At 48.0% G+C, this 72,089-nt stretch overlaps 1 long non-coding RNA gene across 1 annotated transcript; it reads left to right on the forward strand.

Annotated features, from left to right (window-relative positions):
- The first annotated feature begins 36,905 nt into the window (after positions 1-36,905).
- Positions 36,906-38,287, forward strand: LOC130267911 (uncharacterized). The gene is made up of 3 exons (XR_008843335.1): positions 36,906-36,920; positions 37,641-37,839; positions 37,941-38,287. It is a non-coding gene; the product is annotated as an uncharacterized LOC130267911 (long non-coding RNA).
- Positions 38,288-72,089: the final 33,802 nt, after the last annotated feature.

Consider the following 72,089-nt stretch of genomic DNA (forward strand, 5'->3'; position numbering starts at 1 on the left):
CAGTATCACACATGATAGGATTAGATACAGAGCGCAGCAGATAGTTTCACACATTAAAACATAAAATCAGTGTTTCCCAACCAGGGTGCCTCCAGCTATTGCAAAACTACAACTCCCAGCATGCCCGGACAGTCAAAGGCTGTCTGGGCATGCTGGGAGTAATAGTTTTGCAACAGCTGGAGGCACCCTGGTTGGGAAACACTGCATTAAATACACAATTTTGCAGAGAGGTCTCACCAGTCTCTTGTCTTCACTTTCTCCTTTCCCCGGGCGGCTCCAGGTTAAGGAATGTCCGGGGTTGAGGAGGAATGGGGTGGTCAATTATTTATCCCATGGGGCCACATGAGAAACTAAAAATATTGTGGAGGGCCGGGTAGTTTTTCCCCAGATTAGGCAGCATAGTTGTCCCCCAGATCAGGCAGCATAGTTGTCCCCCAGATCAGGCAGCACAGTTGTCCCCCAGATTAGGCAGCATAGTTGTCCCCCAGATTAGGCAGCATAGATGTCCCCCAGATTAGGCAGCATAGTTGTCCCCCAGATTAGGCAGCATAGTTGTCCCCCAGATTAGGCAGCATAGATGTCCCCCAGATTAGGCAGCATAGTTGTCCCCCAGATTAGGCAGCATAGTTGTCCCCCAGATTAGGCAGCATAGTTGTCCCCCAGATCAGTATAGTTGTCCCCCAGATTAGGCAGCATAGATGTAACCCAGATTAGGCAGCATAGTTGTCCCCCAGATTAGGCAGCATAGTTGTCCCCCAGATTAGGCAGCATAGTTGTCCCCCAGATTAGGCAGCATAGTTGTCCCCCAGATTAGGCAGCATAGTTGTCCCCCAGATTACGAGCATAGTTGTCCCCCAGATCAGTATAGTTGTCCCCCAGATCAGCATAGTTGTCCCCCAGATTACGAGCATAGTTGTCCCCAGATCAGCATAGTTGTCCCCAGATTAGGCAGCATAGTTGTCCCCCAGATTAGGCAGCATAGTTGTCCCCCAGATCAGTATAGTTGTCCCCCAGATCAGCATAGTTGTCCCCCAGATTACGAGCATAGTTGTCCCCAGATCAGCATAGTTGTCCCCCAGATTAGGCAGCTCCCCCCCCCCCCCCCCCACACACACACATATATATAGGAGCATAGTTGTCCCCCAGATCAGTATAGTTGTCCCCCAGATCAGTATAGTTGTCCCCCAGATTACGAGCATAGTTTTCCCCCAGATCAGTATAGTTGTCCCCCAGATCAGTATAGTTGTCCCCCAGATCAGTATAGTTGTCCCCCAGATTACGAGCATAGTTTTCCCTCAGATCAGTATAGTTGTCCCCCAGATCAGTATAGTTGTCCCCCAGATCAGTATAGTTGTCCCCCAGATTACGAGCATAGTTTTCCCCCAGATCAGTATAGTTGTCCCCCAGATCAGTATAGTTGTCCCCCAGATCAGTATAGTTGTCCCCCAGATCAGTATAGTTGTCCCCCAGATTACGAGCATAGTTGTCCCCCAGATAAGGCAGCCCCCCCCCCCCCAGACACACACACACATATATACACACACACATATATACACACACACCTATATATACACACACACATATATACACAGACACACATATACACAGACACACAGAGACACATGCACAGACACATGTAAACACAGACACATATATACACAGACACATATATACACAGACTCTCACCCGCCCTGTGCAGCAGAGGGAGACAGTATACACGGCCTCTCCTCTCCCCTCCCTGCTCTGCCTATGGAGGGTTGTAAGACTGCACGGCAGAGAGAAGGAAGGGGAGGGGGAGAGAGGAGACTGGAGGGGCAAGCTGTGCATAACTAGCTTGCCCCCTGACTGGTGAGCAGTAAGAGGTTAAGAAATATACAGGCAAGGTTTTTAGCCCCCTCCCCCGCCTGTAAAACTTGCCAATGGCTACAGTGGTATGTCCCATGGGTGGGGGGGAAGGAGTGCACCAATCAGGGGTTTAATAGTTTCCCGGGCTTTCAGAGGCCCTCCCCTGGGTATTTATAGCTGTGGTGCCTCCCTTCCCCCCTCAATCTGCCCAGGACCCGGAGTTTTGGCTGCCGGTTGGTATGTATCTGCCCCTTATATTATGGCCCGGATGGAGCAGGAGGGTGAGGGCTGGCATGCTCGCTTGTGGCTGAGCTGGCCTCCCCTCCTGTTGCACCCTGGCGTTGGGTTCGGGAGGCTGGCGGACCTCTCGCCCTCTCACAGTCCCAAACCCCCCCCCCCCCTGTTCTGCCCGTTCCTTTAATCCTCTTCCCTGCCCCGTTCCTTTAATCCCCTTCCCGTGCCTTTAATCCTTTTCCCTGCCCGTTCCTTCAATCCACTTCTCTGCCCCTGGCCCGAGCCCCTTTGCCAGGCGTGCTCCTTATGTGCGCGCTTTGCCTCCTTCCCCGTTGCTGTCCCCTCCGTCTGCGGTGGCGGCCCCCTGGGTTGCTGGGCTGTTTTGTATAGCCTTGCGCAAATGGACGTTTATTAACGTCCATTTGCGTGTTCTCAGCTATAATGCGCGCTCACAAGGCGAGCACGCATCATAGCCGTCGGGTCCCAGTTGCTATTAGCAACCAGGACCCGTGCTAATGCCGGACATCGCCGATCGGGCAGATGTCCGGCATTACCTTTTTGGATGCGGCGATCAAAGTTGATCGCCGCATCTGAATGTATGTATAGGCGTCCCGGCTGCTCAGTCGGGCTGATCGGGACCATCGTGATTAGATCGCGATGTCCCGATCAGCTGGAACGCAGCAGGAGGGTCACTCACCTGCCTCCTGCGCGTCCGCTCGTGGATTGATTGCTCCAAGCCTGAAATTCAGGCTTGAGCAATCAATCACTGACAACCCAGATCATTGCCATGTTAATACATGGCAAGTGATCTGTGTGTGCAGTGTTATAGCTCCCTATGGGAGCTATAGCATTGCGCACAAAAAGAAGAGAAAAAAATAAAATAAAAATCATTTTACCCTTGCCATGATAAATGTTTGGATCACTCCTCCCCCCCCCCTTTTTCCCCCATACATAAAAACAAGAATTAAAATATAAATAAATAAATAATAATAATTAAATAAATAAATAAAATAAAAACTGTATTACATCAAGCATGTATATGGTATCGCTGCGTGCGTACATGTCCGTACTGTCTAAATATGTCTTCGATTGCAGCTTTCCTTCAATGGCGTATGCGCAAAAAAATAAATTAATTAATTAATTTAAAAAAATAAATAAATAAATAAATAAAATACAAAAAATTTAGAAATAATAAAAAAAAAAAAGAAAAATTACAATAAAATAAAAAAGTACAAACCGTGTAGATTTCAATACACAGGCACATGTGGTATTGCCACGTGCGTCAATGTCCGCACTATCAAGTTATATATCCTCATTTGATCCGCGTGTAAGCGCGAATTAATAATTAAATATATAAATTCTACAGTCCCATATAGCGTATTTTGGTCGCTTTTCATACCTATAAAAAAAAATAAAAATAAAATATATATATATATATATATCGCAACTCTGTTTGACACGACAATTGTATCGCTGTAAACTTCGGATCACGGCGCATGGTTCATGCAGCCACTGCACCCCAAACCCTCCATCACCTCTCCGCCCCGATTTCCCGAAAAACCACCACTGCGGCCGCTGCTGTCCCTCTTCCTGAGTTCTCTGCTGCAGAGTACCCGCAACCAGGTGGTCTCCGGCGTGCCTTGTTCAACGCCTGCGGTGGTGAAGTGGTTCCTCCTGCTTTTGTGCCTTCTCCATCTTCTGGACTTAGTGAGTGTGCTGTTGCGGGGGGGGGGCAAGGGGGGCTCTATTTTCGTGCCTGCCCTTGGTGCTTTGGCAGGCCAGTTGTCTTCAGCTGGCTAGGCTGGGTTGGTGCCCTCTCTTTCCCCGGTTAGTGTGCTTATGGCTGTTCTGGTAGTTTCCACCTTTTGTCCTGTGGGTTTGTTGGGTTTGGGTCTCGGATATAGGTGTATGTCTATGTTGGTCTCTGGTTGTGAGTTGGGTACGTCTCTTCTTGACGGGGTGCTTTGGTGTGGTATCAATTTCTGCGGTGCACGCTTAGGTGAGTGGTCTTTTGGCCTTACGCTCTGGATGACCGGGTTTTGTGGATTTAGCTCCTGAGGCTTGTTCCTTATTTTGAATCGGTGGCACCCAGTTACGGTTTTGTTTCTTTTGGTTTTCTCCCCCTTTGTTTGGTGTTTCTCTCCGTCACTACTTGTAGTCCCTCTCCGCTGCTCTGTTTGTCCTAGTGTATTGTCTGATGTTTTCTCCTGTTTTGCTCCCGATCTCTGGTAGGCATGGGACTCCTGTATGTCGTGCTGGGTGCTTTAGCTGATGTGGCGGTGGGTAGGTTTCGCTTTGAGTCTCAGTTTGTCTTTCCTCGTGGGTTCTTTTGTTTGTGGTGGTTTTCCGGAGGGGGATTCTCCTGTGCTCTACGCTTGTTGGGGTGTGGTTTGTTGCTGTCTTCCGCATGCCGCGTTGGCGTTGGTCTGCAGTTTTCCTGTGGACGGGGAGTGATTGCGTTTTCTCTGCTTTGGTTTCCTCGGGGCTCGCTAGGTTCCCCTGTTCCGGTCCTTGCTGGTTTACTGTAAGTTCCGCATGGAATATGGTTCTGGGCGGAGTTTTTTTCCTGCAGGTTGTCTCTGGCCGCCGAGGGTGTCTGGTATTTGGGCCCCCGCATATGTGCCCCTGGTACGCTTTGGGCTGACATTTCGGTTGGTTGGGTTTTATTTATTTATTTATTTATTTTCTCAAGGTTCGTGCGGTGGCCTGGCCTGCTTTCAGTTCCCTGCACGGGGAGCTCGCTTTGTTCTCGGATGTGGCTGGTTTGGTCGGTTGTTGGTGTGGTGGTTGGTTTTCCAGTGGTGCTGTGGGGTGGTTTACCCCTGGGTCTTGGTAGTCAGTGGGTTTCTGCCATGCTTGGGGTTTTGTTTGTGCTTCTCCCTTGGTGTTGGTTGTGGGACTTTGGGTGCTTGCTTCGGCAGCTCATGTTCTAGACTTGTAACGTTACTGTGTGGGTTGAAAGTCCCCTGCGCTTGGTTGCGCGCTAATTTTGTGATGCTTTTCTTCTTTTCTAGTGTGTGATTTGAGTGATCACGGGGCGTGTTTTCTTCCTGTGCTCTGTCTGTTGCATCTAGTGCTTCGCTGTTTGGAGTTACAATTTCTTTCAGGGCTATGCTCCCTGGGTCGGTATTGGGTGTTGACGCTTTGTCCTGTTTTCTCTGGCTGTAGTTCCGGAGGGTTGCTTGTGTGGCCGGCCCGTGGGTCATCGGGGAGAGTGGTGTAATTTGTGGTCCGCTTTGGTGGCTCCTGCGACTTGGTCGCACTCACGGTACGGTACTTGCGAGTGGTTGGTGTTGGTGTGGAGGCTGGAATGTCTATCTACAGTCGAGGAGGGTCCCGGAGGTTCTGAAGGGTCTGTGGACAGGGGATAAAAACATAAAGAAGTAAAAAAAAAAAAATAATAAAAATAAAAGTAATAAATAAATATTGGTTTCGGTACCTGGAATGCCCCTTGAAGTGACCTTACGAGGCTAATGTTTGATTTCCTGTTTCGTTTTAATAGGATGTGATAACGGAAGTTATCTGCTGTGTCACCTCTTCAAGGAGGTTCGAGATTTGGGCAGTGTTCTCAGTGTATCCAAATAACATTCTGAGTATGTGATGCTGGGATCTTCACCTGTTCATGTGAATCACCTAAAAATAAAAATATAAAAATAATAAACAATTTAAAAAAATAAATAAATAAAAAGTTGGGTGGCTTTCCCGCTGTGCTGCACGGCACATGGCAGGGGGTGATTTTCTTTCTGCTTTGTGGGTGGTGTATACCTAGGGACTGGGCCCGCGAGTGGGTGGCCTTGCTGTCGGCGACCGGTTTTTCCTATCTGTTTTTGGGTCGCTTAGTGGCGGCTGCAGGTTTTTGGTTGTCGCTTTTGCGTAGTTTTTCTGATCCGAGTTTTTGCGCTAGCTTTTTTCAGGGCTATGTGGATGGGGCACTTTTTCTTTCTCCTCGTCTCCTTCCATGGGACTTGGGTGTCTGTGTTTTTGGGTGCCTATTTTGTGCGTTTCATGGTAAAAGTTTAAAAAAATAAATAAATAAAAATAAAACTAATAAAGGCCCGTCGGTCCGAGACTGTTTAGGCGCTCCGGGACACGCAGCTCGTGCTCCATGAGGGTCCGCGAATGACTGTTTTGTGAGTTCTGGATTTGCTCTCTTTTTGTATCGGGGCCGGCGGAGGTGGCTGGGTTTCCGGAGAGGGTAGCGCTGCACGACGGCCGCGGGCGATCTGCATGTTGTGTTGCTATATTCGCCCAGTTTGATGTTTCCCATGTGTGTTTTTGTTTTGAGAGCGGCTTTCGAGGTGGTGCGAGTGCTGCAGCACTCTTCGGTGTATGGGCGAGTCTGAGAGATGAGTTCACACGGGTTATAAAAACATAAATAAATAAATTTAAAAAATTGGTCCTGGTGGCAGGTACCCGGATTTCCTGGAGAGGAAAAGTGTTGTGCGGATTTCCTGGAGAGGAAAAGTGTTGAGCGGATTTCCTGGAGAGGAAAAGTGTTGAGCGGATTTCCTGGAGAGGAAAAGCGCTGAGCAGATTTCCTGGAGAGGAAATGTGTTGGGTGTGCCGGGGGGCTGGAGGTGGCCCCAGGTGTTGGCTATCCACTATCTCTTGGGTGGGGGTCGGAGCCCAGTGTAGGGCTAACTGGTCTCCTCCGTGGCGGTAAGAAGACGGTGAAAGCGGGGTCAACCCGGGGTAGACCTCCACACAGGACGGTGTGGCAGCACCTCTCGGGTTGGTAAGAAGCCAATCGGTGTCTTTGTTACAGTTAAATTGTTATTTATATAAGTAATTTTATAAATAAAGCTGTGGCCGATCCCCACCCACGGAAAAGTTAAATTGTTGTTGTGTCAGTTATTATTTAAGTATTTATTGTAGTAAGGGGGAGGGGTAGTTATAGCCTGCTAGGAGCTAATTGTGTCTCAGCAGTCTGGAGGGGCAAGCTGTGCATAACTAGCTTGCCCCCTGACTGGTGAGCAGTAAGAGGTTAAGAAATATACAGGCAAGGTTTTTAGCCCCCTCCCCCGCCTGTAAAACTTGCCAATGGCTACAGTGGTATGTCCCATGGGTGGGGGGGAAGGAGTGCACCAATCAGGGGTTTAATAGTTTCCCGGGCTTTCAGAGGCCCTCCCCTGGGTAATTATAGCTGTGGTGCCTCCCTTCCCCCCTCAATCTGCCCAGGACCCGGAGTTTTGCCCTCCCTCCCTCCCTTCTTTTTTTTTGTATCTGTTTATTGTAAGTCACAGCTTGGCGGTAAGAAGACGGTGAAAGCGGGGTCAACCCGGGGTAGACCTCCACACAGGACGGTGTGGCAGCACCTCTCGGGTTGGTAAGAAGCCAATCGGTGTCTTTGTTACAGTTAAATTGTTATTTATATAAGTAATTTTATAAATAAAGCTGTGGCCGATCCCCACCCACGGAAAAGTTAAATTGTTGTTGTGTCAGTTATTATTTAAGTATTTATTGTAGTAAGGGGGAGGGGTAGTTATAGCCTGCTAGGAGCTAATTGTGTCTCAGCAGTCAGGAGGTGCACGCCCCCTCCCCAGCACTGTACAATCTCTTCCTGTCATCGCACGGAGCTCTCACAGTCACAGTCTGGTGGTGACTCAGACCTGGGCATTGTACGGCCCGACAGTCAGTGGGCTTTGTGTCGGGGGCCTGCAGGTCACAGGCAAAATAGAAGTGCTCTTCTGGGGATGCTGCTCAGTCCGCCCCTGTCAGTGAATGAAAAATACCGGCCATTGCATGGCCGGTATTTTTCATCCAAACTTACCGGCACAGCCCAGAATGTAGATGAAAATACCGGCTGTGCCGGTAAAATACCGGCAGGGTGGCAACCCTAGTATGTATGTATATGTGTATGTATGTGTGTATGTATGCATGTATGTATATGTGTATATATATGAGCAAGTGAATGTATGTATGTATGTGTGTATGTATATGTATGTATGTGTGTATGCATGTATGTATGCAGTGGCGTTGCTAGAGTTGGTGTCACCCGGTGCGGTAGAAAATGGTGCCACCCCCATACCTACCCCCTCCCCCCACTAAGTTTTAGCCTGTTGTGACAGATGCTGCGCATTGTAAGAAATTCCAGTATAATAATCAGATATACCAGTTGCCACAGAATAGGAAAGTGTTAAAGAAGTTTTCACCATTGAAATATACAGCTCCCAGAATTACTTAAAGGGGTACTCCACTGGAAAACATTTACTTTTATATCAACTGGTGCCAGAAAGTTAAACAGATTTTTTAATTACTTCTATTTAAAATCTTAATACTTACAGTACTTATAAGCTGGTGTATGCTCCACAGGAAGTTGTGTAGTTCTTTCCAGTCTGACCACAGTGCTATTTGCTGACACTCTTTTTTATTATAAAAGTACAAAACACAAAACAAGTTCATTTCACTGTAACAAAATTAACAAAACTGAACATAACAACAAACTATTCATCTCAAAATAACAACTTAAACCGGCCAGCCCAGATAAACCAAAAATAAATAAATAAATCATTACCTACTATAGTCCAACACACACACACACACACACACACACACACACATACCTAATGAACATAAATAAAGCTTTCCTCGCTGGGATCAAAAACTAAAAATATCCAAACTAGGAAACATAACCACACTGCCCCCCCCCCCCCCCTAATAACAAGACAAAAAAAAAAAATGGCTAGCTGCCGTAACAAAAATAATCCAACTTGGATAACAAAATATATATTATTTTTTTATACATCTATATTTTTTTTCCTTTTTTTATATACTATATATATATATATATATATATATATATATATATATATATATACATACATACACATATCCACATACATACACATACACACATACATACATACATATATACATACACACATTTTTTCTTTTTTTTTTCTTTTTTGTTTTTTAACTTCCCCTACCCTCCAACTAAAACTAATCCACACTGGGACACAAACATAAACATAAACACAGACATAAATATAGTGTACTCTTAACACAATGCTATAATAACTGAAAACTGGTCCGACTGCCTTTCTCACAAAATAATTATGACATTATATTAAAAAAAAAAAAATTTTTAAAAAAATTAAAAATAAAAAATAAAAATAAAAATTATACATAAAATCATACAGAATATACATAACAAACAACTTAATAACACAGAAAAACAACCAACCTATACTAATTTATCCCATCACCAACCACTCCCTCTGGACATGAGTCAGAGTCCATAGGTCACAGTTTTTGTCCACAACTGACCCATACCGGACCCCCAAAATAGTACCCACTGCAACAGTCCAGTCCTGGGTACACACCACCACCCCCCAAAAACCCCCCACCCAACCTAAAATACACCCCTACCCACCTAATGTAAACAGACCAATATATACAAAACAATATATACATATTCTACAACAAAGCAATATTAACAATACAATACACAAAAACCACAAGGCCCAAGTTTGGTTGCCTGCAAGCCCTTTACAATCCATCCATAGAAAACAAAACAAAAGGCTAAGGTGACATGCATAGCCCCCCACCAGGAAGAAGGATGGCAATCCTGATAAAATTAAATTGAAATTCCTCTCCCTTTCAACCTCTAACCCTATCACTATCCCTTCATGAAACTGACCCTATACTCACCCTAAGATATATACACTATCCCTGGCCAAAATAAGGTACTTCACCTTAAGGGCCTAGTACCTAGGGCACATAAAAAGAAAAACCTCTCCATAGGAGAGAAGCCCTACTGGTACCAAGACTGCCATACTCCAAAGACCTAATCTTCCCAAGGTCACCGGTGATATTCCTACAGACCTCCACCTCGGAGAGGATTTTCTGTTGGGTTGACATTAAACACCGTGCGTTCCACGTGTAGTACCTAACCACTAAACTAACTAAGAATAAAGTGCCCCGGTCTCGGCCACCCAGGGACCTGAATGCCCCATAAGCCCACTCCGGATAGGTAAGGCCGGCAAGTTGACTCCAGCCGATGGAAGCGCCCACCCGGTTGTAAACCCCTATATTAAAGGGACAATGAAGCAGGAAGTGGTCCATGCTTTCCAGCGTATCCCCGCACTCTTCTCGGGGACATCCCCGGTCATCAGAGTTCCTACACTTCAGGTTGTCCCTTACATATAGCTTCCCCTGAAAGCAGCGCCAGGCCAAGTCCCAAAACTTCTGGGGGATCCTTTTCATGTTCAAAAGATACAACCCCACCCTCAGATCCCGACCTGGGCAGTCCCTAAGCGCCAGAGGCTTCTGGAAGTGGGTCAACAGAACCCGTTTGTCAAGGAACTGCCTTGACTGGGTCCTGATCTCCCACACTCCCAGACCCCACCGACGTATCGCCTTCAGAGTCGGGGTAGCGTAAGCCGGAAGATATCCATGGGGCGTACGGAGGTCCTTCACTCGCCCTCCTCTCTCCCATTCCTGGAAGAAAAGCCGAAACCATTCCCTGCAGGAGAGTACCCACGGAGAAGCCCTCTCTGACCAGAGGTTTGCGATGTTGGCTTTCAAGAAGGTGTTCGTAAAGAACACCACAGGGTTTACCATAGATAAACCCCCTAGTCTCCTCGTGCGGTACGTAACCTCCCTCTTGACTAGGTTCATCCTGTTCCCCCATAACAGTTTGAAAAACAGGCTGTAGATCCTAGTGTAGTAAGCCTCTGGCAAGATACATACGCTGCCCAGATAGATAAACAAGGGGAGCAGGTACGATTTGATCAGGTGTACCCTTTCCCTGAGGGTCATAGACCAACCCTTCCACTGGTCCACCTTCTGAGCGGCATCCTGGAGCTTACCATCCCAGTTTTTGGTGGGATAATCATCCTGGCCGAATGTGATGCCTAAGACTTTTGCTGATTCTTGGGGCCCTGAGAGGGTGTCCGGGAGATCAAACGTGGGATCCCCCCCTCCCAGCCAGAGACTCTCACACTTATCCCGGTTGATCTTAGACCCGGATGCCTCCGAGTAGCAGTCCACCTCCGACATCACCACATCGACCTCCTCTCTCGAGGAGACGAAAATAGTGACATCGTCAGCGTACGCCACCACTCTCTGGGTGACAGCCGGCTCCGCCAGACTCATCCCGACTCCCGCCAACGGCCCACAATCTACCCTCCGGACGAAGGGATCGATTGCGAACACGTATAAAAGCGGGCTCAAAGGACAACCCTGACGGACTCCGGATCCCACCTCAAAAGAGCGGCCAGACCACCCGTTCACCAGCGGGAAACTCTCTGCCCCTGCATACAAGATCTTAAGCCAATTAACAAAAGTAGTTGGTAAGCCATATCTCAGGAGGACGGACCAGAGGTACTCGTGGTTCACACGATCAAATGCTTTGGCCTGATCCAAGGACAGCAAGTACCCCTTCCAAAGACCTGCACTACTCCGCTCCACTGCCTCCCTGACACTAAGGACAGCACTTAAGGTGCTTCGGCCTGGAACAGAGCAGTGCTGGGCCCCCGAAAGGAGCCGGGGTGCAAACTTCACCAGCCGATTAAACACTATCTTAGCCAGAAGCTTCCTGTCCGCATTGAGAAGAGCTATGGGCCTCCAATTCTCAATACGGCTAGGATCTTTACCCTTTGACAGAAGAATCAGGGCTGACCTCCTCATTGACTTTGGCAGAGTGCCCGAGGAGAAACACTCATTGAATACCTCAGTCAAGAGGGGAGCTAAAGACTCCTTAAAGGTCCTGTACCACTCGGATGTTAAGCCATCCGGACCTGGCGACTTCTTAGGGGCGAGCCCCTCGATCGCCAGTCTCACTTCCTCTTCCCTGATTTCTTCTGCCAAAACATCAAGAGAAGGGTCTACCCCTGGCTCAGGAATGGTTTCAGCCAGGAAAGCCGACATCCTGTCTCGATCTAGATCCTTCCTCCCCAAGAGGTGCGAGTAGAAGGATCTGACGACCTCCAAGATCCCTGATCTGGACCGATTCAGAGATCCTGTACTATCAATCAGTCCTGAAATGACTTTACTACTCACTGACATCTTACAGTTTCTGTAAGGGTCGGGCGAGCGGTACTTCCCGAAATCCCTCTCAAAAACCAAAGATGCGTGCCTATCGTACTGACACCTCATCAGCAAGGATTTCACTCTGGAGATATCCTCCCGGCTACCTCCAGTCGAGACAAGGAGCTCGAGTTTCCTCCTCAGACCCTGATACAGGCGGTACCTGTTCAGGGACCTGAGGCTCGAGAGCTGGCGGAAGAACCCCGCAACCCGCTTCTTGAATATCTCCCACCACTCTGACTTACTACTACAAAGGCCCAGTAAAGGTACCTGACTCTGAAGAAAATCCTCAAAGGACTGTCTTATCTCCGCTTCCTCCAGGAGGGACGAATTCAGCTTCCAATAACCTTTTCCCATCCGGGGGGTCTCTGAAACATTCAGGGAAAACAAAATCATACAGTGATCGGAGAACTCCACCTCAACCAAGGACACTGCGGAAGAAACGGCTTCCTCCTTTAAATAAAACCTATCTATCCTAGACCTGCGACTACCTTGATGATAGGTGAAACCCGCGTGGCCCGAGGGGCTCCGGATGTGGGCGTCCTCTAAGCGAGCTTCTCTAGTTATGCTAATCAGTGCCACACTATCACAAGTCAGCGGACTATTGGAGCCTCTCCTATCTTGGGACCTCGTGACATTATTGAAGTCCCCTCCAAAGATCACTTGCCGACTTGTAAAAAGAAAGGGCTTAATCCTCATAAAGAGATCTTTACGGCCCCGCTTAGTTTGCGGGGCGTAGATGTTAATGAGCCGAAGCTCTTGTCCCTTCATGAAGACATCTAAGATCAGGCACCTCCCCATTTCTAATTCAATAACCCGTCGGCATTCAACAGGAGCGGTGAAAAGGACCGCCACCCCACTATACGGCTCAGCCGCAAGAGACCAGTGGGAGGGACCGCGCCTCCACTCTCTTCTGGCTTTTACCAGAGAGGCTATATCTGACAACCTGGTCTCTTGTAAAAAGAAAATATCGGCTTCAGCACGGCCGAGAAAATCAAAGGCTGCGAATTTAGCCGTATCTGACTTTATGCTGGCACAGTTAATAGATGCCAGCGTCAATGGGGTGAGTGCCGCCATACAGTGTGATTAAATTAGACGGCCACACCCTTTACTTTTTCTTTCCCTTCTTTTTAGCCCCCTCATCCCCCGAAGAAGATGAGAGGACCGGACCACTCTTAGTTCTTTTTTTTGATTCAGTTTGGTCCATTTGATCCCCGTCTACGTCTGGCCCTGGTCTAGCCCTGCCCTCCAAGGAAGGAGCCTTAATAGGACAGGGCCCAGTTCCCCCCAGAGGCTCCTTCTCCCTAGGCACCCCGCCCTCACCTTCCCCCTCCAAGGAGGGGGAGGAGATGGTATCGAGGACGAGGTACCGGTTTGACAGGTCAATCAGAGGGGGGGCAATCAGGCTTCCGTTTTGGACCTGGCCCGTAGTACAGGGAACAGAGGGCTCTGACCTCTTCTTTCTCCCTTTCCTTTTGCCCTTGTCTTTCTTTTTAGGCCTCTCTCCACTCTCCTCATCCACACTTTCATAGTGGGAGGAATCGGAAGTGCCGGCCATATTGCCCTCCTTTTTGCGCAGTCTCCTGACCTCCTCATCCAGCACGTCCTCCTCCAGGGCTTCAGTGGTTACAGGGCCAGCTTCAGGAGCAGGGGCCAGAGCTACCCCCGCCACCTGGGCACTCTCCAGCTCCCTACTCCTCCTCCGATTTTCCTACCGCCTTAGTTTGGCGGGGCCCTTTTTCCTCCTCACTAGCCCTGTTGCGCCCCCATCCCTGCCCGTGCCCTCCCCAGCTGAGGCAACTTCACAGCTCTCCTCAGCTGGAGCGGCCGCTGCACGGGCGAAGGCGCTAGGACAACGGCTGAAAGGGTGTCCGAGGACACCACACAGGTGGCACCAGATCTGCCTACAGGATGCGGCCAGATGACCCACCCCACCACACAAAGCGCAGACCTGCACAGTACAGGCTGCGCTAAAGTGGGTGGGGCTGCCACACCTGTGACAGACCTTAGGCTGCCCCTGGTAGAAGACCTGGATCCTATCACGTCCAAGGAAGGCGGCTGACGGAATGTGGGCAACTGTACTCCCTGAACGCTTGAGTTTGACGGAAAACGTCCAAGCCCCGGACCAGATCCCGTGCTCATCTAAGTTTTTCTTGGGCATGTCCGTCACATCCCCATACCGACCAAGCCAGGTCATGATGTCATAACAAGAAAGCGACTCGTTACGGGTCAAAACGGTCACTTTCTTGACAGAGTTCTGACGGGAAATCGCCTTTACGGCGAAATCCCGCCAGCCGGGCTCGTTCTTCGCCACTTCGTAGTTCGACCAGAAGAGTTCAAGACCCTCTGGCCGAACGAAACTGACGTCAAACTCAGACGAACCATAGGGGTGAATCAGGGCAAAGATGTCATTCGCCCTGAATTCCATCTGAAGGAGGAGCTCAACCACTTTTGCGCGAGGTGGGCACGCATCCTCGCCCCTCCAAATCAGACGGACCACATTCCTACGGTTATTGTCCTGCCCGGGTGTCGGGAGGGACCAGACCACCTCCCCATTTCTCTCTCGAAAAGCCCCCAAACCATGCCTCTCTATCCAGAAAGACAGGTCGACCTCACCCCTTCCCTCTACCTGGATCGACCTGTCACCCCTGCGTAGAGCCTCCAGGAGGCGCTGTTGCAAATGGCCCCCAGGGCCGGATGGAGACGGGGACCCCCCCTGAACCCCCGGCAGCGACATTAGCATAGCTCCTGGGAGCAGTCACTGCCGGGGGGGCAGCCGGACCAGACCCAGAGCCAGAACCACTTACAACACCATTCACACCACAACTCTCAACCTCTTTATTTCCAGCCATACTATTACCACTCCCATCAACATTCACTCCACTGACACTCCCACATACACTCCTCTCACCCACAACACTACTACACCCATCAATATCACATCCTACATTCTTGTCCTGACTAACAAATTCTGGGCTGGCTGGGACTTGTAGTATGGCTGGCTTTAGTAAAGCCCTTTGTGCTGGCTTAGCCGCTGCTGGGGTCGACGCCGATGGCTTCTCCTTCATGGCTGCTATCACATCCTGATTCTGGGACTGCCCCACCGGGCGCACCCCAGCTCCTCCCACAGCGCCAGCACCTGCTTCACCCGACTTCACAGGCTCTGTGGATAATCCCGGCGCCCGGACACTCCCCCCCCTCTCACAGGGGAGTGCCTTGCAGTGCCGGTAATGCCCACAGTACTCGGGGAACCGCCCCCCGAGCACCCAGGGGCATAACTCGCGCTGCCCACCATGAGCCCATCCTGCCCCTCCCTACCGGCAGGATGGGTGGGCTTCACATCTATTGCGTCTGCAGCTTTTACTGACGCCATGCTGTAACTCTTTTTATTATAAAAATGCAAAACAAATCTGATACAAAACATTAAACAAAAACAAGCTTAACCAGCTATAACAAACATAACATAAATAAAATTGCAAAAACAAATTCTGCCTAACCGGCCAGCCCAAATTTACTAAAATACACTTTTACTTTTCCCCCATACCAAAATAACACACACAAACACGCATTCAAAAAAAAACATTAAAAAAAAAAGAGCCCAACTTGGCTTATAAAAATAAAAATAAAATATATATATATATATATATATATATATATATAAACATAAAATTCAGCACAACTTGGCTATAAAAACAAACCAAATGAAAAGGAACATAAAAGTAGCACAACTTGGCTATAACATAAAAATTACCCTTACCACGGGGGGGAAGAAAAGAAAAAAAAATTTAATATATAAATACATTGCTCAGCACAACTTGCGCAAAAAAAAAAAAAAAAAAAAACGCTCTGCCTCCCAGCCAGAGATCCACCGGTGAAAGAAGGGCAAGGAAAAGCAGCACGGAGACGCGGCCGGAGAGAGGGCCCAAAGAGCCCAGTCCCACGCACTGCCCCCGCACAGCCGCAAGGCCCGCAAAGCACGCCCAGCACGGCACGGAGCCGAGGACGGCCAGAGAGGATCCGCGCGCAACCCAGAAACCGGCGAGCGCCGGACCCAAAAAGAGCAAGCCAGAACTGAAGAAAAGGACAACACCGCCGAAAAGCGAAACCGCGACGCCAGAGGCGAGGAGAGCAGAGACACCGGAGGGGAGCAGCTCCCCGAAGGAGGGAAAATTAAAAAAATAAAAAATAAAAAAATTCACAAACATGTGTACATGCATATACACAATCAAACACACACACATATATATATATACATATATACATAACACCGCTTTTTTTCCCTTTTTACTGGCCCGACTGCCACTATATAATATAAAACAATATAAATACAAAACACAATATATACAAAACACAATATATACAAAATCACAGAAAATTTACAAAAATATAGTAAATACACTACAAAAAAAAAAAAAAAAAAAAAAAAAAAAAAAAAAAGAAAAACACCTACACTAAAACTGTCCCCTCACCCACACCACCCCTCCTGTACGTGGGTCAGAGTCCATACCGTCCATACAGTTCTCAAAGTCCAGTCCTTAACTGACCATGTCAGGTCCCCAAAACACCACAAAACCACCACCCACAAATACACCCTCCCCACCTAACACTCCTCCCAACCAACTTATATACAAACTGATACACTCTTAACCACAACCCCTTTTAGGCCCAAGTTTGGTTGCCTGTAAGCCCTTCATACCATGTCTACTAAAAACAAAACAAAAAGCTAATGTGCACATGCATCAGCCCACCACCAGGGAGAAGGATGGCAGACCTGATACATAAATCATTTTATACTCTTTCCCTAACTCCCCCTACAATTCTCCCTAATTCTATCCCTACAATAAATCTGACCCTACCCTCACCCTATCTCTATCCCTATAACACTGCCCCTAACCAAAAATAAAAGGTACTCTACCCAAAAGGTTTAGTACCTAGGGCACATGAAATGAGAAACCTCTCCACAGGAGAGAAGCCCTACTGGTACCAAGACTGCCATACTCCAAAGACCTGATCTTCCCGAGGTCACCGGTGATGTTCCTACAGACCTCCACCTCGGAGAGGATTTTCTGTTGGGTCGACACTAAGCACCGTGCATTCCACGTGTAGTACCTAACCACTAAACTGACTAAAAATAAAGTGCCCCGATCTCGGCCACCCAGGTTCCTGAATGCCCCATAAGCCCACTCCGGATAGGCAAGGCCGGCAAGTTGACTCCAGCCGATGGAAGCGCCCACCCTGTTGTAGACCCCTATGTTAAAGGGACAATGAAGCAGGAAGTGGTCCATGCTTTCCAGCGTGTCCCCGCACTCTTCTCGGGGACATCCCCGGTCATCAGAGTTCCTGTACTTCAGGTTGTCCTTTACACATAGCTTCCCCTGAAAGCAGCGCCAGGCCAAGTCCCAAAACTTCTGGGGGATCCTTTTCATGTTTAAAAGATACAACCCCACCCTCAGATCCCGACCTGGGCAGTCCCTGAGCGCCAGAGGCTTCTGGAAGTGGGTCAACAGAACCCGTTTGTCAAGGAACTGCCTTGACTGGGTCCTGATCTCCCACACTCCCAGACCCCACCGACGTATCGCCTTCAGAGTCGGGGTAGCGTAAGCCGGAAGATATCCATGGGGCGTACGGAGGTCCTTCACTTGCCCTCCTGTCTCCCATTCCTGGAAGAAAGGCCGAAACCACTCCTTGCAGGAGAGTACCCACGGAGGAGCCCTCTCTTTCCAGAGGTTTGCAATGTTGGCTTTCAAGAAGGTGTTCGTTAAGAACACCACGGGGTTTACCATAGATAAACCCCCTAGTCTCCTCGTGCGGTACGTAACCTCCCTCTTGACTAGGTTCAACCTGTTCCCCCATAACAGTTGGAAAAACAGGCTGTAGACCCTAGTGTAGTAAGCCTCTGGTAAGATACATACACTGCCCAGATAGATAAACAAGGGGAGCAGGTACGATTTGATCAGGTGTACCCTTTCCCTGAGGGTCATAGACCAACCCTTCCACTGGTTCACCCTCTGAGTGGCATCCTGGAGCTTACCGTCCCAGTTTTTGGTGGGATAATCATCCTGGCCGAATGTGATGCCCAGAATTTTTGCTGACTCTTGGAGCCCTGGAAGGGTGTCAGGGAGATCAAACGTGGGATCTCCCCCTCCCAGCCAGAGACTTTCACACTTATCCCGGTTGATCTTGGACCCGGATGCCTCCGAGTAGCGGTCCACCTCTGACATCACCACATCGACCTCCTCCCGTGAGGAGACGAAAATAGTGACATCATCAGCGTACGCCACTACTCTCTGAGCGACATCCGGCTCCGCCAGAGTCATCCCGACTCCCGCCAACGGCCCACAATCTACCCTCCGGACGAAGGGATCGATTGCGAACACGTATAACAGCGGGCTCAAAGGACAACCCTGACGGACTCCGGACCCCACCTCAAAAGAGCGGCCAGACCAACCGTTCACCAGCGGGAAACTCTCTGCCCCTGCATATAAGGTGACAAGCCAATTCACAAAAGTACTCGGTAAGCCATATCTCAGGAGGACGGACCAGAGGTACTCGTGGTTCACCCGATCAAATGCTTTGGCCTGATCCAAGGACAGCATGTACCCCTTCCAGAGACCCGCACTACTCCGCTCCACTGCCTCCCTGACACTGAGGACAGCACTTAAGGTGCTTCGGCCTGGAACAGAGCAGTGCTGGGCCCCCGAAAGGAGCCGGGGTGCAAATTTCACCAACCGATTAAACAGTATCTTGGCCAGAAGCTTCCTGTCCGTATTGAGAAGAGCTATGGGCCTCCAATTCTCAATCCGGCTAGGATCTTTACCCTTTGACAGAAGAATCAGGGCTGACCTCCTCATTGACTTTGGTAGAGTGCCCGAGGAGAGACACTCATTGAATACCTCAGTCAAGAGGGGAGCTAAAGACTCCTTAAAGGTCCTGTACCACTCGGATGTTAAGCCATCCGGACCTGGTGACTTCTTGGGGGCGAGCCCCTCGATCGCCAGTCTCACTTCCTCTTCCCTGATTTCTTCTGCCAAACCATCAAGAGAGGGGTCTACCCCTGGCTCAGGAATAGTTTCAGCCAGGAAAGCCGACATCCCGTCTCGATCTAGATCCTTCCTTCCCAAGAGGTGCGAGTAGAAGGATCTGACGACCTCCAGGATCCCTGATCTGGACCGATTCAGAGATCCCGTACTATCAATCAGTCCTGAGACCACTTTACTACTCACTGACATCTTACAGTTCTTGTAAGGGTCGGGCGAGCGGTACCTCCCGTAATCCCTCTCAAAAACCAAAGATGCGTGCCTATCGTACTGACACCCCATCAGCAAGGATTTCACTCTGGAGATATCCTCCCGGCTACCTCCAGTCGAGACAAGGAGCTCGAGTTTCCTCCTCAGACCCTGATACAGGCGGGACCTATTCAGGGACCTGAGGCTCGAGAGCTGGCGGAAGAACCCCGCAACCCGCTTCTTGAATATCTCCCACCACTCTGACTTACTACTACAAAAGTCCAGTAAAGGTACCTGACTCTGAAGAAAATCCTCAAAGGACTGTCTTATCTCCGCTTCCTCCAGGAGGGACGAATTCAGCTTCCAATAACCTTTACCCATCCGGGGGGTCTCTGAAACATTCAAGGAAAATAAAATCATACAGTGATCGGAGAATTCCACCTCAACCACGGACACTGCGGAAGAGACGGCTTCCTCCTTTAAATAAAACCTGTCTATCCTAGACCTGCAGCTACCTCGATGATAGGTGAAACCCACGTGGCCTGAGGGGCTCCGGATGTGGGCGTCCTCTAGGCGAGCTTCCCTAACTATATTATTGAGGGCCACGCTATCGTAAGCCAGCGGACCATTGGAACCTCTCCTATCTTGGGACCTCGTGACATTATTGAAGTCCCCTCCAAAAATCACTTGCTGGCTAGTAAAAAGGAAGGGCTTAATCCTCATAAAGAGATCTTTGCGGCCCCACTTGGTTTGTGGGGCGTAGATGTTAATGAGCCGGAGCTCTTGCCCCTTCATGAGGACATCTAAGATCAGGCACCTCCCCATTTCTAACTCAATAACCCGTCGGCATTCAACCGGAGCGGTAAAAAGGACCGCCACCCCACTATACGGCTCAGCCGCAAGAGACCAGTAGGAGGGCCCGCGCCTCCACTCTCTTCTGGCTTTTACCAGGGAGGCTAGATCTGACAACCTGGTCTCTTGCAGATACAAAATGTCGGCTTCAACACGGCCGAGAAAATCAAAGGCTGCGAATCTAGCCGTATCAGACTTTATGCTGGCACAGTTAATGGATGCCAGCGTCAATGGGGTGAGTGCCGCCATCATGGGTGATTAAGTTAGACGGCCTCACCTTTATTTCTTCTTCCCCTTCTTCTTCGTGCCCTCATCCCCAGAAGAAGAAGAAAGGGCAGGACCGCTTTTACCCCTTTTTTTGGACTCACTCTGGTCCATATGGTCCCCGTCTCCGTCCGACCCCGGTCTAGCCCTGCCCTCTGAGGAAGGTGCCTCAACAGGACAGGGCCCAGTTCCCCCCAGAGGCTCTCTCTCCCTAGGCACCTCGCCCTCACCCTCCCCCTCCAAGGAGGGGGAGGAGATGTTATCAAGGACGAGGTACCGGTTTGACAGGTCAACCAGAGGGGGGGCAGTCAGGCTTCCGCTTTGGACCCGGCCCGCAGTACGAGGGAGAGAGGGCTTGGACCTCTTCTTTCTCCCTTTCCTTTTGCCCTTGTCTTTCTTTTTGGCCTTCTCTACACTCTCCTCATCCACACTTTCATAGTGGGAGGAATCGGAAGAGTCGGCCATATTGCCTTCCTCTTCGCCCAGTCTCCTGACCTCCTCATCCAGCACGTCCTCCTCCAGGGCTTCAGTCATTTCAGGGCCAGCTACAGGAGCAGGGGCCGGAGCTACCCCCGTCACTTGGGCACTCTCCTGCTCCCTACTCCTCCTCCGATTTTCCTCCCGCCTTAGTTTGGCGGGGCCCTTCTTCCTCACTAGCCCTGGTGCGCCCCCATCCCTGCTCGTACCCTCTCCAGCCGAGGCAACTTCACAGCTCTCCCCAGCCGGAGCGGCCGCCGCACGGGCGAAGGCGCTAGGACAACGGCTGAAAGGGTGCCCAAGGACACCACACAGATGGCAGCGGATCTGCCTACAGGATGCGGCCAGATGACCCACCCCACCACACAAAGCACAGACCTGTACAGTACAGGCTGCGCTAAAATGGGTGGGGCTACCGCACCTGTGACAGACCTTAGGCTGCCCCTGGTAGAAGACCTGGATCCTGTCACGTCCAAGGAAGGCGGCTGACGGAATGTGGGCAACCGTACTCCCTGAACGCCTGAGTTTGACGGAAAACGTCCAGGCCCCGGACCAGATCCCGTGCTCATCAATGTTTTTCTTGGGCATGTCCGTCACATCCCCATACCGACCGAGCCAGGTCATGATGTCGTAACAAGAAAGTGACTCGTTACGGGTCAAAACGGTCACCTTCTTGACCGAGTTCTGACGGGAAATTGCCTTTACGGCAAAATCCCGCCAGCCGGGCTCGTTCTTTGCCACCTCGTAGTTTGACCAGAAGAGTTCGAGACCCTCTGGCCGAATGAAACTGACGTCAAACTCGGACGTACCGTAGGGGTGGATCAGGGCAAAGATGTCACTCGCCCTGAATTCCATCTGGAGGAGGAGCTCAACCACTTTAGCGCGAGGTGGGCACGCATCCTCACCCCTCCAAATCAGACGGACCACATTCCTGCGGTTATTGTCCTGCCCGGTTGTCGGGAGGGACCAGACCACCTCCCCATTCTGCTCTCGGAAAGCCCCCAAACCGTGCCTCTCTATCCAGAAAGACAGGTCGACCTCACCCCTTCCCTCTACCTGGATCGACCTGTCTCCCCTACGCAGAGCCTCCAGGAGGCGCTGTTGCAAATGGCCCCCAGGGCCGGACGGAGACGGGGACCCCCCCTGAACCCCCAGCAGCGACATTAGCATAGCTCCTGGGAGCAGTCACTGCCGGGGGGGCAGCCGGACCAGACCCAGAGCCAGAACCACTTACAACACCATTCACACCACAACTCTCAACCTCTTTATTTCCAGCCATACTATTACCACTCCCATCAACATTCACTCCACTGACACTCCCACATACACTCCTCTCACCCACAACACTACTACACCCATCAATATCACATCCTACATTCTTGTCCTGACTAACAAATTCTGGGCTGGCTGGGACTTGTAGTATGGCTGGCTTTAGTAAAGCCCTTTGTGCTGGCTTAGCCGCTGCTGGGGTCGACGCCGATGGCTTCTCCTTCATGGCTGCTATCACATCCTGATTCTGGGACTGCCCCACCGGGCGCACCCCAGCTCCTCCCACAGCGCCAGCACCTGCTTCACCCGACTTCACAGGCTCTGTGGATAATCCCGACGCCCGGACACTCCCCCCCCTCACAGGGGAGTGCCTTGCAGTGCCGGTAATGCCCACAGTACTCGGGGAACCGCCCCCCGAGCACCCAGGGGCATAACTCGCGCTGCCCACCATGAGCCCATCCTGCCCCTCCCTACCGGCAGGATGGGTGGGCTTCACATCTATTGCGTCTGCAGCTTTTACTGACGCCATGCTGTATCCCCCATGCTGGCTCCGTTCCACCACAGAAACGGAGTCTGGCAGTTTAGAGGACCCAGCAGCCTGAACCAGCTTTGCAGCTGGCCCAGACTGCTGGAAAGGACGGAACACATAATGCACAGTTTCCTGGGTCTTCTGTTTTTTTGCCTTTCTTTTTACTAATGTGTCATCACACTGGTCATCACCAAATGTAAAATTCTGGAGGTGGGCTGGGGACTCCTGCATCACTATAGCCCTCAGCAATCCCCCAGCCTCACTCTCCACATCATCATCCTCACTATCGCTTAGCGGTAGTGCCACCTGAGCCGGCTCTATGTAGCTGTCCTGAGTCTTAGTGGTCTGGGTGTCACAGGGAGTAGGGTCAGGCAATACATCATCCTCCACAACCTGTACACTTTCCTCCAACTTCTTCTCCTCCACCTCCTCCTCCTTTACACCAACACCACCATCCTCTCTTTCTTCACCGCCACTACTCTCCCCATCATCCACCTCCACCTTACCTGGGGATTTCATGGCGGCAAACCGATCCCGGTTCTCCATCTTCTCCCTGAAGAGACCGCTTCCCTCCAGGATCTCTGCTCTCCTCTCCTCCATCTTTGCAATGTCTTTCTTCAGGGCTGCAATCCTCTTTTTCAGTTCCAGTTTATTCTTTTTGGACCCAGAGCATGCCAGATTCTGGGCTCCACGCAGGTCCTCTCTCATCAACCTAAGCTCCCTACCGCAGCGGTCGTATTCCGCAAACCGTGCGGTCATGCGGGAGCAGTAGGTCTCGCTGGACTCTTCGGGCCCTCTCTCAGCCCACAACTCAATACTTTGCCTCCTCGCCTTCCTTCCACTGGATCTCTGGCTGGCACCCATTGCCGGAGGAGCCGAGCCTGCATTGCTGCAGACTCTGCCAGATCTTCTTCCTCCGGCCGGAAAAATGGCTGTCGCTGTTTTCTCTCCACCCCCCGCCAGCCTGGAAGAACGGGGAGTGGAGGCCAGGGGCTCCATGCAGGGAAAACTCTCCCAAGGAGCCTGCCACACCCCTGGGAAAGGTTGGTGAATCACCTGCTCTGCCTCTGGAACTCTGGAGAAACACAAAAAGGGACACACCCAAAGCTGCTACTCTTTTTATTATAAAAATGCAAAACAAATCAGATACAAAACATTAAACAAAAACAAGCTTAACCAGCTATAACAAACATAACATAAATAAAATTGCAAAAACAAATTCTGCCTAACCGGCCAGCCCAAATTTACTAAAATACACTTTTACTTTTTTCACATACCAAAAAACTAAATATCACACTCAAACACGCATTCCAAAAAGAACATAAAAATAGCCCAACTTGGCTTATAAAAATATATAAAACATAAAATAAGCACGACTTGGCTATAAAACAAAAGAAAAGGAACATAAAGGTAGCACAACTTGGCTGTAACTCAAAAATGACCCTTACCCAGGGGAAAAAAAAAAAAAATAAAAAAAAAATAAAAAAAAAATAAAATAAAAAATATTTCAGCACAACTTGCTAATAAATAACACTCTGCCTCACAGCCAGAGATCCACCGGTGAAAGAAGGGCAGGGAAAAGCAGCGCGGAGACGCGGCCGGAGAGAGGGCCCAAAGAGCCCAGCCCCACGCACCGCCCCCGCACGGCCGCAAGGCCCGCGAAGCACGCCCAGCACGGCAAGGAGCCGAGGACGGCCAGAGAGGATCTGCGCGCGGCCCAGAAACCGGCGAGAGCCGGACCCAAAAAGAGCAAGCCACAACCGAAGAAAAGGACAACACCGCTGAAAAGCAAGACCGCGAAGCCGGAAGCGAGGAGAACAGAGACACCGGAGGGGAGCAGCCCCCCCAAGGAGGAAAAAATAAAATATAAAATTTTATACACAAACATGTATACATGCATATACGCAAGCATACACATACATACATATATATATATATACATACACATGTATATACACATAAACGCACACATATACATACACATAAACACATATGACACTACTTAACTACTGGCCCGACTGCACTATACACTATATAATATAAAACAATATAAATACAAAACCCAATATATACAAAACACAATACAAAACTTACTGAAAATACACAAAAATATACTACAGAAAACAACGGAAAACACCTACACTAAAACTGTCCCCTCACCCACACCACCCCTCCTGTACATGGGTCAGAGTCCATACCGTCCATACAGTTCACAAAGTCCAGTCCTTAACTGACCCATGTCAGGACCCCAAAACACCACAAAACCACCACCCACAAATACACCCTCCCCACCTAACACTCCTCCCAACCAACTTATATACAAACTTATACATTCTGAACCACCACCCCCTTTAGGCCCAAGTTTGGTTGCCTGTAAGCCCTTCATACCATGTAAATTGAAAACAAAACAAAAAGCTAATGTGCACATGCATCAGCCCACCACCAGGGAGAAGGATGGCAGACCTGATACATAAATCATTTTATACTCTTTCCCTAACTCCCCCTACAATTCTCCCTAATTCTATCCCTACAATAAATCTGACCCTACCCTCACCCTATCTCTACCCCTATAACACTGCCCCTAACCAAAAATAAAAGGTACTCTACCCAAAAGGTTTAGTACCTAGGGCACATGAAATGAGAAACCTCTCCACAGGAGAGAAGCCCTACTGGTACCAAGACTGCCATACTCCAAAGACCTGATCTTCCCGAGGTCACCAGTGATGTTCCTACAGACCTCCACCTCGGAGAGGATTTTCTGTTGGGTCGACACTAAGCACCGTGCATTCCACGTGTAGTACCTAACCACTAAACTGACTAAAAATAAAGTGCCCCGATCTCGGCCACCCAGGTTCCTGAATGCCCCATAAGCCCACTCCGGATAGGCAAGGCCGGCAAGTTGACTCCAGCCGATGGAAGCGCCCACCCTGTTGTAGACCCCTATGTTAAAGGGACAATGAAGCAGGAAGTGGTCCATGCTTTCCAGCGTGTCCCCGCACTCTTCTCGGGGACATCCCCGGTCATCAGAGTTCCTGTACTTCAGGTTGTCCCTTACACATAGCTTCCCCTGAAAGCAGCGCCAGGCCAAGTCCCAAAACTTCTGGGGGATCCTTTTCATGTTTAAAAGATACAACCCCTCCCTCAGATCCCGACCTGGGCAGTCCCTGAGCGCCAGAGGCTTCTGGAAGTGGGTCAACAGAACCCGTTTGTCAAGGAACTGCCTTGACTGGGTCCTGATCTCCCACACTCCCAGACCCCACCGACGTATCGCCTTCAGAGTCGGGGTAGCGTAAGCCGGAAGATATCCATGTGGTGTACGGAGGTCCTTCACTTGCCCTCCTGTCTCCCATTCCTGGAAGAAAGGCCGAAACCACTCCTTGCAGGAGAGTACCCACGGAGGAGCCCTCTCTTTCCAGAGGTTTGCAGTGTTGGCTTTCAAGAAGGTGTTCGTTAAGAACACCACGGGGTTTACCATAGATAAACCCCCTAGTCTCCTCGTGCGGTACGTAACCTCCCTCTTGACTAGGTTCAACCTGTTCCCCCATAACAGTTGGAAAAACAGGCTGTAGACCCTAGTGTAGTAAGCCTCTGGTAAGATACATACACTGCCCAGATAGATAAACAAGGGGAGCAGGTACGATTTGATCAGGTGTACCCTTTCCCTGAGGGTCATAGACCAACCCTTCCACTGGTTCACCCTCTGAGTGGCATCCTGGAGCTTACCATCCCAGTTTTTGGTGGGATAATCATCCTGGCCGAATGTGATGCCCAGAATTTTTGCTGACTCTTGGAGCCCTGGAAGGGTGTCAGGGAGATCAAACGTGGGATCTCCCCCTCCCAGCCAGAGACTTTCACACTTATCCCGGTTGATCTTGGACCCGGATGCCTCCGAGTAGCGGTCCACCTCTGACATCACCACATCGACCTCCTCCCGTGAGGAGACGAAAATAGTGACATCATCAGCGTACGCCACCACTCTCTGGGCGACATCCGGCTCCGCCAGAGTCATCCCGACTCCCGCCAACGGCCCACAATCTACCCTCCGGACGAAGGGATCGATTGCGAACACGTATAACAGCGGGCTCAAAGGACAACCCTGACGGACTCCGGACCCCACCTCAAAAGAGCGGCCAGACCAACCGTTCACCAGCGGGAAACTCTCTGCCCCTGCATATAAGGTGACAAGCCAATTCACAAAAGTACTCGGTAAGCCATATCTCAGGAGGACGGACCAGAGGTACTCGTGGTTCACCCGATCAAATGCTTTGGCCTGATCCAAGGACAGCATGTACCCCTTCCAGAGACCCGCACTACTCCGCTCCACTGCCTCCCTGACACTGAGGACAGCACTTAAGGTGCTTCGGCCCGGAACAGAGCAGTGCTGGGCCCCCGAAAGGAGCCGGGGTGCAAACTTCACCAACCGATTAAACAGTATCTTGGCCAGAAGCTTCCTGTCCGTATTGAGAAGAGCTATGGGCCTCCAATTCTCAATCCGGCTAGGATCTTTACCCTTTGACAGAAGAATCAGGGCTGACCTCCTCATTGACTTTGGTAGAGTGCCCGAGGAGAGACACTCATTGAATACCTCAGTCAAGAGGGGAGCTAAAGACTCCTTAAAGGTCCTGTACCACTCGGATGTTAAGCCATCCGGGCCTGGCGACTTCTTGGGGGCGAGCCCCTCGATCGCCAGTCTCACTTCCTCTTCCCTGATTTCTTCTGCCAAAACATCAAGAGAGGGGTCTACCCCTGGCTCAGGAATAGTTTCAGCCAGGAAAGCCGACATCCCGTCTCGATTTAGATCCTTCCTTCCCAAGAGGTGCGAGTAGAAGGATCTGACGACCTCCAGGATCCCTGATCTGGACCGATTCAGAGATCCCGTACTATCAATCAGTCCTGAGACCACTTTACTACTCACTGACATCTTACAGTTCTTGTAAGGGTCGGGCGAGCGGTATCTCCCGTAATCCCTCTCAAAAACCAAAGATGCGTGCCTATCGTACTGACACCCCATCAGCAAGGATTTCACTCTGGAGATATCCTCCCGGCTACCTCCAGTCGAGACAAGGAGCTCGAGTTTCCTCCTCAGGCCCCGATACAGGCGGTACCTATTCAGGGACCTGAGGCTCGAGAGCTGGCGGAAGAACCCCGCAACCCGCTTCTTGAATATCTCCCACCACTCTGACTTACTACTACAAAAGTCCAGTAAAGGTACCTGACTCTGAAGAAAATCCTCAAAGGACTGTCTTATCTCCGCTTCCTCCAGGAGGGACGAATTCAGCTTCCAATAACCTTTACCCATCCGGGGGGTCTCTGAAACATTCAAGGAAAATAAAATCATACAGTGATCGGAGAATTCCACCTCAACCACGGACACTGCGGAAGAGACGGCTTCCTCCTTTAAATAAAACCTGTCTATCCTAGACCTGCAGCTACCTCGATGATAGGTGAAACCCACGTGGCCTGAGGGGCTCCGGATGTGGGCGTCCTCTAGGCGAGCTTCCCTAACTATATTATTGAGGGCCACGCTATCGTAAGCCAGCGGACCATTGGAACCTCTCCTATCTTGGGACCTCGTGACATTATTGAAGTCCCCTCCAAAAATCACTTGCTGGCTAGTAAAAAGGAAGGGCTTAATCCTCATAAAGAGATCTTTGCGGCCCCACTTGATTTGTGGGGCGTAGATGTTAATGAGCCGGAGCTCTTGCCCCTTCATGAGGACATCTAAGATCAGGCACCTCCCCATTTCTAACTCAATAACCCGTCGGCATTCAACCGGAGCGGTAAAAAGGACCGCCACCCCACTATACGGCTCAGCCGCAAGAGACCAGTAGGAGGGCCCGCGCCTCCACTCTCTTCTGGCTTTTACCAGGGAGGCTAGATCTGACAACCTGGTCTCTTGCAGATACAAAATGTCGGCTTCAACACGGCCGAGAAAATCAAAGGCTGCGAATCTAGCCGTATCAGACTTTATGCTGGCACAGTTAATGGATGCCAGCGTCAATGGGGTGAGTGCCGCCATCATGGGTGATTAAGTTAGACGGCCTCACCTTTATTTCTTCTTCCCCTTCTTCTTCGTGCCCTCATCCCCAGAAGAAGAAGAAAGGGCAGGACCGCTTTTACCCCTTTTTTTGGACTCACTCTGGTCCATATGGTCCCCGTCTCCGTCCGACCCCGGTCTAGCCCTGCCCTCTGAGGAAGGTGCCTCAACAGGACAGGGCCCAGTTCCCCCCAGAGGCTCTCTCTCCCTAGGCACCTCGCCCTCACCCTCCCCCTCCAAGGAGGGGGAGGAGATGTTATCAAGGACGAGGTACCGGTTTGACAGGTCAACCAGAGGGGGGGCAGTCAGGCTTCCGCTTTGGACCCGGCCCGCAGTACGAGGGAGAGAGGGCTTGGACCTCTTCTTTCTCCCTTTCCTTTTGCCCTTGTCTTTCTTTTTGGCCTTCTCTACACTCTCCTCATCCACACTTTCATAGTGGGAGGAATCGGAAGAGTCGGCCATATTGCCTTCCTCTTCGCCCAGTCTCCTGACCTCCTCATCCAGCACGTCCTCCTCCAGGGCTTCAGTCATTTCAGGGCCAGCTACAGGAGCAGGGGCCGGAGCTACCCCCGTCACTTGGGCACTCTCCTGCTCCCTACTCCTCCTCCGATTTTCCTCCCGCCTTAGTTTGGCGGGGCCCTTCTTCCTCACTAGCCCTGGTGCGCCCCCATCCCTGCTCGTACCCTCTCCAGCCGAGGCAACTTCACAGCTCTCCCCAGCCGGAGCGGCCGCCGCACGGGCGAAGGCGCTAGGACAACGGCTGAAAGGGTGCCCAAGGACACCACACAGATGGCAGCGGATCTGCCTACAGGATGCGGCCAGATGACCCACCCCACCACACAAAGCACAGACCTGTACATTACAGGCTGCGCTAAAATGGGTGGGGCTACCGCACCTGTGACAGACCTTAGGCTGCCCCTGGTAGAAGACCTGGATCCTGTCACGTCCAAGGAAGGCGGCTGACGGAATGTGGGCAACCGTACTCCCTGAACGCCTGAGTTTGACGGAAAACGTCCAGGCCCCGGACCAGATCCCGTGCTCATCAATGTTTTTCTTGGGCATGTCCGTCACATCCCCATACCGACCGAGCCAGGTCATGATGTCGTAACAAGAAAGTGACTCGTTACGGGTCAAAACGGTCACCTTCTTGACCGAGTTCTGACGGGAAATTGCCTTTACGGCAAAATCCCGCCAGCCGGGCTCGTTCTTTGCCACCTCGTAGTTTGACCAGAAGAGTTCGAGACCCTCTGGCCGAACGAAACTGACGTCAAACTCGGACGTACCGTAGGGGTGGATCAGGGCAAAGATGTCACTCGCCCTGAATTCCATCTGGAGGAGGAGCTCAACCACTTTAGCGCGAGGTGGGCACGCATCCTCACCCCTCCAAATCAGACGGACCACATTCCTGCGGTTATTGTCCTGCCCGGTTGTCGGGAGGGACCAGACCACCTCCCCATTCTGCTCTCGGAAAGCCCCCAAACCGTGCCTCTCTATCCAGAAAGACAGGTCGACCTCACCCCTTCCCTCTACCTGGATCGACCTGTCTCCCCTACGCAGAGCCTCCAGGAGGCGCTGTTGCAAATGGCCCCCAGGGCCGGACGGAGACGGGGACCCCCCCTGAACCCCCGGCAGCGACATTAGCATAGCTCCTGGGAGCAGTCACTGCCGGGGGGGCAGCCGGACCAGACCCAGAGCCAGAACCACTTACAACACCATTCACACCACAACTCTCAACCTCTTTATTTCCAGCCATACTATTACCACTCCCATCAACATTCACTCCACTGACACTCCCACATACACTCCTCTCACCCACAACACTACTACACCCATCAATATCACATCCTACATTCTTGTCCTGACTAACAAATTCTGGGCTGGCTGGGACTTGTAGTATGGCTGGCTTTAGTAAAGCCCTTTGTGCTGGCTTAGCCGCTGCTGGGGTCGACGCCGATGGCTTCTCCTTCATGGCTGCTATCACATCCTGATTCTGGGACTGCCCCACCGGGCGCACCCCAGCTCCTCCCACAGCGCCAGCACCTGCTTCACCCGACTTCACAGGCTCTGTGGATAATCCCGGCGCCCGGACACTCCCCCCCCTCACAGGGGAGTGCCTTGCAGTGCCGGTAATGCCCACAGTACTCGGGGAACCGCCCCCCGAGCACCCAGGGGCATAACTCGCGCTGCCCACCATGAGCCCATCCTGCCCCTCCCTACCGGCAGGATGGGTGGGCTTCACATCTATTGCGTCTGCAGCTTTTACTGACGCCATGCTGTATCCCCCATGCTGGCTCCGTTCCACCACAGAAACGGAGTCTGGCAGTTTAGAGGACCCAGCAGCCTGAACCAGCTTTGCAGCTGGCCCAGACTGCTGGAAAGGACGGAACACATAATGCACAGTTTCCTGGGTCTTCTGTTTTTTTGCCTTTCTTTTTACTAATGTGTCATCACACTGGTCATCACCAAATGTAAAATTCTGGAGGTGGGCTGGGGACTCCTGCATCACTATAGCCCTCAGCAATCCCCCAGCCTCACTCTCCACATCATCATCCTCACTATCGCTTAGCGGTAGTGCCACCTGAGCCGGCTCTATGTAGCTGTCCTGAGTCTTAGTGGTCTGGGTGTCACAGGGAGTAGGGTCAGGCAATACATCATCCTCCACAACCTGTACACTTTCCTCCAACTTCTTCTCCTCCACCTCCTCCTCCTTTACACCAACACCACCATCCTCTCTTTCTTCACCGCCACTACTCTCCCCATCATCCACCTCCACCTTACCTGGGGATTTCATGGCGGCAAACCGATCCCGGTTCTCCATCTTCTCCCTGAAGAGACCGCTTCCCTCCAGGATCTCTGCTCTCCTCTCCTCCATCTTTGCAATGTCTTTCTTCAGGGCTGCAATCCTCTTTTTCAGTTCCAGTTTATTCTTTTTGGACCCAGAGCATGCCAGATTCTGGGCTCCACGCAGGTCCTCTCTCATCAACCTAAGCTCCCTACCGCAGCGGTCGTATTCCGCAAACCGTGCGGTCATGCGGGAGCAGTAGGTCTCGCTGGACTCTTCGGGCCCTCTCTCAGCCCACAACTCAATACTTTGCCTCCTCGCCTTCCTTCCACTGGATCTCTGGCTGGCACCCATTGCCGGAGGAGCCGAGCCTGCATTGCTGCAGACTCTGCCAGATCTTCTTCCTCCGGCCGGAAAAATGGCTGTCGCTGTTTTCTCTCCACCCCCCGCCAGCCTGGAAGAACGGGGAGTGGAGGCCAGGGGCTCCATGCAGGGAAAACTCTCCCAAGGAGCCTGCCACACCCCTGGGAAAGGTTGGTGAATCACCTGCTCTGCCTCTGGAACTCTGGAGAAACACAAAAAGGGACACACCCAAAGCTGCTTCACACACAACTGCTCCTGGCTACTGTGTTCCACAGGAAGCGCTCTCTGCTGACACCTCTGTCCATGTCAGGAACTGTCCAGAGCAGGATAGGTTTGCTATGGGGATTTGCTCCTACTATGGACAGTTCTTGACATGGACAGAGGTGTCAGCACAGAGCACTGTGGTCAGACAGAAAAGAAATTAAAAAAGAAAATAACTTCCTGTGAATCGCTTATACAGCAGCTAATAAGTACTGGAAGGATTAAGATTTTTAAATAGAAGTAATTTACAAATCTGTTTAACTTTGTAGCACTAGCTGATTAAATTTTTTTTCCCAGTAGAGTACCCCTTTGAGCAGTGGTGAGGTTATGCTGGGAGTTGTAGTTTCACTGACCTAACTGTAGAACTGACAAGTGACTCCAGCTCTGATAGGACATAGTGAGGAGAATACACAATGATATCAGTGACTACAGGTGACGTCTTCTCTATAGTGAGGAGAATACACAATGATATCAGTGACTACAGGTGACGTCTTCTCTATAGTGAGGAGAATACACAGTGATATCAGTGACTATAGGTGACGTCTTCTCTATAGTCTTTCCTTATCTAATTCAGATGGTACATACCGCCTGGCCCAGCTAAAACTTCTCTCTGCAGAATGTGACGCCCAGTCGTCTCCTCACTATGTCAGCGCATTCTCATCCTCTATATGAAAACAATTATTATTATAAACCTGACAGACACTGTATCCTCTAAATATAATACTACTATATACTACACTCTTTGATTATAAACCTTCCATACACCATACCCACTGAATATAATACTACCACACAATGTACATTCTGAATATAATACCAACACATACTGTACACTCTGAATATAAATCTGCCACATACTGTACCCCTGAATATAATACCACCACACACTGTACCCACTGAATATAATACTACCACACACTGTACATTCTGAATATAATACCAACACATACTGTACCCTCTGAATATAAATCTGCCACATACTGTACCCCTGAATATAATACCGCCACACACTGTACCCTCTGAATATAATACTACCACAAACTGCGCCCTCTGAATATAAATCTGCCACATACTGTACCCTCTGAATATAAATCTGCCACATACTGTACCCTCTGAATATAAATCTACCACATACTGTACCCCTGAATATAAATCTGTCACATACTGTACCCCTGAATATAAATCTGCCACATACTGTACACCTGAATATAATACCGCCACATACTGTACCCTCTGAATATAATACTACCACCCACTGCGCCCTCTGAATATAATACTACCACAAACTGCGCCCTCTGAATATAAATCTGCCACATACTGTACCCTCTGAATATAAATCTGCCACATACTGTACCCTCTGAATATAAATCTGCCACATACTGTACCCCTGAATATAAATCTGCCACATACTGTACCCCTGAATATAAATCTGCCACATACTGTACCCCTGAATATAAATCTGCCACATACTGTACACCTAAATATAATACCGCCACATACTGTACCCTCTGAATATAATACTACCACCCATTGCGCCCTCTGAATATAATACTTAGAGATGAGCAAACTACAGTAAATTCAACTCGTCACAAACTTCTCTGCTCGGCAGTTGATAACTTTTCCTGCATAAATTAGTTCAGCTTTCAGGTGCTCCCGTGGGCTGGAAAAGGTGGATACAGTCCTAGGAGACTCTTTCCTAGGAATGTATCCACCTTTTCCAGCCCACCGGAGCACCTGAAGGCTGGTATTTATGTTTCTTAATGTATATTTGTACCTGTATGTATGTGTCAAAGTGTCTCTTTGTATGTGTGTATATTACCTATGTACTGTATGTGCCTTTATGTTATGTGCTTGTATTTATTGTATGAAGCACATTAATAGGGAATTATTGGAGGAATGTAAGCACAGTATATAGGGAATTTATGGAAGCACAGTATATATTTTATTATATTGGAACATTATATTTCACATGTGCCTATTTTTGCTGCAGATTTTGCTGCTGCCGATTTTGCTTCCCATTAACAATGGGAAGAGAAATCTGCTAAAGCAAATCTGCAGCAGATCTGCAGCAGAAAATACGCACGTGTGAATGCACCCTTAGTGGTGGCACAGTATAGTTAAATAATAGTGGCACAGTATATAGTTCATTAATGGTGGCACAGTATATAGGGAATTAATAGATGAATGGTGGCACAGTATATAGGGAATTAATAAATGAATGGTGGCACAGTATATAGGGAATTAATAAATGAATGGTGGCACAGTACATAGGGAATTAATAGATGAATGGTGGTACAGTATATAGGGAATTAATAAATGAATGGTGGCACAGTATATAGGGAATTAATAGATGAATGGTGGCACAGTATATAGGGAATTAATAAATGAATGGTGGCACAGTATATAGGGAATTAATAGATGAATGGTGGCACAGTATATAGGGAATTAATAGATGAATGGTGGCACAGTATATAGGGAATTAATAGATGAATGGTGGCACAGTATATAGGGAATTAATAGATGAATGGTGGCACAGTATATAGGGAATTAATAGATGAATGGTGGCACAGTATATAAGGAATTAATAGATGAATGTTGGCACAGTATATAGGGAATTAATAGATGAATGGTGGCACAGTATATAGGGAATTAATAGATGAATGGTGGCACAGTATATAGGGAATTAATAGATGAATGGTGGCACAGTATATAGGGAATTAATAGTGGCACAGTATATAGGGAATTAATAGATGAATGGTGGCACAGTTTATAGTTCATTAATAGTGGCACAGTATATAGTTAATTAATAGTGGCACAGTATATAGGGAATTAATAGATGAATGGTGGCACAGTATATAGTTCATTAATGGTGACACAGTATATAGGGAATTAATAGATGAATGGTGGCACAGTATATAGGGAATTAATAGATGAATGGTGGCAGAGTATATAGGGAATTAATAGATGAATGGTGGCACAGTATATAGGGAATTAATAGATGAATGGTGGCACAGTATATAGGGAATTAATAGGTGAATGGTGGCACAGTATATAGGGAATTAATAGATGAATGGTGGCACAGTATATTGGGAATTAAGGGGGGTACGGTATATAATTAAAGGGAAACTGACAGGCTGTTTACTCGCACTAAACCCAATACACTAGGTTACAGTGCATGTATCCAAAAATTGGTCTTTCCATTTTTTAGGTATTGCCCCACATTGCTAGTATGCAAAGTCAGTCTTGTGCGCAATGGAGACGGAGCTTCACTGCCTCCATCCTGTATGCTGTGCTATGCCTGGCCGTCTTTGTATATTTATAATTCTTTTTTTTTTGCCAACTCTTGTATATTGTAGCATGTAAGCATATATTAGTGTGGTATCCACCTCTTCAGTGTAAGAACCAGACCTGTGTGGAGATTCCTGCATAAGATGGATGCTGGGTTATTGGGGATGGGGGATGGGTGATGGGTGATGGGTGCTGGGTGCTGGGTGCTGGGTGATTGGTGCTGGGGGATGGGGGATGGGTGCTAGGTGATTGGTGCTAGGTGATTGGGGATGGGTGATTGGTGATGGGTGCTGGGTGATTGGTTCTAGGTGATTGGGTGATGGGTGATGGGTGATTGGGGATAGGTGATGGGTGATTGGGGATGGGTGATTGGGGATGGGTGATTGGTGCTGGGTGATTGGTGCTGGGTGATTGGGGATGGGTGCTGGGTGATTGGTGATGGGTGATTGGTGATGGGTGATTGGTGCTGGGTTATTGGTGATGGGTGCTGGGTGATTGGTGATGGGTGCTGGGTGATTGGTGATGGGTGATGGGTGCTGGGTGATTGGTGATGGGTGCTGGGTGATGGGTGCTGGGTTATTGGTGATGGGTGCTGGGTTATTGGTGATGGGTGCTGGGTGATTGGTGATGGGTTCTGTCATATAGAGATCAGACCGGGGCAAATAGGGGGAGATTTATTAAAACCTTTGCAGAGGAAAATCCTTCTGCAAAACAATCTGATTGGTTGCTATGGACAACTGCACCGCTCTTTCTCTGCACAGGTTTTGATGAATCTCCTCTATAATACAGTATATTATAGGGCAGCTGTCACACAGCCAAAGTGTATATACACATGGCAGACCTCAGAGAAACTGTTCTTGACTCAATTTTACAAAAACACCAACTTTTATGGGGGATAGGAATGTCGAGGAGGCCCGGCGGGAGTCCACTGTGTCCCTGGGCCGCAGCACATCTGCCCATTAAGTCTGGCAGACGTTTTTTAAATTATGAAAAGTGCCCTCTTTTTTTTACTTGAGCCCCTGCCCTTCAAAATGTCTGTGCACGTCCCTGAATAGGGTAATATGAAATGCCAGACACTAATGGGGTTTTCTTCATCCTTTTATGGTCTTTTTAGGCTATCAAATCTGTGGGATGCCGAAAGCATGTTTTTTTTTTTTTGTTTTTTTTTCTATGAAGTTTTGGTGTTTTTCTTCCCAATGTTTTTAATAGAAATCCTTGAGTCACATGATAAAAGAATCACATGAGTCATAATGAGAAAAGCCAGGGGGGAAATAATAATAATAATTATTATTATTATTATGCACATTAGGGGAGATGTATGAAAACCTGTGCAGAGGTAAAGTTGACCAGTTGCCCATAGCAACCAATCAGATCGCTTCTTTCACTTTTCAGAGGCCTTTTTAAAAATTAAAGAAGCGATCTGATTGGTTGCTATGGGCAACTGGTCCACTTCCCTCTTCACAGGTTTTGATAAACTCCCCCCAGTGTCTTTAGCAAAAATGCCACAAAGATGGCAGAGTAAAGAAATGAGGGGGGCAGTTTTTAGTGTATTGTTTTTTTGGGGGGCAAAAAAAAAAAAAAAACAATCAAACAAGAATTGCATCTGTTCCTAGGCTTAGGCTGGGATTAAACACGACTTATGTGTGGCGTTTTTCAAAGCCCACATTGCTTTATTTTTGGTGTTCCCCCTCCCCCCCTTTCGACAGACGTCTGTCCAACTGTTGCAAAGCTACAACTACAAGCATGCCCAGGGCATGCTGGGAATTGTAGATTTGCAACAGATGGACAGCCACAAGGGATCAGTGGTGCAGTATGTCAATCTAGGACCATGGTGTCTGATCTTGAACTGGCAGCAGGAGCCACGACCACTATTAATCAGTGGCTGCCGGGATGTCTAACGAGTGACATCCTTTGCTCCAGACCACAACGTCAGGGATGTCACTCGTCAGACGTCCCGGCAGCCAGCGCTGCTCATTAAGCCTGCCAGAGCCGTACTGATCTGTGTAAGAAACCTATGGGCCCAGGCTGTTGGGGCCACCAAATTATAATTACAAATACTGAGTGTCTGGTTAGGAGAAACAAGTATATTGCACCCACAGGGAGTAGCCCCATTTTAATAAGAAATTGCCCCAAATCCCTTAGATAACAGTCATGCAGAATATAGAAAGCTTTTTTGTTTTTCAGCCAATCAGAGAGCAGCACTAATGAAATAGAACTCTCAGGAGGTAACAGCGTGTCACACATGTGATGTCATAGCCATTGTCCACCAGAGAGCAGCACTGAGCAGATATAATACTGCTCCTGCTCATTCTTCATCAGTGAGGGGCTGATGCTGGACACTGTAGGGACCGAGAATGCAAAGTCATATACACTACTGTGACTGGTAAGTGTCACATTGTTGTGACCAAAAGGTCTTTAGTGCAGTTCAATGTGCTTTTCTATAATAAACATGTAAATAATCTATCTTTTGTTTTCCTATCTTAGATGCATTATTTCCAGGATGTGGAGTAGCATTTCCGGACCTACAGCAAGACGTTGGATGAAGACGTGGATTTCCAGACCTAGCAAGAATTTGGATGAAGGCACAGCCCCTCGAATCACGTACATACACAGACACATTGGCCCAAATTCTAGAGGTAACCTCCTTTAGTATGCCCAGAGGAAGGGCAATACAGTAGCCATGGATTCCCTACAGGTTTCCTCCCCTCTGGAGGTTTTTCCTGTCCTGAGTATTAGTTACTGTACGCTCTTTGTGAGTGATGGAGGTTACATAAAATCCCTACACAAACATTTTAATATATAATAAATAAAGTTCCCCTTTTTAAACCATTCTTTAATTTGTTTGACTCATTTATTTTATTTGTGTGTGAAAAATAGTGTTAGCAAAACGTGGATGACATGAGGTTATTTTTTAAGTGTCCAAAGCTGCTCTCCTGCACGATCTGCATAATGCGGTGCGGAGAGAGGCAACTGATGCTGGGTGGCAACCATAGGACACCCAGCAATTTCCATGCATGAGCCTTTTTCTGATGAACGGGACCCTAGGAGAGTGGAGGAGGCAGGTGAGAGGACCTCCATCCACCATTTTGAATGATCACCAGATCGCCACAGGTGAATCCATCCTTGAATATAATGCCCGCATTGCCATAACCTGCTTTGATCAAGGCATCTGAGGGGTTAATGACAAACATTAGAGCGATCGTTGATGATTGCCATTATTGGCAGGTCTCTGGCTGCCAGGACCTGTCACACATGATGCGAGCACCGATCCATTGTTTGCATCATGTACAGGGTGTAAATATACATCCAATCACATCAGGACATACTTTTACAGGGTCCACCTACTCAATTTTGATTGTAAAGCTCGAATGTCCACACAGAAAATTTATGTGCGGATATTCTGAAGATAGTGGAGCGGTGTCAGAACATGCTGGCGCTAAGATTGCTCAGAAATTCGCTTTATCATAGGCGGCAATGTATTTCTGAGCAGAATACACAGAAAGAACAGACGTCTATTCTTTTTGCGGATGACCGAATTTGAATTTCGGTGCCAGATATTTCCTGTGCAGAAATTCTGCTGTGTGCACAGTGCGCCAGAACCCCATTGAAATTAATGGGACTCTGCTGCAGCGGAATTTCCATACGGTATATTCCTGTGCAATTCTGCATGGAAAACCTAACGTGTGAACATAGTCTAACAGTCATTAAAAAGGGTGGGGCGGTGCAAATAAGGGTGAGGGCCAAGGGCCAGAGACAAAGGGGCGGCAAAATGAGGTTTTGCCTAGGGTGACAAAAATCCCTGCACCAGCCTTGGCGGCCATGGCCCGAGCTGCCAAACAGGCAGGGTTCCTGTGCCATTTCAATCCCCTGCATATGAATTGTATCTTTTCTATCACTTCCTGTCAGGGGTGGACTGACACCACCCAGGGCCCCAGACCAAATAAAGCAAGGGCCCCCAGCAAGACTCCACCCCTGGCCCCACCTCTGCCCCGCTCCTATTCAGTATTATCGGTCATATTCTACTCTGGTCTGCTCAATCCCAGACCAGAGCAGAAGACCCGTGGAAGGCAGCGGAGGCAGGTGAGGGAACCTCCGGCTGCCATGCTGGATGATCCAATCTCCGTGGCAGCGCTGTGGGCGATCCGATCGTCCATTTTAGTGTCCACAATGCTGCAGATGCCGTGATCTGTATTGATCACGGCATCTGAGGGATTAATGGGGACATCCGCGCAATCACGGATGTCCGCCATTACTGGCGGGTCCCTGGCTTCTATCAGCAGCCGGGACCTGCCAAGCATCGCTCCGATGCTCGTGGTTATGTATAGGATGGAAATGTACGTCCTGGTGCGTTAAGTACCAGCTCACCAGGACGTACATTTACGTCTGGCGTCATTAAGGGGTTAAATAGCTGGGAAGTAGTTTGATGTAATCCTGAAGATTGAGGTCTAGATAGTTCAATATTTGAGATGTGTGGCTGTTTATGCCAGAGATTGTCGACCGGGTGGGTTTGTAGGGTTTTTAGGAACTTTCTGTAGGTGGTAGTAGAATGGTATGGATGTATTATTGATGAATAGCAAGCTCTTCTCGTTTTTGCTGATAGTGTTCTGACTTAGTGCCTGGTCCAACATGTGTTGTAGTTTTTCTTGTAGTGGTGGAAACGGGTTGTAGTTCAATTTGCAGTAGTATTCGGGATCATTCAAAATGTTCAGTGCTTCTTTATGGTAGTCTTGGTAGTCCTGGATGACAAGTCCCCCACCTTTATCCGCGGGTCTGAATACTATACTTCCATTTTCTTTTAGGGCACGTTGTTCTGATCTTGTGAGCTTCCCTACTTTTTGGGTTTTGCTGGCAGTAGCTGGTAACTGTTTTTATTCCTTGGCCATGAGATTGTGGAAAGTTTTTATAATGTGACGTTGGCTTTGTATGGGGTAAAATTTTGATTTGTTCTTTATTGGGGGGGGGGGGGTCCTTCTAGGGGATTGTTTCTGTTTCTTCATTTGATGTCTTTTGTTGTGGAGCTTGATTTGGCAGGAGAAAATGTCTTTGGAGTGTCAGTTTGTGTGTAAACTAATGTAGATCTATGGATAAAGTGAAATCATTGGGTTTATAGCTGGGAAAGAATGAGAGGCCTTTTCTGAGAAGAATCATTTCATGGGGGTTCAAATTGTGGGAGGAGAGGTTAGAGCTGGGCGGTATGACCAAATATACTTATCACTGTATTTTTGTAACTTATGGCGGTTCCATGGTATACAACGGTATTCCTTTCACCACACCCCCCAAGTCATGTTACCCGCCAGCGCTGTTCTGCTCCGCCCCCCCCCCAATTAATTATCAGCCCAGCGGGGTGCTACTCACATTTGTCACCCGCAAGCATTGCCCTCCTCCTCTTTGTTGGGGGCCGCCGGTGTGAGGTTCAGAAATCTCACCTCACACCAGCACTGGAACGCTATTCTGTTCGCCAGTGGTCTCCAAGCTGCGGACCTCCAGATGTTGCAAAACTACAATTCCCAGCATGCCCGGACAGCAAACGGCTGTCCGGACATTCCGGGAGTTGTAGTTTGGCAACAGCTGGATGTCCGCAGGTTGGAGACTACTGCTGTACACTGTATCCCTATGCCCGGGCTGCAAAAGATAAAGAAAATAAACTTTAACTTACCTACGTCGGCCTCATGCTGTTCCTTGGGACTGGAACGTCGGACAGCCGTTAGCCTATCACCGGACGGAGCGATGTCCCGCCCCGGCCAGTGATAGGTTAAACGCACTGTCATTTAAGAAGCCGGCCAGAGTTCCTTACATGACAGTGGGCGCAGCCTATCACTGGCCGGGGCGGGACATCACTACGGCCGGTGATAGGCTGACGGCTGTCCGACATTCCCGTCCCCAGCGTAAGGCCGACGTAGGTAAGTTAAAGGGGTATTCCAGGAAAAAAAATGTTTTATATATCAACTGGCTCCAGAAAGTTAAATAGATTTGTAAATTACTTCTATTAAAAAATCTTAATCCTTTCAGTACTTATGAGCTTCTGAAGTTAAGGTTGTTCTTTTCTGTCTAAATCCTCTCTGATGACACCTGTCTCGGGAAACACCCAGTTTAGAAGCAAATCCCCATAGCAAACCTCTTCTAAACTTGGCGTTTCCCGAGACAGGTGTCATCAGAGAGCACTTAGACAGAAAAGAACAACCTTAACTTCAGAAGCTCATAAGTACTGAAAGGATTAAGATTTTTTAACAGAAGTAATTTACAAATCTGTTTAACTTTCTGGAGCCAGTTGATACATAAAAAAAAAGTTTTTTCCTGGATAACCCCTTTAAAGTTTATTTTCTTTATCTTTTGCAGCCCGGATATAGGGATACAGCATACAGCAGTGGTCTCAAACCTGCGGACCTCCAGCTGTTGCAAAACTACAACTTCGGGCATGCTGGGAGTTGTAGTTTTGCAACAGCTGGAGGTCCACAGGTTGGAGACCACTGGCGTACAGTATAGAGTTCCAGCGCCGGCGGCCCCCAACAAAGAGGAGGGCAGTGCTTGCGGGTGACACATGTGAGTAGTACCCCGCTGGGCTGATAATTAATTGGGGGGGAGCAGAACAGCATTGGCGGGTAACATGATTTGGTGGGGGGGGGGAGCAGAACAGCGCTGGCGGGTCACATGATTTGGTGGGGGGAGGGAGGAGCAGAACAGCACTGGCGGGTCACATAGGATTAGTTCCCCGATGTGGGGACAGCGCAGCGCTGGGCTGATAATTCATTCTCAAGGGGGAGGAGCCAAACCGGTATTGCGGTATGGGAAAAATTCATATTGTGCAGCCCAAAAATGTTGGTATTCAGTATGAATCGATATACCGCCCAGCCCTAGGAGAGGTTAAACATTTTGAAAAGGGTGTCTTTATCTGAGTTATTGTTCATTTTTGCTCTATCTTCAGTTTCTCTGTTAGGTTTTTCTAAAGTCTCCTTTCTTTCTTCTCACTTCTATGGTTTTTCTCTTTCTTGGGGTGATTGGGGTGAAGAAATGTTCCCTCTTTTTCTGATGTGGTTTCAGGCTGACCTCTTGAAAATTCACAAAGCGATTGGTTTCTGGTTCTTATCAACTCGAACCCACACTGGGGTCTCCCATCCATGCTACTACCAGGACCTTGCTGTTTAGCTGTCTGCCCCACTTGCTGCAAGATCTCCATAGACCACAATGGGCCCATTGGTTTCAATAGTCAGAAAAAAAATCACAATGTTATAGATCTAGCCCATTCATTCCTATACACCAACAGAACCTGTACAACAGACCCTGGAGGCTGACGTCACACTCAGCCTCCAATGGCTTCCAGTCCCGCCAAAATTCAAATGTATAATGTGTTATTTTATTCATGTATGTGAGCATATAAAAAAGATGCTTTACTTATACAATGTAACCTGGACCTGAGAAAGTAGCAAGTCCCTCCAAAACGCGTAGTCCAACCCTGTATGTCACTTTTTTTATGATTAATTATGATAAGTACTACTACTTTACACCCGACTCCTGTGTCATCACGCCAGTGTAGCGCTACAGTGCCACAATCGGATCTTCACTGGAAGGACAGGGAAACCCCTGCCGGTATTCCCACCTCCCACATCTGTACTCCTGTTTATCTGGTAGGTGACATTATTCAGCTTTATAAACAAGTCCATTCATTTTAACCTCCTACTAGTAGTATGGAAAATGTTCTTCTCTAATGATAAATAATCTGCTTTTAACATGGTGTTCAAACTATATAACATTTAGACCTTTTATGAAAGACATCTGAGAATCTTTGTAAGCTCTCCAGTCTCTCCTGAAGAGAAGCCAATCTTTGGATACAATCAAGTACTAAGAATGCAATTTTTACATTTGTCTGTAGAGGCGCTGCAGGGAAAAAGGTTTTAGTTTCATTTGGTTGTCTAGGCTCCATCTTTTTGTTCTTACAGTAGTTGATGTTCCGGTCTCTCACATTGGCCTTCTTTGACAATTATCTGATTCCCATAAATCTTCTCCCCCCCCCCCCCCCCCCCTCCATAACAGATGTGTCTGGCTGACTAGTAAATTGTTTGATTTTGAAAGGATTTTAAATTAGTTAAACTACTTTGTGTGTAGATGAGGCATGGCACTCCAAGTAAAAACTAGATGTTTTTAACCCCTTAAGGACTGGGGTTTTTTCCGTTTTTGCATTTTTTGCTCCTTGCCTTTAAAAAATCATAACTTTTTCAATTTTGCACCTAAAAATCCATATGATGGCTTATTTTTTGCACCACCAATTCTACTTTGTAATGACGTCAGTCATATTTCCCAAAAATCTACGGTGAAACGGGAAAAAAAATCATTGTGCGACAAAATTGAAAAAAAATACGCTGTTTTGTAACTTTTGGGGGCTTCCGTTTCTACGTAGTACATTTTTCGGTAAAAATGACACCTTATCTTTATTCTGTAGGTCCATACGATTAAAATGATACCCTACTTATATAGGTTTAATTTTGTCGGACTTCTGGAAAAATCATAACTACATGCAGGAAAATTAATACGTTTAAAATTGTCATCTTCTGACCCCTATAACTTTTTTATTTTTCCGTGTATGGGGCGGTATGAGGGCTCATTTTTTGCGCCGTGATCTGAAGTTTTTAACGGTACCATATTTGCATTGATAGGACTTATCGATCGCTTTTTATTAATTTTTAAATGATGTAAAAAGTGACCAAAAATGCACTATTTTGGACTTTGGAATTTTTTTGCGCACACGCCATTGACTGAGCGGTTTAATTAATGATATATTTTTATAATTCGGACATTTCCGCACGCGGTCATACCATATATGTTTATTTTTATTTTTATTTACACTGTGTTTTTTTTTTATTGGAAAAGGGGGGTGATTCAAACTTTTAATAGGGGAGGAGTTAAATGATCTTTATTCACTTTTTTTTTTCACTTTTTTTTTGCAGTGTTATAGGTCCCATAGGGACCTATAACACTGCACACACTGATCTCCTATGCTGATCACTGGTTTCTCATAAGAAACCAGTGATCAACGATTCTGCCGCATGACTGCTCATGCCTGGATCTCAGGCACTGAGCAGTCATTCGGCGATCGGACAGCGAGGACGCAGGAAGGGGCCCTCCCGCTGTCCTGTCAGCTGTTTGGGATGCCGCGATTAGCCGCGGCTATCCCGAACAGCCCGACTGAGCTAGCACTTTCACTTTCACTTTTAGCCGCGCGGCTCAGCTCTGAGTGGGCGGCTAAAGGGTTAATAGCGCGCGGCGCCGCAATCGGCGCTGCACGCTATTAGAGGCGGGTCCCGGCTTCACTATGACGCCGGGCCCGCCGTGATATGACGCGGGGTTACTGTGTAACCCCGCGTTATATCAGAAGAGCAGGACCAAGGATGTACCGGTACGTCCTTGGTCCTTAAGGGGTTAAATTAGCCCACAATGCCACTTAAGTAACTAAATTCTTCCTTGTCTTGAATAATTTTTTCCCAGGTGTGGTTGTGTAACAATGCTAAAGTCTCCAAACAAAGCAATAGCAGTGAAGCAATGGGAGCAAAGATGGATTAAAACCTGCCTATGTGGAGGACTGTGGAGAAAAATGCCCCATACCTACTCATGACATCTCACCTTCCCCAAGTTTAAGAAAAAAAAAGACTGTTTGAATCTTGGCACTTGTGTTTGACTTAACAAAGTCCATGTATCAAGTCTGTGGTTTAAAGTTTTTTAATAATTCTTTATCCATCTACCAGTTTCAGTCCATTGCTAAGTCTCCAAGGCTTTCTCGAGAGATCACCTAACTGTAAATATGAGCTACTTTATTAGGAATAAAAACTTCTTTTTTATATTTGGTGTCACTTTTAAGTAAAAGCAGATAACTTAGAAATAGTCATGGGTAATATTTTCCTGTCCTTTTAATGGATATAAGTTAATTTACTATTCCTCCTTAAAGGGGTTATGCATAATTAGTAAATCAGATATGATTCTTTAAAAGAGCACCACACTGGGATCACGGCATCTCAAGAGTTAAAGGGGTACTCCGCTGGAAACAATTTTTTTAATATCAACTGGCTCCGGAAAGTTAAACAGATTTGTAATTTACTTCTTTTTAAAAATCCTAATCCTTCCAGTACTTATCAGATGCTGTATGCTCCACAGGAAGTTATTTTCCTTTTGAATTTCTTTTCAGTCTGACCACAGTGCTTTCTGCTGACACCTCTGTAAGAGCAAAGCCCCATAGCAAACCTATGCAGCTCTAGACAGTTCCTGACATGGACAGAGGGGTCAGCAGAGAGCACTGTGGTCAGACTGAAATGAAATTCAAAAAGAAAAGAACTTCCTGTGGTGTATACAGCATCTGATGGATACTGGAAGGGTTAAGATTTTTTAAATAGAAGTAATTTGCATATCTGTTTAACATTCTGGCACCAGTTGATTTAAAAAAAAAAAAAAAGGTTTTCCAACGGAATACCCCTTTTAATGTTGGACATCAGCGGGATTGCTGATGTCCTCCATTATCAGCAGAGCCCCAACTGTTGATAGAAGCTGGGACCCGTCATGCATGCAGCTCCTGCACTTGCTTCATGTACAGGACATAAATGTTTGTCTTGGTGTGTTAAGTATCAGGGCACCAGGACGTACATTTAAGTCCATTGTCATTAAAGGGGTTATCAAGCATAAGGTGATTTTAGTACGTACCTGGCAGGCAGTAATGGACATGCTTAGGAAGGATCTGTGCTTGTCTTGGGGCTAAATGGCTATGTTGTGAGATTACCATAACACTGTGTCTAGCTTTTTGTGAACTGGTATTTCCTGTTTGTTTTCATTTTTTTTTTTTTTTACTACAAATCCCATAATTCCATTTTCCTCCCTCCCACACATCAGCCACCCCACCCATTGAAACATAAATGAGCTACATCCATTCAAAAGACCTGTGGTTTTCAATCAGGATGCCTACAGCTGTTGCATTAGTTGCATATTGATCTCTCTCCCACCAAGTGATCCCTCCACCCATTGAAGCAGACAGGCTCCCTGTCATCCGCTGACTAGTGAGTCAGGTCTCGGCCGCATTGCAAGCTGGGAAAAACCTGAGACAACAGTAATTTTGTATGCTGGTAAAAATAAATATTGGGGTGAAAATCACAGAAGAATTGTGAGAAAACTGTCACACACAGGTACAGACACTATATTATGAACTACACTAACTTTACAGCCCCTGTAGCATTCCAATCCTGGAATACCCCTTTAAGGGGTTAAACCATTTGATATTTCATAGCGATATATCAAAAGATTTGTTTGTTTAGGGTGTGAGTATTCAGACCCCGACAGATTGGGAGAACAAGCCAGGGGAAGTGACCCCTCCCCACTCATTCTAGTGATCTGTCAAGGTCTGAGCAGTCAGACCCTAAGTGATTAAAAAGAAAAAAGAAATGTTGATATGTGAGGGACATGGTTGACAGGTATACTTTTTAATTAAATCTTTAACCATTTTACATATTTGATGGAACATAACAGGCTTTAAAAAGGTCTTGGTGTTGCTTTTTTAGGTACCTAAAAAATTGAGTAACTAGTTTGTGTAACCAGGGCCAGTGTGTATTTCCAGAACTTTCCCATTACAAAATATAACGTAAACTGAGTTGCATATATGTATAGCTGATGAATTCTGTTAGAAAGAGGAAGATGTTAAGAAACATTTGCTTTTCTAACTGTATTAAGTTCTGCAAGAGGATTTCACTGTGCAAACATCATGCAGAGAGCTTCTTGTGGATTGATATAAACCTTCTAAAGGTTGTCCCCAAATAGGTTTATACTGATACTTATGTGAAATAAAACCTATTTCAAATGTAGAAGTATTTCTGAAAATGTATTGTTCGAGACATATAGCGTCCTAATCGACCATGTGCTTACTATGTTTTGACTTATTCTCCTTGCTTACCGCCCACTTAGATTGGTCACCAATGCTCAGTTGCAGTCTCCTGAAGGTAATGCCATTTAGCAACTTTTGCGAGCTTCTGTTGCTATACAGTGCATTTTTCAGTACAAATGACACATTTGCACAATTTTTGCCACTCTGGTGTGAGGATAAATTCTCCCCATTGGATTTGTATTGAGCCCATGTGTTTCTATATTATTTCTAGTACTCTTGTATTCCATCTTCTGGCCCTTATACATTCTCAGTGTAACAGCACTGGTTCTAGACTGCCATATAATCTATATATATATATATATAAATATATACATATATATATATACATATATATATATATATATATATATATATATATATAAATATATATATACACATATTAGCTGAGTACCCGGCGTTGCCCGGTTTTTCCTTCCAAATCCTTGTTGGGGAGGAAAATAAACAAAGGAGAAAGCTTTTGACTTCATATCCCATCCTCATATATTGTTGTCCGACCTCCTATCCCATCCTCCTATCCCGTTCTCCTATCCCGTCCTCCTTTCCCGACCTCCTATCTCGACCTCCTTTCCCGACCTCCTTTCCCGTCCTCCTTTCCCGTCCTCCTATCCCGTCCTCCTATCCCGTCCTCCTATGTTGACCTCCTATCCCGACCCATAATATGTGTACCAGTTATTGAAATAGCTCCAGCCGTACGGAAGTTACGTGGGAACATACATTTCCCATTGATTTGCATGGGACTTTAAACAAAAACCCTGACCCTCACAAATGGGGGTAGTTAAGGGTTAAATTAACTATCCTATATTTTAAGTGGACATATAAGTAACATGTGACAAAGTATTTGTCACGATGCCGGCTGGCAGGTAGTGGATCCTCTGTGCCAGAGAGGGATTGGCGAGGACCGCGCTAGTGGACCGGTTCTAAGTCACTACTGGTTTTCACCAGAGCCCGCCGCAAAGCGGGATGGTCTTGCTGCGGCGGTAGTGACCAGGTCGTATCCACTAGCAACGGCTCACCTCTCTGACTGCTGATGATAGGCGAGGTACAAGGGAGTAGACAGAAGCAAGGTCGGACGTAGCAGAAGGTCGGGGGCAGGCGGCAAGGTTCGTAGTCAGGGTGGATAGCAGAAGTTCTGGTACACAGGCTTTAGACACACAAAACGCTTTCACTAGGCACAAGGGCAACAAGATCCGGCAAGGGAGTGCATGGGAGGAGGTCAGATATAGTCAGGGACCAGGTGGAAGCCAATTAAGCTAATTGGGCCAGGCACCAATCATTGGTGCACTGGCCCTTTAAGTCTCAGGGAGCTGGCGCGCGCGCGCCCTAGAGAGCGGAGCCGTGCGCGCCAGCACATGACAGCAGGGGACGGGAACGGGTAAGTGACCTGGGATGCGATTCGCGAGCGGGCGCGTCCCGCTGTGCGAATCGCATCCCCAACGGCCATGACAGTGCAGCGCTCCCGGTCAGTGGGACCGACCGGGGAGCTGCAGGGAGAAGGACGCCGTGAGCGCTCCGGGGAGGAGCGGGGACCCAGAGCGCTAGGCGTAACAGTACCCCCCCCCCCCTTAGGTCTCCCCTTTTTTTTGTCCGGTGACTGCCTCCCCTGGGATGAGGACACCGGGAAGGAATGGATGGTTTCCTCAATGGCAGGCAGTACAGCAGGAGTGGGAATGGGGAGGGAGGGCAGAGGGCGAGGCCTGGCACGGGGCAGTGTGACACCAGGACGAGGGCCATGAGGAGGCACCGAGGCTTGCCTGAGTGGACTGGGAGGGGGGGAGAGGCATTTTCTGTGGCAGGCAGAGTCCCTAACGACCTTAGGGGGACCGGATACAGGAGGAACCACAGGGTCACGGCAGGGAGTACTGGGAACCGGTTTAAGGCAGTCCTTGGAACAAGAGGGACCCCAACTCTTGATCTCCCCAGTGGACCAGTCCAGGGTTGGGGAATGGTGTAGAAGCCAGGGTAGTCCAAGGAGAATTTCAGAAGTGCAATTGGGAAGGACCAAAAATTCAATTTTCTCGTGATGAGGTCCGATGCACATTAGGAGGGGCTCCGTGCGGTAACGCACGGTGCAATCCAACCTGGCTCCGTTGACCGCGGAAATGTGGAGTGGCTTGACAAGACGGGTCACCGGAATGCGGAATTTATTCACCAAGGACTCCCGAATAAAATTCCCAGGGGCACCAGAGTCCAGGCAGGCCACGGCTGAGAGGGAAGAGCTGGCTGAAGTAGAAATCCGTACAGGCACCGTGAGACGTGGAGAAGCCGACTTAGCATCAAGAGACGCCACACCCACGAGAGCTGGGTGCGAGCGTGCGTTTCCCAGACGTGGAGGACGGATAGGGCAATCGACCAAAAAATGTTCGGTACTGGCACAGTACAGACAAAGATTCTCTTCCTTACGGCGATTCCTCTCTTCCAGGGTCAGGCGAGACCGATCCACTTGCATGGCTTCCTCGGCGGGAGGCCTAGGCGCAGATTGCAGTGGAGACTGTGGGAGAGGTGTCCAGAGATCTAAGTCTTTTTCCTGGCGGAGCTCTTGATGTCTCTCAGAAAAACGCATGTCAATGCGAGTGGCTAAATGAATGAGTTCATGCAGGTTAGCAGGAGTTTCTCGTGCGGCCAGAACATCTTTAATGTTGCTGGATAGGCCTTTTTTAAAGGTCGCGCAGAGGGCCTCATTATTCCAGGATAGTTCAGAAGCAAGGGTACGGAATTGTATGGCGTACTCGCCAACGGAAGAATTACCCTGGACCAGGTTCAGCAGGGCAGTCTCAGCAGAAGAGGCTCGGGCAGGTTCCTCAAAGACACTTCGAATTTCCGAGAAGAAGGAGTGTACAGAGGCAGTGACGGGGTCATTGCGGTCCCAGAGCGGTGTGGCCCATGACAGGGCTTTTCCAGACAGAAGGCTGACTACGAAAGCCACCTTAGACCTTTCAGTAGGAAACTGGTCCGACATCATCTCCATGTGCAGGGAACATTGCGAAAGAAAGCCACGGCAAAACTTAGAGTCCCCATTAAATTTGTCCGGCAAGGACAGGCGGAGGCTAGGAGTGGCCACTCGCTGCGGAAGGGGTGCAGGAGCTGGCGGAGGAGATGATTGCTGCTGAAGTTGCGACTGAAGTTGGTGCACAATGGTGGACATTTCCGACAGCTGGTGGGTTAGATGGGCGATCTGTCGGGATTGCTGGGCGACCACCGTGGTGATATCAGAGATATAAGGCAGAGGGACCTCAGCGGGATCCATGGCCGGATCTACTGTCACGATGCCGGCTGGCAGGTAGTGGATCCTCTGTGCCAGAGAGGGATTGGCGAGGACCGCGCTAGTGGACCGGTTCTAAGTCACTACTGGTTTTCACCAGAGCCCGCCGCAAAGCGGGATGGTCTTGCTGCGGCGGTAGTGACCAGGTCGTATCCACTAGCAACGGCTCACCTCTCTGACTGCTGATGATAGGCGAGGTACAAGGAGTCTAGGAGTAGACAGAAGCAAGGTCGGACGTAGCAGAAGGTCGGGGGCAGGCGGCAAGGTTCGTAGTCAGGGTGGATAGCAGAAGTTCTGGTACACAGGCTTTAGACACACAAAACGCTTTCACTAGGCACAAGGGCAACAAGATCCGGCAAGGGAGTGCATGGGAGGAGGTCAGATATAGTCAGGGACCAGGTGGAAGCCAATTAAGCTAATTGGGCCAGGCACCAATCATTGGTGCACTGGCCCTTTAAGTCTCAGGGAGCTGGCGCGCGCGCGCCCTAGAGAGCGGAGCCGCGCGCGCCAGCACATGACAGCAGGGGACGGGAACGGGTAAGTGACCTGGGATGCGATTCGCGAGCGGGCGCGTCCCGCTGTGCGAATCGCATCCCCAACGGCCATGACAGTGCAGCGCTCCCGGTCAGCGGGACCGACCGGGGAGCTGCAGGGAGAAGGACGCCGTGAGCGCTCCGGGGAGGAGCGGGGACCCAGAGCGCTAGGCGTAACAGTATTATAGAAATATCTCCAGCCGTTTGGAAGTTATGCAGTAACATATTTCCCATAGACTTGTATGGGACTTTAAAGGGTACCTCTCATCAAATAAACTTTTGATATATTTTAGATTAATGAATGTTGAATATCTTTCCAATAGCATGTTAATGAAAAATATGCTTCTTTCTATTGTATTTTTCCCGATCAGTCCTGTCAGCAAGCATTTCTGACACATGCTGGAGTCCTAAACACTCAGAGCTGCCAGCCTGCTTTGTTCACAGCCAAACAGGCTGTGAACAAAGCAGGCTGGCAGCTCTGAGTGTTCTCCTTTGTGAACAAAGCAGACTGGCAGCTCATAGTGTTTAGGACTCCAGCATGAGTCTGAAATGCTTGCTGCCAGGACTGGTAGGGAGACCCCTAGTGGTCATTTCTTCAAAGTGGAAAATTAAATAGAAAGAAGCATATTTTTTAATAACATGCAATTGTAAAGTTATTCTGCAGACATCTATAATATATCAAAAGTTTTTTTGATGAGAGGTACCCTTTAAACATAAACCCCGCCCCTGGCAAATGGGGGTGAGTAAGGGTTAAATCACCTATCCTATGTTTGTTGTAGACATAAGTAACATGTGACCAAGTATTATCGAAATATCTCAAGCTGTTTGGAAGTTATGCAGTAACATATATTTCCCATTGACTTGTATGGGACTTTAAACATAAACCTGGCAAATGGGGGTGAGTAATGGTTAACTCACCTCTCCTATGTTTGTTGCTGACATATAAGTAACACGTGTGCCAAGTTTCATGTTAATATCTTTAGGCGTTTGGACGTGATGCTGGAACATACACACATACACACATACATACACACATACACACGTTGAGTTTTATATATATAGATAAAACTCAATGGGGGAGATTTATCAATACCTGTGCAGAGGAAAATTTGCCTAGTTGCCCATAGCAACCAATCAGATCACTTCTTTCATTTTGCAAAGGCCTTGTTAAAAATGAAAGAAGAAATCTCATTGGATGCTATGGGCAACTGGGCAATTTTACCTCTGCACAGGTTTTGATAAATCTCCCCTGACATTTATCATTGTCTTTAGACAGTTTTTTTGTCTCTACAAAAGGCGCAAGCAGGATTTATTTGCGCCTTTTTTGTGCCTTTTGGTTTACACATTTCTGCTGATTTTGAGTTGCAATCCACTGATTTTGGCAATACACATGATATGGAAGGCGCAAAGCCACTGAAAAGTCTCCAAAACTACACCAGCCCAGACTTAGCTTAGCTTTTTGGTGTATGTGAAGAGAGAAATTTCCGAAAGTGACCTGCACAAAATTGATCAAATGCTCTCTGACCATTTAAGAAATTTGGTATTCTTACACATTACCAGCACACAAAAAGGTGTAGAAAAATGCTTCACTTACACCTATACTGATAAATGCCGGCCTATATCTAATGCAGGTTGCGAGGTCTGTAGAAGCACACGAGGTGTGTGAAACGACGTTGTCACCTGTATTCACTGCATGAAGTTCTGAAGTCTCTATGTCTCCCTATTTTAAGAAGTGTCTGTATGACATTACAAGAATAAAGATTCCTGTTGGCGCTTGTTCCGTTCTTTAAGTGCCTCTATATCTAATGCATATGTACTCTCCAACTAGCCATTGTCTGAGGGCTTCAGAACTAATTCCACTAGGTCAGTTTCCACCTCCAATGCAGGAAGTTCAGCATTGTCTATAGATCAGATCTGTAGTATGGGCTCTTATTCCTCTAGGGCTTATACTAATGCACCCTTTTATCTTGCTGGGTAGCATTAGGGTTTCACCTGTGAGGCCTGCTATGAATGAACCAACCAGGGTGGGGCTTGTAGCTTGTCTACTCCCTCCCATTGTATGTGTGCTTAGATTCACACTGGAGGTGACTGAGGAGCAATCTGCAAGTCGGGCCTATGGGTGCCATAATTTGGTTCCTGGTTTTATTTATCTGGCCAGGTAGGTTAGTTGATAGGACCCGCACCATTTGGGAAACCTTGGTGTGGTGTGCGGGCTCAAGTGTGTCCTTCATATAAGGATATACTGGCTAATGTCTCAATTTTACATCAGTTTTAAGGGTTAGCTAATGTCGTTGTTTACATTAACCACAGTTGTGAAACCACATTGTGATCCATAGGTGCAGGTCCTCCACTCCAACGTAGGTGCACAACTGCACTTGGGGTTGAGCACCTTGTATCACCTTAGATCACATCAATGTAGGTGTCTTTTGTTCCTCTCCAAACTATTTTATATCTCATTACAGATTTGCAGAAAGATCTTCAGAGGGGATCACCTTTGGGTCTGGTTTTGAAGTCAGCAGGAAGTGTCCCTGCCTAAGGGGTTTCTTGCTACATTCCCATATGTTGTGCTGCTGAACAGAAAGGGAGATGATGGATGTGTTGGTTTTAATATGACATTCTGCTTATAGCAAACTGCTGTGGTGTCATTAAGGCTATGTGCAGTGTGCATGGAGTGGGTGGGATTATGCTATGCGCGGTGGGCCACCTCTGCAATTGCTTGCGCGGTGTTAAACTTTTTGGACATCAGCAGGGCTGGGGGGAGGGGTGTGTGCTCTCATGTGCCCAGTACCAGTAACAGCTAAGGTTGTGTCCAGCATTCTGGTAGGTCCAGGAAAATGGCACAACCCCCCCCCCCCCCCCCCCAATAAAAAATAAAAAATAGTGCATGCCAATAATACATCTAGCATATTTTTACAACTCAAGTGAGACACGCCCCTTCTCTAGACACGCCAATGAGGTCCGAATTTGGGTGCATTTTGCTTAGAAAATCTTGCCCACAATAATAAATTAACAGAGACACACATGGCGACATTTATCAATGTTTCTTTGGTTTGCAAGTTCTGAAGGCATTTTATTTTCTTTAGTTTTGCTTATGTGCTACACATTGATTATAATATCACAGGGGGTTGATAAATTTGGAGCAGGTAAGCAAAACAAAAAGTCATAGCTGAGAATTTTAAAAAATTTTCAATTCAATCACGTACAGGAGTTTTGTTCTCCAGGTCAGACCTGTAGCAGACTTGCAACTTTTTGTAAGGGGTTATTTTTGCCGGTATACTACTTTCGCACATCATAAATTTGTGACCACTGCAAAGTGAAAACTGAAATTTGCTTCGGTAAGGCGGTTTGTAACTTTTTGCTTACTAAAAAAGGTTGCACAAAAAAGTGCAACGTTGTGTGCCCAGGGTAAGCAAAAAAAGCTATAAATACCTTAATAAATGTCCCCAACAGATTTTAAATGATCATTTACTGAATTCCAGTTAGTCCTGTGAGAACTTTTTATACCTGGTTATGCTACTTTTACCAGCAACAACTACTATCAAACACTTTTGACAACTGTGTTATGCATTGCTCTGAAGGAATTTTGTCTTGTTCTTGTTTTTGTTCAGCCATTTTGTAGATCTCTTGAGCATGATCTGCCCAATTCAAGGGGTATTTCACAGTTTTCTAAAAGAAAAATTATTATACTGCTGGGGTGAGAGGAAAAATAGAAAAAAAAGGCTATACTTACCCAGCCCGGGCCCCCAAAGTTCCTGCTCAGCGCTGTTTGTTCCATTGATCTTCTCTCTTCTTCAAGCTTCCAAGACAAGCCCTCAAGACAGGACCTGCCTGCTTAGTTAATGACTGGCTGAGATTGGACACCCCTGCCAGGTAAGAATACCTTCTTTTACCATCTTATAAAAGGCTGGAATACCGCTTTAAGAATGACAGAATTTCACTGTTGACTAAGCTACAGTGTAATTGCCAGGGCAAGTTGGTGTTTGGATATGGGTGGATTCCCATTGCGGCAGCCACATGTTGACCAAACCATACCCACTTCTGATGAACTGCACAATTTTGCCTGTAATTGTGGCAAATGCAATACATGAGCGATTGAAATACTGTAGAAATTCGAAAAATGTTTGCACAAAACAACTCATTTGAAAATATATGTGAAAAATATAAACCAAAATGTGGCACATGTCGTTTGCATATTTCCATTCAACAGTGATTTAGAAAAACATTAAAAGCATGTAGGGCATAAACTGGCCTCCGGATGGCACACTTTAAGAATACATGCAGATTTCCTATTGCTGTTTTGTTGAGTGAAGGTTGTATAGCATATTTTTGTAAAAAGTGAATTTTGTAAACCCAAAATAATGTCATACAACAGTAGTCTGTGTTAGAAAATAGCAATAGTATCACAAATAACAATCTGTTTTTACAAGCTAAGGCCACTATCACATGGAAGTATTATGATTAGTATTTTTTGCTGAAATTGTGGAGCGGGAATACTTTTTATACTACATGCCGATTTAGTATCCTACCAGCAGCACAAGTGTCGTGATCTGCCCCTGTGGAGTTGGTAGGGCAGATTGATGGAATTTTTTTATAATAAAATAATTCAATCGATTTTACAAATAAAGGGGGGACCTCCCCAACACAATGTGTGGTGTTTTTTCTATCCTCCTGAGGACAGTAGGAAAGGTGGTATTTGCCCTTCTCCCTTTTTGGGAGTCCTTATTTTTGGATGTTATTCATCATGTTGTCAGTGTTTAGCCTCTTCCCTTGTGTATCAACTTGGATATCTATTTTGGAGTTCACAGAGGCTCCTTTATCCTAGCCTCTGAGTTTATCTGTGGAGGCTAAGGGCATGGCTCTGTCTTATGTGGGTCATGTACCCCTATGGATTAAACCTTGGGTGGCCGATTACACCTTCAAGCACAACCTAGCCTTCTACTCTGATCCTCAACGAGGATCTGGAAACCAGCAAAGGGGTTCTAGGTGACCCTGTCCTTCTAAGGATAAGAAGTCCTTTGTAGGTCTTCTTAGTGCAATGTCCCTGTCACGATTCGGCTGGCAGGAGGTGGATCCTCTGTGCCAGAGAGGGATTGGCGTGGACCGTGCTAGTGGACCGGTTCTAAGCTGCTACTGGTTTTCACCAGAGCCCGCCGCAAAGCGGGATGGTCTTGCAGCGGCGGTAGCAACCAGGTCGTATCCACTAGCAACGGCTCAACCTCTCTGACTGCTGAAGATAGGCGCGGTACAAGGGAGAAGACAAGAGCAAGGTCGGACATAGCAGAAGGTCGGGGCAGGCAACGGCAGGAGGTCTGGAACACAGGCTAGGAACACACTGGGAAACGCTTTCACTGGCACGATGGCAACAAGATCCGGCAAGGAAGGGAAGGGGAAGTGAGGTTAAATAGGGAAGTGCACAGGTGAATGAACTGATTAAGCCAACTGCGCCAATCAGCGGCGCAGTGGCCCTTTAAATAGTAGAGACCCGGCGCGCGCGCGCCCTAAGGAGCGGGGCCACGCGCGCCGGGACAGGACCGACGGAGAGCGAGTCAGGTACGGGAGCCGGGGTGCGCATCGCGAGCGGGCGCCACCCGCATCACGAATCGCATCCCGGCTGGGAGAGGTATCGCAGCGCACCCGGTCAGCAGGTCTGACCGGGGCGCTGCGATTGCGAGGATGTTGCGAGCGCTCCGGGGAGGAGCGGGGACCCGGAGCGCTCGGCGTAACAGTACCCCCCCCCCCCCTTGGGTCTCCCCCCCTTCTTGGAGCCTGAGGACCAGACTTTTGTCTAGGATGTTGTCCTCAGGTTCCCAGGATCTCTCTTCAGGACCACAGCCCTCCCAATCAACCAAAAAAAATCTTTTTCCTCTGACCGTCTTGGAGGCCAGTATCTCCTTTACGGGGAAGATGTCAGAAGAACCGGAAACAGGAGTGGGAGAAACAAGTTTGGGAGAGAAACGGTTGATGATGAGTGGTTTAAGGAGAGAGACATGGAAGGCATTGGGAATACGAAGAGAAGGAGGAAGAAGGAGTTTGTAAGAGACAGGATTAATCTGGCACAAGACTTTGAAAGGACCAAGATAGCGTGGTCCCAGTTTGTAACTGGGGACACGTAAGCGCACATATTTAGCGGAGAGCCATACCTTGTCTCCGGGAGCAAAGATGGGGGGAGCTCTTCTTTTCTTATCGGCAAACTTTTTCATGCGAGATGAAGCCTGTAAAAGAGAATTTTGGGTCTCTTTCCATATGGTGGAAAGATCACGAGTCACTTCATCTACAGCGGGCAAACCAGAGGACAAGGGAATGGGGAGGGGGGGAAGAGGGTGACGGCCGTACACCACGAAAAATGGGGATTTAGCAGAAGATTCAGAGACTCTAAAGTTGTACGAGAATTCGGCCCAAGGTAGAAGATCTGCCCAGTCATCCTGGCGGGAGGAAACAAAATGCCGTAAATAATCACCCAGGACCTGGTTAATTCTTTCTACTTGCCCATTGGATTGAGGATGATAAGCAGAAGAGAAGTTTAATTTAATCTTGAGTTGTTTACAGAGAGCCCTCCAGAATTTTGACACGAATTGGACACCTCTATCTGAGACAATCTGCGTGGGCAAACCGTGAAGACGAAAAATGTGTACAAAAAATTGTTTTGCCAACTGAGCCGCTGAAGGAAGACCAGGAAGAGGAATAAAATGTGCCATCTTGGAAAATCGATCAACGACCACCCAAACAACAGTGTTGCCACGGGATGGGGGTAGGTCTGTAATAAAGTCCATACCAATCAGAGACCAAGGCTGTTCGGGGACAGGCAGAGGGTGAAGGAGACCAGCAGGCTTCTGGCGAGGAGTCTTATCCCGGGCACAGACAATACAGGCCCGCACAAAATCAACAACATCTGTTTCCAGAGTCGGCCACCAATAGAAACGAGAGATGAGTTGCAAGGACTTTTTGATGCCCGCATGGCCTGCGAGGTGGGAGGAGTGACCCCATTTGAGAATCCCGAGACGCTGGCGTGGAGAAACGAAGGTCTTCCCTGGAGGAGTTTGTCTGATGGAGGCTGGAGAAGAGGAGATCAGACAGTCAGGAGGAATGATGTGTTGCGGAGAGACCTCTACTTCCGAGGCATCCGAGGAACGAGAGAGAGCATCGGCCCTAATGTTCTTGTCGGCAGGGCGAAAATGAATTTCAAAGTTAAAACGGGCAAAGAACAACGACCACCTGGCCTGGCGAGGATTCAGCCGTTGGGCAGACTGGAGATAGGAGAGATTCTTGTGATCGGTGAAAATGATAACTGGAAATTTTGATCCCTCCAGCAGATGCCTCCATTCCTCAAGTGCCAATTTAATGGCCAGTAGTTCTCGATCCCCGATGGAGTAGTTCCTCTCCGCCGGAGAGAAGGTCCTAGAAAAAAAACCACAAGTAACAGCATGCCCGGAGGAATTTTTTTGTAGAAGGACCGCTCCAGCTCCCACTGAGGAGGCATCAACCTCCAATAGGAAGGGTTTAGATGGGTCAGGTCTGGAGAGCACGGGAGCAGAAGAAAAGGCAGACTTGAGCCGTTTAAATGCGTCTTCCGCTTGGGGAGACCAGGACTTAGGATTGGCATTCTTCTTGGTTAAAGCCACGATAGGAGCCACAATAGTGGAAAAATGTGGAATGAATTGTCTGTAATAATTGGCGAACCCCAAAAAACGTTGGATAGCACGGAGTCCGGAGGGGCGTGGCCAATCTAAGACGGCAGAGAGTTTATCTGGGTCCATTTGTAGTCCCTGGCCAGAGACCAAGTATCCTAGGAAAGGAAGAGATTGACATTCAAACAGACATTTCTCCATTTTGGCATAAAGTTGATTGTCTCGAAGTCTCTGAAGAACCATGCGGACATGCTGGCGATGTTCTTCTAAGTTGGCAGAAAAAATCAGAATATCGTCCAGATACACAACAACACAGGAATATAAGAGATCACGAAAAATTTCATTAACAAAGTCTTGGAAGACGGCAGGGGCGTTGCACAGGCCAAAGGGCATGACCAGATACTCAAAGTGTCCGTCTCTGGTGTTAAATGCAGTTTTCCATTCGTCCCCCTCCCTGATGCGGATGAGATTATATGCACCTCTTAAGTCCAGTTTGGTAAAGATGTGGGCACCTTGAAGGCGATCAAAGAGTTCAGAGATAAGAGGTAGGGGGTAGCGGTTCTTTACCGTGATTTTATTAAGTCCGCGGTAATCAATGCAAGGACGTAGGGAGCCATCTTTTTTGGACACAAAGAAAAATCCAGCTCCGGCAGGAGAGGAGGATTTGCGGATAAACCCCTTTTTTAAATTTTCCTGGATGTATTCAGACATAGCATGAATCTCTGGGGCGGACAGAGGATAAATTCTGCCCGGGGTGGAGTAGTGCCCGGGAGGAGGTCAATAGGACAGTCAAAAGGCCTGTGAGGGGGTAAAGTCTCAGCTTGCTTTTTGCAAAATACGTCAGCATAGTCCATATAAGCCTTAGGGAGACCGGTTACAGGGGGAACCACAGGGTCACGGCAGGGAGTACTGGGAACCGGTTTAAGACAGTCCTTGAAACAAGAAGTACCCCAGCTCTTGATCTCTCCTGTGGACCAATCAAGGGTTGGGGAATGGCGTTGAAGCCACGGTAGTCCAAGGAGAATTTCGGAAGTGCAATTGGAGAGGACCAAAAACTCAATTTTTTCGTGATGAGGTCCGATGCACATTAGGAGGGGTTCCGTGCGGTAACGCACGGCACAGTCCAATCTTTCATTGTTAACACAATTGATGTAGAGGGGTCTGGCGAGACTGGTCACTGGGATGTTGAACCTGTTGATGAGGGAGGCCAAAATAAAACTTCCTGCAGATCCGGAATCCAAGAAGGCCTTAGTAGAGAAGGAGAAGGTAGAGGCAGATATCCGCACAGGCACAGTAAGGCGTGGAGAAGCAGAGTTGACATCAAGAACTGTCTCACCTTTGTGCGGAGTCAGCGTACGTCTTTCCAGGCGGGGAGGACGGATAGGACAATCCTTCAGGAAGTGTTCGGTAACGGCACAGTACAGGCAAAGATTCTCAATGCGGCGTCGTGTCCTCTCTTGAGGTGTCAAGCGAGACCGGTCAACTTGCATAGCCTCCACGGCGGGAGGCACAGGAACGGATTGCAGAGGACCAGAGGAGAGAGGAGCCGGGGAGAAAAAACGCCTCGTGCGAACAAAGTCCATATCCTGGCGGAGCTCCTGACGCCTTTCGGAAAAACGCATGTCAATGCGAGTGGCAAGATGAATGAGTTCATGCAGGTTAGCAGGAATTTCTCGTGCGGCCAGAACATCTTTAATGTTGCTGGATAGGCCTTTTTTAAAGGTCGCGCAGAGGGCCTCATTATTCCAGGATAGTTCGGAAGCAAGAGTACGGAATTGGATGGCGTACTCGCCAACGGAAGAATTACCCTGGACCAGGTTCAGCAGGGCAGTCTCAGCAGAAGAGGCTCGGGCAGGTTCCTCAAAGACACTTCGAATTTCCGAGAAGAAGGAGTGTACAGAGGCAGTGACGGGGTCATTGCGGTCCCAGAGCGGTGTGGCCCATGACAGAGCTTTCCCAGACAGAAGGCTGACTACGAAAGCCACCTTAGACCTTTCAGTAGGAAACTGGTCCGACATCATCTCCAAGTGCAGGGAACATTGTGAAAGAAAGCCACGGCAAAACTTGGAGTCCCCATCAAATTTATCCGGCAAGGAAAGTCGTAGGCCGGAAGCGGCCACTCGCTGCGGAGGAGGTGCAGGAGCTGGCGGAGGAGATGATTGCTGAAGCTGTGGTAGTAGCTGCTGTAGCATCACGGTCAGTTGAGACAGCTGGTGGCCTTGTTGCGCTATCTGTTGCGACTGCTGGGCGACCACCGTGGTGAGGTCGGCGACAACTGGCAGTGGAAATTCAGCGGGATCCATGGCCGGATCTACTGTCACGATTCGGCTGGCAGGAGGTGGATCCTCTGTGCCAGAGAGGGATTGGCGTGGACCGTGCTAGTGGACCGGTTCTAAGCTGCTACTGGTTTTCACCAGAGCCCGCCGCAAAGCGGGATGGTCTTGCAGCGGCGGTAGCAACCAGGTCGTATCCACTAGCAACGGCTCAACCTCTCTGACTGCTGAAGATAGGCGCGGTACAAGGGAGAAGACAAGAGCAAGGTCGGACGTAGCAGAAGGTCGGGGCAGGCAGCAAGGATCGTAGTCAGGGGCAACGGCAGGAGGTCTGGAACACAGGCTAGGAACACACTGGGAAACGCTTTCACTGGCACGATGGCAACAAGATCCGGCAAGGAAGGGAAGGGGAAGTGAGGTTAAATAGGGAAGTGCACAGGTGAATGAACTGATTAAGCCAACTGCGCCAATCAGCAGCGCAGTGGCCCTTTAAATCGTAGAGACCCGGCGCGCGCGCGCCCTAAGGAGCGGGGCCGCGCGCGCCGGGACAGGACCGACGGAGAGCGAGTCAGGTACGGGAGCCGGGGTGCGCATCGCGAGTGGGCGCCACCCACATCGCGAATCGCATCCCGGCTGGGAGAGGTATCGCAGCGCACCCGGTCTGACCGGGGCGCTGCGATTGCGAGGATGTTGCGAGCGCTCCGGGGAGGAGCGGGGACCCGGAGCGCTCGGCGTAACAGTCCCTCTTTCTTCCAGTAGGATAGAAGAATATGAGAATATAAGAATATGTTTCTTCCTAGAGGCCTAGACTCCTCCATCAAGGAGGTTTTGTTGGTAGCGGATCCTCTCCTCATAGGGCAGATGAACATGCTTGGGGGCATAAAGTTCTGGGTGTCGGGCCTTTAGTTTGTCCATCAATTCGTCCATTTCGGCTTCTCGACAGGCCCTTTCCCTCTGCACTGTGGGAACCGGTGGGACTGGCTTCCCAGGCAGGGGTCAAAGAACATCATGCAATCTATTGAATCAACTCTGGTTCATCCCCGAATGTCCATTTAGGCAAACGTGGCGAGCGCTTTCGGCAAATTCAATTGCACTTGGCAAATTCAAATCAGACAGGGGTACTTCTGGTTCTGGGCTGGAGGAGGAAGAGAAGGCAGCTTCTGGTGGGGTACTTACAGAAGACTCCTCCTTTGGGATCTCAGCCCACGAACCCCATGTCTGGCGGTGAGGGGAAAATTTTACCGGTGAAGATGCTCCAGGTGTCCCAGCAAATTCTCCTGGAGGGGTGTCTGGCCAGTCGTCGTCATCGTCGGGCAGCGGGGGAAGATTGCAGGCCCCCTCCGCATCCAACGATAACTGCTGCAGACGGTCGGCAAGGTCTTGGAATAGTTGGGCTGCGACCGCTACAACTTTCCTCTGCTCCGGTGCCATCTTGGAACTCTCACCGCGTGGAATGCTGCTCTCCACCATGTCTGTACACTCCATCTCTTCCTCATGCAGACTGAAGAGGTTGCTGTGCAGGGCTCCTTTTATAATGGGCTTCTCCAAAATGGCCGCCGGCCGGAAGGACGTCATCGGTGCAGCCCCGACTTCCGGTCCCCCGGGAAACAACAGCAGTGAATCTAAGTTCCCTTTTGGCTGCGACAAATTTACTTGGTAGCCACGCCCAGGGGCGGGCCGTGGCACAGCACGGGCTTTTTTCGCACGATTCTCCGGCAGCGAATTAACTCTTGCAGCGTTGACCGAACCAGAGGATCATAGCATGTATTCACCTCGTACACATTCTTGCAGCCAATAAATCTTCCCCTCCCCCTCTTACTTTTTGCGTGCCCTCCTTGCACGCAACACCACACACACAGTCCTGTACACTTGAATGGTGATTTACAGCACATGATTAAAGTCTTTTACATAGGGGAGTACTCTGTAAATGGTGGCAACAGCTGAAGGCACACACCCGTATCCTGTTCGTAAGACACCAAAAAGCTATGTGGTAAGCTTGTGGGGGTATAGGGTATATGGGGCGTAGCTGTGCAGTGTTGAAAGGGTGCTGATTTAACCCTTAACTGTCGTGACGCCAGGGTGAGGGCTCCTCTGTATATGCTTGTCCTATTGCCACCCGTCCCAAGAGCGATAGGGAGGTATTAAATGATTGTCCACAACCGGAGATTTTGTAGAAAACTCTCGGCACTTTTACTGCAGCTTTTATACAGGATTAAACAGGAACAGTCCATGTAACAAAGTCTATTTGGAGTTTGACAGTTGGTTGGGACCTCGTGAGTTTCTAGAGCTTAGGAGATTTATAGGCGCTGTTCCACTGGATTTAGGGGATTGATATTAGGTCCTGTAGTCATGCTAGCGGGACTTGATATTTAAACTCATGGTTATATTCAGGCCGAGGTGGGCAGGTTTCAGGCCTAAGCTTGTCTTTGTAAGTTGCACGGATCCCTTCTCACTCTCCACTAGTCCAGAACCCAGGAGATCGAGGATTGGCTGGCAGATCCCTTATATGGGCAGGGGCTGGCCTTAAGCTCATTGGTCCATACCATATGTCAATTCTCCTTACAAAGGATTATGGTCTGACATGTGACTATACCATGTGACCTTGGAAGGTCCAGGAGAACTCCAGACCATAAAAATTGTCCCCCATAGTGCCGGCAGTAAAAAAAATAAAGATGTACATAACTTCCTCCGCTCCCCCGGGGCCTCCGGTAACCGTCTCCGGTCTCCGCTGCAATCCACTTCCTGGTTGCCGGTGGTCAGATGAATCAGCCAATCACCAGCCGCAGCGCAGTCAGACTCGGCCGGCGATAGGCTGAGCGGCAGTGTGACGTTTTCGTCCCCGGCCGCAGGTGCCGGTGTAGTGAAGAATTTTTTGTCCTGAAGCGTTTTCACACTGCCGCTCAGCCTATCGCCGGCGAGTCTGACTTCGCTGCGGCTGGTGGTTGGCTGATTCATCCGACCACCGGCAACCAGGAAGTAGATTGCGGCAGAGACCGGAGACGGTTACCGGAGGCCCCGAGGGAGCGGAGCAAGGTATGTACATCTTTATTTTTTTACTGCCGGCACTATGGGGGACAATTTTTATGGTCTGGAGTTCTACTTTAAGCATAACCTAAAGTAACATTAGTCATGTGACCTAAGGTCCTGCGACACTATATAGATAATTAAATATACAATTACTTATACATGTAAACATCATAGAATCGAAGAAGGAAGAGGTGACTAGGGGCTATCCCATCAGTAGGATGCTACTGGAAGTCACTCTGACTTTGGGGACCACCATACAAGGTACGGTATACCATACGGTACCGGCACACCACATATCCATCTATATCATTGCAGGACGGGGCCAACTATTCAGGAGTAGGGGTTCATGGCCCTACCCTGATAGTGTTGTGTGTGGCTTCTGAGGGAGCATTTTAACTGTTTTTAAATTGCACTTGACCTATGTTTATGTTTTTGTAACTTTTCTAATAAAGATTATGTGATTAATTTGCTATTATAGTGGTGTGCACTCTATATACAGTGTTGGCTTTTCTTGGGTAGAGTAGTATTGCAGGTCATCCAGGTCCTTCACTTGAATAGGGCAGAGCTGACAGACCATGAATAAACATTAAAATTAAAGGGATACTCAGCTGGAAAACATTTTTTTTTTTTAAATCAACTGGTGCCAGAAAGTTAAACAGATTTGTAAGTTACTTCTGTTAAAAAATCCTAATCCTTCCAGTACTTATCAGCTGCTGTATGCTCCACAGGAAATTATTTTCTTTCTGAATTTCCTTTCTGTCTGACCACAGTGCTCTCTGCTGACACCTCTGTCCATGTCAGGAACTGTCCAGCAAACCTATCCTGCTCTGGTAAAATTGTCATGGTAAAATGAAAGCAGTGGGCAAAACCAGACATTTTTTGTCTTGTCTTTTGACATATTGATAAATCTGGGCCATAGTGTAACAGATTGTTACATAATTCTAAGACCCTTTAACCCCTTAGCGACATCGGACGTAAATGTACGTCATGGTGCGGTGGGACTTAACTCACCATGACATACATTTACATCATGTACATGACCGGGTGTACCGGACCAGTGCTCGCAACGTGCACGGCAGGTCCCGGCTGCTGTCAGCAGCCAGGGACCCGCCGGTAATTACGGACATCAGCGATTGCGCTGATGTCCGCAATTAACCCCTCAGATGCTGCTCTTAAAATGAGAGATCGGAGCGCTGTCGTGGGGATCCGATCATCTATAATGGCGGATGGAGGTCCCCTCACCTACCTCTGACTGTCTCCTGGGGTCTTCTGCTCTGGTCTGAGATCGAGCAGATCAGAGCAGAAGATCACCGATAACACTGTGCATAGCACTGAACAGTATTAGCAATCAACTGATTGCAGTAAAAAAAAAGGAAAAAAATGTCAAAAAAAAAAAAAAAAAGGAAAATAAAAAAAAAAATCCCCTCCCCCAATAAGATTGTAAATCGTCCCTTTTTCCCATTTTAACACCAAAAAGCAAAAAAAAAATAATAAACATATTTGGTATCGCCACGTGCGTAAATGTCCAAACTATCAAAATATGTTAATAATCCGATATGGTGAATGCCGTAAATGTTAAAAAGAAAAAAAAGAAAAATGTCCAAAACTGCTGATTTTTTTTGTCACATTTTATTCCAAAAAATTATTAATAAAAAATGATTAAAAAGTAAAATTTAAGCAAAAGTGGTACTGATAAAAACTACAGATCACGGCGCAAAAAAATTAGCCCTCATGAGATTTTTTTTTAAGTGATACAATCATAGAAATGCATATAACATGGGTATCATTTTAATCGTATTGACCCACAGAATAAAGAACACATCATTTTTACCATAAAGTGTACAGTGTGAAAACAAAACCTTCAAAAATTTGCTAAATTGCTGTTTTCTTTTCAATATCCCCACATAAATTAATATTTTTTGGGTGGTGCCGTACATTTTATGGTAAAATGAGTGATGTCATTACAAAGTAAAATTGGTCACGCAAAAAACAAGTCCACATATAGGTCTTTGGTTAAAAATATTAGAGTTATGATTTTTAGAAGGCAAGGAGGAAAAACCGAAAATGCAAAAATAAAATTGGCTGTGACGGCCGCTATGCCCCCTCCCATTGACTTGCATTGAGTGGGTGGGGCGTGATGTCACGATACCCTGTCCCATATATTGCCAGCCCGGCTGCTGATGTACGGGGGTGCAACAGGAGAGATCGCGGGGGTCCCCAGGGGCGGGACCCCCATGATCAGACATCTTATCCCCTATTTTTTGCATAGGGAATAAGATGTCAAGGGACGGAGTACCTCTTTAAGGCCAAAATGGGCTTGGTCCTTAAACGGGTACTCCGCCCCTAGACATCTTATCCCCTATCCAAAGGATAGGGGATAAGATCTCAGATCGCCGGGGTCCCGCTGCTGGGGACCCCGGGGATCGCCGATGCGGCACCCCACTATCATTACTGCACAGAGCGAGTTCACTCTGCACGTAATGACTAGCAATACAGGGGCTGGAGCATCGTTACATCACTGCTCCGCCTCTCGTGATGTCACGGCCCACCCCCCTCAATACAAGTCTATGGGAGGGGGCGTGGCGGTCGTCATGTCCCCTGCCATAGACTTGCATTAAGAGGGCAGGCCGTGATGGCACAAGGGGCGGAGCCATGACGTCACGCTGCTCCATCCCCTGTATCGCCCGTCATTACGCACAGAGCGAACTCGCTCTGTGCAGTAATGATAGTGGGGTGCTGCAGCAGCGATCCCCGGGGTCCCAAGCAGCGGGACCTCGGCGATCTGACATATTATCCCCTATCCTTTGGATAGGGGATAAAATGTCTAGGGGTGGAGTACCCCTTTAAGGGGTAAATATGGGCCAATTCAGTCATAGGAATACTTGTTCCCGAGAACTGATTCGTTCGGCAGCTAATCAGGTAGAAAATCAGTCATCAGCCACATATTGTCCCCCTGTAAAGACTGAATATGACCTGTCATCACAATCATCCAGCTGTAATAGGGCCTAAAGTTATATAAGGCTGGAAATATTTTTTACGTTAAAAATTTTTTTTTTTTAAGCGTACCTGTTATTTCAGGTGACTTTTCAGAATATACTGCCCTGTATGTGTACACGAGAAGCAGCACTATTTCTGGACATTATATAACTTGAATGTGGCATTTATTGTAGATTTCTGTTCTGCAGACTTCATCTATAATTTTAAGTTCTCCCAGAGCTGTTGGCCGAGCCTAATGTCTATGGTATCTCCCATACACTGCAGACACAGAGGAGGATATCCTCAACTACTTTGTCCCTATACACAGTCTAAACTGTATCAGTAGCATAATGGAAGGCCTTATAAAGTATTAGTGAGCAGTCTAAACTGTGTATAAAGCCCTGGGGTGAGATCTCTTACATAGGTGTCTTTGCTGTCTCTCTGTAACCTGTGTGTGTTTTCATAAGCACATCCCCTCCCATCCCCCCCCCATCCCCCCCCCCCCCCCCATAAACTTTTATTGCTAGTAACTTTATCCCAGAGCTACAGGACAAACACTGAGCAGACACAGGTAAATAGGTAAATTCTTTGAATTACAACCTCTAGAGATAATAGATGTTTGCCCTATTTCTGTTAGTTCTTTGGGTGGGGGGGGGGAGGTTTAAACTTTGTATGCGACATGGCTGCCCCAGCATGTGCTAGCCTGTCCCATAATGTGCTGGAAAATTCCACAAAACCAACCAAAATCAAACTAAACCATACAAAAAGGGGCGTAGCAACAAATTTGCATAAGAAACCTAAATATTTATAAAGGTTTCCTTCGATAAAAAAGAGAATTCTGTCGGGAAAATTGCTGACCACGTAATAGATGGTCTGTAAAAGCCACCACATTATCCAATCCCTTCACTTCTGGCCCTTTGTTTTGGGTTTGTTTTTTCTAAGTGATTTTGCTTTCCACCAGGTTATCTAGTTATAATATATATACTATTCTATCTTAATTTATCATTTAACTTAGAACTTTAATTTTTTCTGTGGAGGCCACAAAAATTTCAACGTGCGCTGAAACTGAGTAAAAAAAACACACACACATAAACAACGCACATATTAATTCATAAATAAGGGAAAAAAATACAACAACAAATGAAACCTTACGCTCTTAGCAAATGAGGACCACTGTGTCAATCAAAATCCCCAATGACAGAAGAAAAAAGGGAGAAGAAGATGGATGAGAAGAAGATGGATGTGCACACTGCTCTCTACATTGCAGTCTACGACTTTGGGAGTTACAGTGCACGCGACTGTTTCTGCAAATCCCACAGACTGCATAACTTTGCTCAAATCTCTGGAAATGTGCTTTAAATAACATCAAACAGTCAGCCTTGGACCCATTGACCTGTGTAAGTATGGAAATATCTTGTGTATATGACTGATTAGCTTTTAGCTTTGCAACTTGGAGAATTAGAACAACAGACAATCTGAGAACCCTGCCAGGGATTAGGATTCTTCTGCTTATCTTCCTTCTTCCTGCCATGCAGTTTCCTTTTAGTGTTTCTCTCTGTTGTCTGGTTGCAACTGTATATACAAATTACTTCTTAAAGGGAACCTGCCCGCATTTTTTTTTACCCCCTGTTTCCTACAATATGTTCATGTGCTGCTGGATGATGAGAAAATAAATACATTTTATAATTCTCCTACGTTGTATGTAAATGATTAGTAAGTAGTCCCTTGGGCGCCGTGGTGTTCAGAACTAGTTCCCCCGCCCCGTGCTGTACCCACGCTTGTTTGGCTTCTGATCTCGCCTACTGAGGTGTGATTATGCGTGAATGACAGCCCATGCACAGGCAACTTCATGTCTCATCGGTGACGTCCGTGCACAGCGGGACACCGTACATTTATGCTTGGGCTGGTACTTATGCATAACCTTGTCTTGGCCTGCAATAGACTGAGCGGCAGCATGATGCATTGACCATGGGCAACTAGGAAAAAGATGGCAGCAAAGGACTGGAGTGGCGATACCAGGGCACCAAGAGAGTGTCGGCACTTGAGTTCAGTTTGTTGTTTTAGATGCTGGCAACCCGGGAATAATGGGATAAAAAACTTCTGAATGGGACTTCTACTTCAAGTAAAGTTAAATGGGCACTGTCAGAATCAAAAACTATTTGTATGTTGTACTTCTTGGCAAAACATTGTTTTCTAATATACACTTCAAGGCTTTGTCCAAGCTGAATCACAGGCATGAACAAAGTCCAGTAAGTGAGGGTGGGCTAGCACTCCTCTGTGCTCTCTCCTGTCTGATAGCACTTCTCTGTGCTCTCTCCTGTCTGATAGGACTCCTCTGTGCTCTCTTCTTTCTGATAGGACTCCTCTGTGCTCTCTCCTGTCTGATAGCACTTCTCTGTGCTCTCTCCTGTCTGATAGCACTTCTCTGTGCTCTATCCTGTCTGATAGGACTCCTCTGTGCTCTCTCCTGTCTAATAGTACTCCTCTGTGCTCTCTCCTGTCTGATAGGACTCCTCTGTGCTCATTCCTGTCTGATAGTACTCCTCTGTGCTCTCTCCTGTCTGATAGTACTCCTCTGTGCTCCCTCCTGTCTGATAGGACTCCTCTGTGCTCATTCCTGTCTGATAGGACTCCTCTGTGCTCTCTCCTGTCTGATAGCACTCCTCTGTGCTCTCTCCTGTCTGATAGTACTCCACTGTGCTCTCTCCTGTCTGATAGGACTCCTCTGTGCTCTCTCCTGTCTGATAGCACTCCTCTGTCCTCTCTCCTGTCTCATAGGACTCCTCTGTGCTCTTTCCTGTCTGATAGTACTCCTCTGTGCTCTCTCCTGTCTGATAGGACTCCTCTGTGCTCTTTCCTGTCTGATAGCACCCCTATGTGCTCTCTCCTGTCTGATAGCACTCCTCTGTCCTCTCTCCTGTCTGATAGGACTCCTCTGTGCTCTCTCCTTTCTGATAGGACTCCTCTGTCCTCTCTCCTGTCTGATAGGACTCCTCTGTGCTCTTTCCTGTCTGATAGGACTCCTCTGTGCTCTCTCCTGTCTGATAGCACTCCTCTGTGCTCTCTTCTGTCTGATAGGACTCCTCTGTGCTTTCTCCTGTCTGATAGTACTCCTCTGAGCTCTCTCCTGTCTGATAGGAGAGAGCACAGAGGAGTCCTATCAGACAGGAGAGAGCTCAGAGGAGTACTATCAGACAGGAGAAAGCACAGAGGAGTCCTATCAGACAGGAGAGAGCTCAGAGGAGTACTATCAGACAGGAGAAAGCACAGAGGAGTCCTATCAGACAGGAGAGAGCACAGAGGAGTCCTGTCTGATAGGACTCCTCTGTGCTCTCTCCTGTCTGATAGGACTCCCCTGTGCTCTCTCCTGTCTGATAGGACTCCCCTGTGCTCTCTCCTGTCCTGTCATACAGGAAAGAGCACAGAGGAGTGCTAGCCCACCCTCACTTACTGGACTTTGTCCATGCCTGTGCTGCAGCTTAGACAAAGCCATGATTTCTATAAAAAGGAAATCAAATTTTCTTATGAAGTATATTAGGTATACAACATATAAAAAGTTTTTGTTTCTGACTGTGCCCATTTAAAGTATTTAATCAAAACCCTGATTGTCAGAAGTGTCATTTCTGGGCTTCGGAAACAGCTTAAATTGTAAAGGACTTTGTTGGGTTCAGAGAAGGACATTGGGTTGCACCACTTAGTCACATGACACTCTGGGGACATACTGGGGACTACTACCCTCATCATTCAAACCCTCATACAACTCCCGTGAATCTCCACATTACGGCATGTTCATGTTGCATATAATAATTTTTTGTGTGCATAATCTGTGCTCATGTTCAGCGCTTCACTGAGCCATGATAAGTCTGTAGGGGGCAGGCCCTAAAGCTCCCATTGGACCAGAGAGAGCTGCAGCACAGCATTGCACACAGGCACGGATTATGCCTATGTACACATTCCCATTGCAGTAGCTTGCTTTTTTGCAACTTTGCCCATTTATCAGTGTTTAAGAAAAAAAACTTACCTCCGGCGCTCCAGCGGTGCCCTGGTATCGCTCTCTGAAATCATGACTCCTCTTCCTCTCATAAATCATGATGCCATGGCCTGGAGTGACATCAGGGCCCAGAGTGTCACACTGCCTCTCATCAAATCACTGGCCAAGGCAGGACATCACTGCTGCTAGTAATTGGCTGAGGGGCAGTGTGTCACTCTGGGCCCTGATGTCACTCCAGGCCATGGCGTCATGATTTATGAGAGGAAGGGACTAGAGAAGAACACCAGAGGCACCGCTGGAGGAAAGTAAAAGTTTTTTTTTCTAAACACTGTTAAAGGGGTACTCCGGTGGTAAAATTTTTTGACTACATGGCATCTTCTTTGTAAGTTTAGTTTTTTTGCAATATACATGTGTTATATGTTTTGGCAGCATGTATGTTTTGCTTAACTGTTTGTTGGGCAAGAAGTTCTGTAGTTCAGAGTGTTTTCTTTTACTGTTGTCCACTGTCGGCCATATTCTGAGTCTGTTGTGGACAAGATGTCATAGCTTTTTTTTCTTCTCTCTGTCTGCATGAGAGAAATAAGCCACGCCCCCTCATCTCATCCAGCTGAGTACACAGCTCCTCACCTCCCCTCCCCCTGCTCTGTCTTCTGTATACGCAGGTCTGCACAGGAGAAGGAACACAAAGAAGATAATTGTGTTATCTGAAGGGGAGGATGAGAAGGTGTACGGGCTGGGGAGGTATGGACTGCAGGGGAATAAATCTCATAATGGGAATGATCTCTATATGTGAAGGGAGAGGGGGGGACTCCTGAATGACACATGCTGGGAGTTGTAGTCCCTGTTGTGTGTGTGTGTATGCTAGTGTTTACAAACCAGTGTGCCTCCAGATGTTGCAAAACTACAACTATCAGCATGCCCTGACAGACTTTGGGCATGCTGGGAATTGTAGATTTGCAACAGATGGAGGCATACTGGTTGGGAAAAACTGTTCTAGCCTATTCAGCATACACATCATGTTACACCAGTGTTTCCAAACCA

This window comes from Hyla sarda, chromosome 1, assembly GCF_029499605.1.
Source record: "Hyla sarda isolate aHylSar1 chromosome 1, aHylSar1.hap1, whole genome shotgun sequence".
In the NCBI taxonomy this organism is placed as follows: domain Eukaryota; kingdom Metazoa; phylum Chordata; class Amphibia; order Anura; family Hylidae; genus Hyla; species Hyla sarda.